At 46.7% G+C, this 72,089-nt stretch overlaps 1 protein-coding gene across 2 annotated transcripts; it reads left to right on the top strand.

The window, feature by feature from the left end:
• The first annotated feature begins 14,147 nt into the window (after positions 1-14,147).
• LOC125715636 (heterogeneous nuclear ribonucleoprotein L-like) lies at positions 14,148-62,498 on the top strand. 2 transcript variants are annotated; one of them, XM_048987413.1, is made up of 15 exons: positions 14,157-14,292; positions 15,490-15,591; positions 16,244-16,781; positions 40,078-40,196; positions 42,021-42,258; positions 46,650-46,735; positions 47,578-47,674; positions 48,410-48,482; positions 52,552-52,623; positions 53,138-53,352; positions 53,437-53,558; positions 56,014-56,215; positions 59,698-59,755; positions 60,337-60,435; positions 61,585-62,498. In XM_048987413.1, the coding sequence occupies exons 3-15, from the start codon at positions 16,569-16,571 to the stop codon at positions 61,638-61,640; spliced, it is 1,650 nt and encodes a 549-aa protein (XP_048843370.1). In that variant the 5' UTR covers positions 14,157-14,292; positions 15,490-15,591; positions 16,244-16,568; the 3' UTR covers positions 61,641-62,498. The 2 variants fall into 2 exon arrangements, with proteins under 2 accessions (XP_048843371.1, XP_048843370.1); XM_048987414.1 differs by lacking the exon at positions 15,490-15,591 and having other exon boundaries at positions 14,148-14,292.
• The last annotated feature ends 9,591 nt before the right edge of the window (positions 62,499-72,089 follow it).

Genomic DNA, 72,089 nt, shown 5'->3' with positions numbered 1-72,089 from the left:
TTTGGAAATGACTGGGAGGCTAAATAACATAAGCAGTTTCAGAAAATGGATGGATGGATGGAATATTTAGCTAGTTCAATACTGACAACACTATATTGCTTTATACCAAAAGTTTCTGCCAGAAACATTATGTTTCATATGGTATTTTGTGTGTATCACAGTTTTCTCTTTAATCACTGCTAAACATTGCAGAACCACTGCAGGAGTACAGGGTGCAAACACAGCTGCATTTCTCCAGCACCTTTGTTAGCTAATCCGTTTATTTAAAGGAACAATTCAAATGTCATTTTGCTGCATTGCAAGGCGACCAAAAACAAGCAGCAATCAGAGAGAATGCACTATAATGAAGATGAGCAATTGAAATCAGGAGGAAGCAAGTGAGTGTCAAACACTTTTCTCACATGCGTGTTTTTGCTCGAAGATCTTGCAAGGTGTTTGGGCATTTAATCATGCATGGAAGGTAAGTTTTCATTTCCGTTGCATTCTTTTGTACATTGAAGAGTTAATGGGCGTTTTTTTACACGTTCTTTTTTTTCCGTAAGACAATGACACGTGAGTGTTTGTACTACATCCTGTTCACACAATGCAGACATCCTCTGCCTCTTGGGCATCGCGGTTTAGCGCAGACCAAGCTACACCTGTTAGCTGCACACTGAGAGTTCCTCCCACTTAGGTACGGCTCCTGTATTCCATGGTACAGGAAGCAGTGTGTACGTGTACCTAACGGCTCGGGCTCACAGAGAGCTGCTACTCAGAAGCAGGATGTTTGGGTTTTTGCCGCGTCTCTGGCTTCTCCTTTTCCTTTGGAGGTTAAATATCAGTGTTCCTTTAGCGAATGTTTACCTGAAACACAGCTCCTCTGCAGGTTCTCGTTCTATGCTGGTCACTTTGTAGCAGAGACCAATTTACAGGTGACGAAGAAGCAGGAGTCTTATGTCATAATGCTGCGGGGGCAATAGGTGTCAACATGCATTTAATCATTTGTTGGAAGCACTGAATAGTGCAACAGAGTTAACTCCTAACTGCCTGGAGAAGATAACCCAGGCCTGTGGAGCAGCCTCATTTCATTAGTGAGGAGCACGGTAAGTGTAGGCTCGCATAACACATCTGTACTGGCAAAACGATAACAATCCGGGCTTTCAGGTTCTGTCACTCATCAGCGAGGACCCCTACTGGTGGGATGACCTCACAGCACCGACTACAGAGCCCTTCCTCCAAGACAGATACCCAGCCGTGTGTGAAATTGAAGCACAAGCGGGCAGGTAGGATTCCTGCTGATGCCCAGAGAGACCAGCCCATTTCTTCATCGCGGCTGTTGAGCTACAGACATGGGAGAGACACAGGCTGGCACGATCAGACAGCATGGGTGGGAGCGACGTCTCACCCAGACTCTAGCAGGACGTGCAGTGGTGGGGCGTTACAGTGTTTACCGGATCTGGAGTTTCAGCACAGTAGCATGATGGGATAGCTTTAGCCTTAGCTTAGCGCCGGTAGCGTGATGTCGGCACAGAATCAGTCCTGGGTGTCTGCAGTGTAGGTGTGACACCTCAGCATGGCAGAATACCAAAGATACATTATTACTATTATTTTTGCGAGTTGCGGCCCTGTTTGCTATGTATCAGCTGGTCTCATCCCATTTTTGTAGCCTTTCAGGTATAAAAGGTTGCTGGAACTGATAACTATACGTCACAGGGGCCCATCCTACTCAGCTTCCCCAGTGGGGACAGTGGCGCAGTGGTTAGCACTGTCTCTTCACACCTCTGGCACCCAGGTTTGATTCTCAGCCATGGCTTCAGGTGTGTGGAGTTTGCATTCTCCCTGTGTCATTGTGGGGTTTCTTTTGGCTACTTCGGTTTCTCCAAAAAAATGCTGAGGTTAATTGGAGCTGCAAAAGTGCCTAGATATGTGAGTGTGCCCTGCAGTGGGTTGGTTTTTGGCCAAGGGTGAGGGGGGGTTAAGTTTGCAAATATGCTTCAGTAACTCTACGTGCCTCTACATCGTCATGGAAACAACAAAGCACTTTGTCTTCTGGCTCTGCTGGGCCGCTGCTCTCGATGGCCGGGTGGCTGCGTCAAAGGGAGTCGTAGCCTGGATGCTGACGTGACAGAAGGGGCGATCAGATGGGCTGAGGGTGTGAGGAAACGGCGAGATATGATGAACATAAAGCATGACACTTACGGGGGTATAGTTATCAAAATGCTATTTTAGGCCTTCCTCACACTGGGGTCGAGCAGTCACATGATCTAATGTGTCTCACATCTGGCTACAGTGGCATTACAGTCACTGCATAGATTTGGTATAGTCACGTTAAAGTATAATGCTTTAAATCAGCAGTATATTGTAGCCACCTTAAAGGCATGTCACAATTGCTATCAGTGGTTGCCGTGGGAGACTGAGGTATGAGTCTTAGCTTCAGGCTACTCCAATCAAAATTTCTATACTGGTGTCAGAAGAAGGATTACAGCCAACCTGTGTCTAGCAGCGAATCTGCGGCAGCCCTGCCTATGTCAGCCTGGCAGGTGGGAAGAAGCGGGTGTCCTGGACCTGGGCCTCAACAGGGCGGCCACTGAAGGTCTGCTGGAGAATCTGCCACAGGGCGTGTTGCAGTTTTGCCCAGTCTAGTGCCTCTCCCAGTCTTAGCCCGCCATTAGCCACGCAGGCTGGGTCGCCGCCTGGCGGGAAGTCAAGGTCTGAGTCTCTCCGCGGGCTGCCCGGCTGAAATGACCGCCATATAAATCACCTTCATAAAGGTGCCAGCTAAATACGGAAACAATAATACTCAAAATGACTTTGCCCATTCAGCTGTGCAGAGTATCTTCTGGGATCGTCGTTTTGTCTGTCTGTACGGGTAGTAAATTTATAAGCATTTATATGACCTTGACAATGCAAATTAGGTCTCCTCTCCACACTGGCCTTTACCGCAGGGCACATTCTGCTTTAATCTGGATTAATCATTTTGGATCTGAATTATTCCACCACGCATTCCTTCAGGTATTCATATTTCATATTTTTTCATTACAACACCCGTATAGTGTAAACAAGCTTCTTATTGATCAGTTTATTTTTATCTTTCTTGCCATTACCATCCATAGGCCGATGCCCGGGCACCTGCAGACGACTCTGCGCCTGAAGCCTTCAAACTGCAGAGGCTTAGTCATTTTCCTAAATGAAAGGAATTACATGCAGACTTACATGCATGCAGCGCAGCCCTGGTGGTACCTTCATGTCCAGCCGCCTGACTTATGCTGATCTATACTGATGAACAGAATGCATTTCATACCTCCGAAAATGTAATGCAGAATTAAATCTTAATGTGTATGAATCCATACTAGTTTAATCCTTTAGAAATTGTTCTTGGGAGTTCAGCTGTCTGATCTTGCTGAAAATCGATGTGAGGTCGTCTTCCAGATGGGTCTCCACCTGCAGTCCAAGCACACAGATTTTGAGTCACTCTCTGTCTGCAAATTACCATTATACTAGATTAGTGTTTGGGATGATGGGTGGACGGATAATGCTCAAGAATAAGTGGCACATTTCAGTGTTCCGAAGGATGCTCTGTTCTGAGAGCTGGGATATTAATCCATATAAACATTGTGTTCCACATGTTTTATTTTAATATATAAATAGGCAGGTAATGGTACACATGAAGGCATGATTTGAGGAAAATGAAGGTGAATGTTTACCTCCAGAAGAGCAGAAGCAAACCCTGGCAAGTATTCAGACATCAGGATAACGGGCTGGATGGTAAATCCAATAATAACTGCTTTCGGCAGATATATCCATGTTTTTTCAGGGCCTGGATAAACAGGTTTCCCAGGAGCAGTGTTTACACATACTGAGTCGGCTAGGAGCCTCCTTCTCTCGGATTTTTACATTAAATCATCTAGCCACAAATTCGCTGCATGCCGTTGTGAGTACAGTGAGTGAGCAGATTATCCAACTGCTACATTATACAACTTTCAGTTTACACTGATGGCTGAGATGATTATCACTGAAGTCCTCTTTAAGACATCACCATAATCCCGTTGACTTAAAATGTACTCATCTATTTTTTCTTTGCTCCTAAATAATGAATTAAATTGAATTTCTTTTTTCATCATTATGCTGTTTTTTTGTCCCGTTTGAAAAAGCCTTTTTGAAGAAAAGGACACATATTGGACAAGTAGGGATGTTTATTTCTGGAAGCTGATTTGCTTCCATACTTGTTTACTTGCTCATCTCTTCTCCATTTTTGGATAAAACAGATCACTAAACACTAAAAATCTCTCCCCCCAGAGTACTGAAGCAGCTGTGTTCATTCCTTTTCTTGGTTGCCCTTAATTGCCCACCTACACAAATGGTTAAGCCGATTTGCTAGGCTCTCTAGGTTTCCTGGTGAGTGTGTGACACTCCGCCCCCTTCTGAGAGTGCCTTCTTGAAATGGTCTCCCCACATCTGCATTAGTACCTGCCTTTCCCTTCTCTCCCCCAGACAGACTACCCAGCTTTTCAACCCTAGCATCTGTCCCAGACTATGACCATCATTTAGCATTTAGGTTTCCGGTTTGCTCCGCATCTGGTTCCCTGTTCCCGATTCCATCAGTGCTGCCTGCTTCTTCCCTCTTATTCCCATTTCACTTCCTACCTGAGGGAGGTGTTTGATCACCTACTGCATGGCGGGGATCTCGCACACCGAGTCCCAGAGCTGTGTTAGAGATCATGCCCAGGAAACTGGTCATTGAGTTGTGGTGGCCAGCGGACACAATGTTCCAGAGCTCCTGACGGTGTACCAAAGAGGTTTGGACCCCAACTTGCAGACCAAATTAGCATGCAGAGGAGAGGAGCTTAGAAGACCATTCAGTTCCCATCCTGGTACCCGACCTGATCTTCATTTGCATACCACCCACACCAGAACCTCTGTGCTTCTCAAGGTGACTCAACATGAACCCTCTGTGCCTGCAGCCATTCACCTTCAGTCTGGAACCTATTCGTTCGTAGCCGTAGTCCGGGCAGCAAGGGGATTTCTAGCTTTGGAGGCTCTATATTTCCAGCCAGTCTCCCTGCTCAGTATGCACACTCTAGGTGGTTCACCACTGGGGAGAGGGTACATCACTCAACGCATGGCACCAATTCACTTCCAACTGGATCTGTTCCATTGGGAGTGGATCCAGTTCTATCTGGCTAAGTTCCCTCATGATTCCACTGTGCATACTCTTTGCTAGTCCATCATTATCCCCAGTTCTCATGGAAGACTGAAGCACTGACGTCCTGGAGCCCCACCTGTTTCTCCACCTGTCTGCAGTTTCCTGTTGTGCCACCTTTGTGGAAAGTCCCAATTCCCCAACAGACACACCAATTCCACCAGGGTATTCTGACTTCCACGATGTCTTCAGTAAGAAATGCAACTCGTCTCCCTCTACACCGACCATGTGACTATATCAACATTCTACTCAGAGCCCCCCTACCCAAGTGCTGCATCTACCCACTGACACTACTGCGACTGAGGCTATGGAGCAGTAGGTAGAAGACGCACTACAATCTGGATTCATCTGTTCATCCTCCTCCCCTGTGGCTTCTCCATTCTTCTTGGTTGAGAAGAAGGATGGGAGATTATGCCCATGAATAGACTATTAGTGCTCTGAATGAGATGACCAAGTTTCATTGTCCTCTATCGCTTATCCCAGCATCCTTGGAAAAGGTCCTCTCAGCTCACAACTTCACGAAGCTGGACCAGCTAAGAGAGGGCAATGAGTGAATGACTGTGTTTATCAGCCCTAGGGGGTCAGGTTATGCTTTCTGACCTCGTTAACGACCCCTCAATATTCCAATCTTATATGTACACGATATTCCAAGACCCAATGAAGCAGCACCTTATTGTTACATTGCTGATTTGCTCATTTACTCATTTCTGATCACATGTACCAGGTACAACAGGTTTGTAAACACTGAAAAATGTGAATTTCAAGTACAGTGACTAACTTTTCTCTTGCCAGGAGATATCTAGATGGACTCAGCCATGGCCAACACCATTGGTCGTTGAGGACTGGAGATACTGGCTTGAAGGAGCCAAGCACCCTTTGCAAGTGACCTATCACAAGATCCTTTTATGTATTTGAAGTACCATGCGACTTAGCCCAAGGCAAGCCCAGTGAGCAATGTTTGTTCTTCACTCATTTTAGGTTCACAGTGACTGCAGCTCACACAATGGGTACACATTTTGTTTAGCTCTGAGCATCCTGGTGCCTAGAGGACTGCAGAGCTGGTGAAATGGCATTATTGGTGACAATCCCTGGAAGCAGACATCCAGAACTATATCTCTACTGTTCCACCTGTGCCCAGAACAAGGCCTCCCATGTTCCCCGGCAGGCCAGCTGTGTCCGCTACCTATACCTCAGTGACCATGGTCACATATTGCCATGGATTTCATTACTGATGTGTCCAAATCCCAGGGATTTACCGTGATCTTTTTTGTAGTGCTCAGGTTCTCAAACATGAGCCAGCTGATTTCCTTGCCAAAATTGCCATTGCCCCTGTAAATGGCAGAGATCATATTCAGTCATTTCATCAGGCTGTGAAGATTGTACAAAGGCTTCATTAGCAAGTATGGACCTCAGTTCATCGATTTTGGAGGGCTTTCTATCAGAGGATGGGTATTTCGCTTAGCCTGTCCTCCGGTTATCATCCCCCAACTATCAGTTAGTCCAAAAGTATCAACCAAAACATCGGGAGGTTCTTATGGTCCAAATGTGCAAGAAGGACGGGACGGACTAGAGCCAGTTCGTGTCGTGGGTGCAGTATGCTCAGAGTTATCATTCCTTCTTGCTGCTAATGCCCTTTCAGTGTGTTCTAGGATATCAGCCCCCGCTATACCCCTGGGAGACAGAACCATGTGATTTGCCAGAGGAGTGGGCGAGTATGGGAAGTGGCTCACTCGCACAACATGTGTGGAAGTCTACCTGATCCATCCATCCATCCATTTTCCAAACCGCTTATCCTACTGGGTCAGGGGGGGTCCGGAGCCTATCCCGAAAGCAATGGGCACGAGGCAGGGAACAACCCAGGATGGTGGGCCAGCCTATCGCAGGGCACACTCACACACCATTCACTCACACATGCACTCCTACAGGCAATTAGCAAGTCCAATTAGCCTCAGCATGTCTTTGGACTGTGGGGGGAAACCGGAGTACCCTGAGGAAACCCCATGACGACATGGGGAGAACATGCAAACTCTGCACACATGTAACCCAGACGGAGACTCGAACCCGGGTCCCAGAGGTGTGAGGCAACAGTGCTAACCACTGCACCACCCCTACCTGATCCATGATATTAAAATCCATCTCCAATCAAAAAAATGTTTCTTTAGTCCTCTCACGATCGGCAGATCAGTCCAATTACATACCACATCCAGCTGCCCAACCTGAATCAAATATCCCCAGTATTCCATGTGTCCCTACTCAAGCCAGTCCGCTATAGTCCGTTGAATCCCCCCTCCGACCGGCTTGCGCCGCTGCCTCATCTCAACATCTACGGTTCACCAGCTTATGGTGTCCACACCATCAGTGTGGGGATCTTCTGCAATACCAAGTCGATTAAGTGGGCTACAGTTCAGAGGAAGAGTGCTGGATACCTGCAGCTGATGGCTGACTTCCACTGGGCACACCTAAATCATCCAACGCACCGCCCACAGGGACGCTCCCGGAAACATGCACTTTTGGCGCTGGGACTCACCTGTGGAGGGAGGGGTGCTGTAAGGCTGGACTCTGAACCTGATCTGCGGCCACACCCCCTTGTAAGGTCTACTTTTCCTGGTTGCCTTTAATTGCTTCAAATATATATAACTGGTTTGCCTGGTTTGCTTAGTGCAAGGTATTGTTCAGTATGACAGAGTACCAAGTGTTTCTCTGCTCCAGTTTTCTCCGGTGTCCCCTATTTGCTCAGTTCTCCTCTTGTATGGTCTCAGTTGCTTGTATGTCCCTATGCTTCCTTGTGAGTGTGTGAAACCCTAACCCCCTTCTGAGAGTGCCTGCTTGTAGCGTTCTCCCCACATCTGCATGAGAGCTTGTCTTTTCCTTCTCTCCCCTGGACAGACTACCCAACTTTTCGACCCTATATTCTGTCCCCAACTACAACTCATGTTTAGCATTTAGGTTTCTGGTTTCCTCTGCATCTAGATCTCCTGTTCTCGATTTTTGTCCTGTGACAGATGTCGTGGGTTCAGATCACAAAGGATCCCTATCCTTGGAAAAAGTGAATAGCTTGAACTGTTGGACAGAGTTTGATTCGACTAACTTAATAAATATTCAAATTTCACGTTGAATAAAGACATCACAACAAAATGAAATATAATTTCCTTTCCTGCCCCACTTTATACGGTGACCTCCTCAAGAAGAGCTCTGCCATTAGGCTTTATTGATAATATTAATGCAGTTGGTGCCAAAATTAACAAGATGGACACTTCAGACCAGAACTCTCAGATCACGCCCATATGATAACGCATGCGGGAAAATGACAGAATGAGAAATGTGGTGAAGGGAGACTGAATTTCATATTCATCAGCACACAGCTGACATTTAAGACCCTGTGCCAAGGAGGCTTTGTAGGGGCGGAGCTGAGGCTAGTCCTGGTTCTCTTTAGAGCCACATGAGTAAACCATTCACACCAGCCGAAGCACGGATATGTAACAGAATGATGTCAGTCACCCAATCCAACTTTCTGGGGTTAAGTAAATCCTTATAGGCTACATGGCCTAATGGAGACACACTTTTGTACCTGTACAGAACCAAGATGCTGATAAAAGTGACACTGCAGGAAAAATGCTAAGAAGTTTTCACTCTTTTGAGTGGAGGCATTTGCAGAAAATGATGATTCGAACCAGTCAACAGCAGGCATTCGAAAGCTCAAATAAAAGGCTCATTCACTAGAGCTTCCTGTAGCTGTAAGCATGAAGCCAGGGCACTGGATCAAGAATTTCTGTTCCTATGGCTCAAGAACACGACGTTTCAGTTCTGCTTGCTGGGTGTCCCGATATGAGAAACCCTGTCACTCTACTTTACATTATGGTTCCTCATTACAGAGATTAAAATACACCAGGGGGGTTTCTAGCTATTGAAAAGATCAGGGACTAAGTGAAGTTGACCTGGGGCTTGACCTTTTTTTTTTTAAAAGGAAGATAACTGGCATCTGGGCTAAAATACTCAGGGCTGTAGCCCAAAGTGATCGGGTCCAACAACCCCTCATGAAATACATAACTTTAATGCTGAGGCTGGACATAGCAGCTGATAATTGAGTAACAACTTTGGATGGACATGCAAGTTGTGAATAGAAGTAACAGCTGTGATTGGATGTAATGGTTGTGGATGTATATGATAGATGTGGATGGAGGTAACAGATGTAAATGGACATGACAGCTGGGGATGGACATAACAGCTGTGGATGGATGTAACAGCTATGGATGGATGTAACTGTGTAATTAGATGTAAGAGCTGTGGATGGACATAACAGCTGTGAATGGAAGTAACAGGTGTAGTTAGATGTAATAGATGGGATTGGACATAACAACTGTCAATGGAAGTAACAGGCTCATACCCCATCCAAACCTCTGCAGTGTCAAGTGCCTTCTTTTCAAATCGAATGAGCCTCTGGTTTCCCAGAACAGCATTGTTGATGTTTGTTTTAGTGACATAGAGAGAAGGTTGCTCATTTCCTACAGTATTCTAAATCATACAAAAATGCCAAACAGCATTGTTGTCACATCACGAAGAATAACTATTAATATTACTCATAATTATCAGAACCATAACTTAATGATTCAGTCTTTTAAAATGAATGTCTGCCCAGCTGCAAGGAGGACTCCCTAATAAATGCTGACATATCCAAGCAGCGCAAACAAACCATATAATCATGAAAGTCAAAGAGAAATTATGCATCTTCTTATCAACATGAATCCAATTAGAAGTACAAAATAGAACAATTACTGTACAAAGATCTTCCTCCCACCTGCATATCTATCACAGGCTTGTAGGGACCATATTTCAGGAAGCACACGGCACAAGGCAGGGGAACATCCTGGATGTCACTCCAACACAGGATAGCATAGTGCATCCAAACATCCATCTATCCATCGCTCCAGTTTTCCTGATGCAGGGACTTAAGGCAGGCAGGACAGGACATAAGGCAGAGGAGCACCTTCATGACATATCATGCCACCATGGGTACTATAATTACTATTAAACAGTAAAATTGAAATGAATTCGATTTGGAATAGGTCTACATTAGAAAGGGAACCATGTTCTGCAGATTAGAACCTTAAATTAAGGTTTAATGTGTCCAGTCCTGTTAGTATCTGCCTTTGTGTTAAACACTCACACACTGTGCCTGAATCTTTAGAAACAAAATTTCTCAGATAAATATCTCTGACAGGAAGGAGCTGTGTTCCACTCCAGAGCACTGGCCCAAATTAACAATATAGCCATTTTGTGTAATGTTTTCCCTATTTTAGATGCATTTCTGAAGATCACGAGTCATCATTCATCTCTGTTTCCTTCTGATGTGATGTCATGTGTAGCGTGAATTAGTGCGTTAGCTCTACCAAATGAGCCACGTGTAGGTGGGGGCAGGGCCAAAGAACCCCTTCAACATAGCTGAATCCGGTAAATTAAAGAATATATGTGAAACTTTTTTTGGTTTCTAACCCTCAATTTCCCATTGAGTGCCTGGTACTATGGTAAGTTACAGATCAGTGTAGATGATGGCTAGCGGCTTCCTGGGAATTGTAGGGAATTACAACTGTTTGTGAATACTTATGGTGATCCACATACAAAAAGAAAACAAAAATTTGTTCATTTTTTGCTTAGTGCGTATGTATTATGTTAATGACTACAGTTAATATTACGAATAAGATACTGTAACCTATCCACAGCAGTTACAACCCATTCCCCATACTCCAATGAGAGCCAAGCTCTACGCATCCAACTGACCTTACGTCTAATGTCTTTTTCTGACAAGAATTTCTGCCTTCCACTCTACATGAAGCCCGATGCACTGAAATCACACCAGGCTAAACACCCTGTCAGTGTATTTAAGCCTTTACCCCCCCAAATAACTAATTACACGTGCTGCGTGTCTACAAGCGCTGAACAGGCAATTGAGCAACAAAACAAGTGTCTAACACAAGTAATTACACCTTGTACATCAGCATAGGGCTGGTGTCCGCACCTCCCTGAAGATCTGGGGCACAGAGCTCTGCTACTGGTCACCATGGAGCTCCTCAGAGATTCCGAAATGTGCAAACATGCCCCCAGAGGGGACCCAGAATGATGCTCCCTCCCTGATTGGGGGTGGTAATGGCCTCCGGCCACTATGTGAAATAGCTGACTGCTACTGATATGTAACGGTTCCCCTGCTCAGTATAGAATAATGATCCAAACTCATCCAGCCCCATTCTCTGCATCGGCATCCCCATCTGGAACTGCTGCAGGGGCATGCATGGTCATGGTGGTGGCACCTCCAGGGGAACCCAGGCCTGCCCTGAGGGCTCTGTGCTCAGCGCTCTGGACCCTAGAGCAGTGTTTTTCAACCCGGTCTTCGGGGAGCCCCAGACGGTCCACGTTTTTGCTCCCTCCCAGCTCTCTACTCGGGGACAGTCCAGGGGCTCCAGAGAACCAGGTTGGGAAACACTGATATCAGCCAACCCACACAGGTATCTAACTCTATGCTCTATCAGGAACTTAAACACTAAAGTATGAATTCTGATGAATTCTTCCCCTGTCCTTAAGGTAGAAGAACGACTTAACCAACATTCTTTTGATGACTTCAGTCACCAGGAATGTTCATCTGGGTATGTCCAAAAGGCCCAAAGTAAAGTGGCGGTCAACAAGGCCCACGAATCCCCAAACCCGAAACCAGCTAACCAGAGGCCCAAATCAAAGTGGCGGTCAACAAGGCCCACGAATCCCCAAACCAGAAACCAGCTAACCAGAGGCCCAAAGCAAAGTGACGGTCAACAAGGCCCACGAATCCCCAAACCAGAAACCAGCTAACCAGAGGCCCAAATCAAAGTGGCGGTCAACAAGGCCCACGAATCCCCAAACCAGAAACCAGCTAACCAGAGGCCCAAATCAAAGTGGCGGTCAACAAGGCCCACGAATCCCCAAACCAGAAACCAGCTAACCAGAGGCCCAAATCAAAGTGGCGGTCAACAAGGCCCACGAATCCCCAAACCAGCTAACCAGAGGCCCAAATCAAAGTGGCGGTCAACAAGGCCCACGAATCCCCAAACCAGAAACCAGCTAACCAGAGGCCCAAAGCAAAGTGACGGTCAACAAGGCCCACGAATCCCCAGCTTTTTAAACCACCAAGCCAGCACCTGTTGACAACTGACAGACACAGAGGAAACAGACTTTCCACATCTAACTCCATAAAACTCAACTCTGACAAAGCAGCTGAACACTATGCTGCAAGAGCGATGATGATGATCAGTGATGAGAACTGCTCACTGCTCTGCTTAAATAAGATTGGGCTCCAGGTGCCACCAGCCCAGGGCAGGACTCGTGTGACAGAACCACATCACCACCAAAAGAACAATTCAATGGAGCTGCCACTACGATCTACCTGCCACTGTTCAAGTTGTCGATGCAATGAGAGTGGTTGTAGCCGACCTGTGTTTTCATCCTCGTTATCTTGTTGGTAGCTGGTGATGGCTACAGATTATACAAAATAACTTCAGTAAAGTCTTTTGGTCATACTGACTTTCACCACCCTGAGCTCAAAACATCAAGCGGCACTGGGATGGAAGAGCAGCGAGGTTTGGGTAGGTTTCCCAAACTATTTATCTGATTCTATTGGTGGCATTGAATTTTTGTGAAAGTGCTACTTTACACACGTTAAGTAATTTTCACAGGCAAGCACTCCTAGCATGGTTGTTGATGTATAAACATAACTTTACATCCCACGGGTATTTATATGGAATCACAGAGATATATTATATAAAAATAGGACACTATTTTATAAATCATGAATTGACTGTGGTATTTTGATTGTTGGGCAGCTACTGAATGCCAGTGGTCTTTTAATGACTTATAGGGAATTTCTTGAGACATATAAAATACCAAATAAACCTAAAGAATATGCTGTGGTCTTTAATGTCTAGAAGTGCAATACATTTTCATCAGAATGTTTGTATAAATTATAAATGCCCAGACGTTGCCTATAAAAATATATTTATTGGGGATATTAACTTATGGGACGATAAATGTAACAACCAGCATATTAGGAATTCCCTTTGCCAACCAACAGCTCCCTCTGCAAAATTCTTCTGGACTTCCCTGTTTGATGATATTAGATTGGAAGAAAGTGTGGAAATTGTTAAATCAATATTGCATCCAAAATAAGGTTAAAGAAATTTCATTTAAAACATTTCATCGAATATACCCTGCCAAGAAAATCTTAGAAAGGTTCAAACTAGAGATAGATTATAATTGTGATTTTTCGGGGGATCTACCTAATGAGTCCACTATTCATTTCTTTTTAAATGTATCTATACAAGAATGTTTTGGGTAGATTTATCTAATTTTATTAGTAGGAAGATTGGAAGTTAAGTGACAATTGAAATGTTTGACGTTTTTATTTATTTTAAAAATGAGGTGTTAACAGCAGATATTATTTTTGTGATTCAGTTATTTATTAATGTGGAAAATTTCACATTCATAAGAAAAACGTCTTAAGATCTAAACCGAACTTTTTCCATTTTTAATGAAATTAAGCAGTATGGCACAACTTTAGTTCGGTGTAAAAACAAAAAAGCTGCCAAAACCTGTAAAATTGTTGATCAATTTGGTTTCCATTGGTTTTTTTTTTGTTTGTTTGTTTCTCTTCTCTCTCATCCCTGGCTGTGTTACTGTTTTAAGTATTGCATGGCAGTACCTTTGTTGATATGCTGGAACATTGGTCACTAATAATAATAATAATAATAATAATAATAATTTTTAAAAGAGTCTTGGGTAGGTAGCGCCAAATGGAGTTTGGGGGTGGCACCCGATTAACCCCCAGAGGAGCCCCCCCATTTTCATTGGTCCTTAGTGATTTTGATCATAGAACGCGGAACCGCACGAGCCATGTTCCTCTTTGGACGCCTTCCCGTTTTACTAATGGGGTCGTTACTGCTATGGGTACCTGTCCCGGTTTCGTTTTGCTCATCTTTCAGAGAAAGTGGAAATGTTATACAAGGTGTGAATAGAAATGAGTGAAAAGTCTTTCCATCATTTATTCGAAAAAAATCATCTCACCCATGGAAGGAAAGTGCATTTGCGCTCTGATAGTAAGTCCCAAGACGTTCCATGTCCCTTTTTATTTCTGGCATTTTTGAAAGTGGCTGTTTAGCGGTAGCCTGGTTTAAAATAAGCACTGCCTTGCGATATTTGCATTTGCGTTCTTCTGTTATATAATAATAATTGGTACCAGAGGTGCAAATCTCATCCACCGCTATGTGTATTTAGATATTTTATATTCTGCCCGTGCTTGCTCTGAGTATCCTACTAAAACGCCTCTAAGGACTTATCTATTTATTTTGTGAACATAGATATTTAGTCATAGAACGACTGTCTCAGTTGCCAGGCGCACACATAACCAGCCCCTTCAGTTTCTTTCCTGCCAAGACACATATTTTTAAAACAGATTTAACTTCAGTTGATAACGTTTCTCTAATTGCACCATTTCCACGGTACGCCGCTTTTTTAACGGATGTTACATGACATCTAAGCGGAGTCACGTGGTTTATGGTCAAAGAGACTGTTGAGTGCCTCCCAGCTTCTACATTTATTTCATAATCATAGAGTTTTCATCCAATATTTGATTTTACAACCTATTCATTAACAGCTATTTACCTGCAGCCTGTTATTGACAGGCAACTCAGTGATCTGTACTCAGTAATCACGAGTGGGCTTCTTTCGTTAAAAGGACTGCTTTAAGATATATAATTAGTTTCAAGGACTGGGTTTTAAACTCAGAAGCAAGCGTTTAATTAGTGGGATTAAATCCATCTCCTATTTTTCTTCTATTGTTGTGATATGCCATCTTACCATTGAAAGAAGATACCTTAATATGATACTACAACAATGACAACATAATGCTATTATTCGCTGAGAGGCCATTGATCATAATTTCATTTCCGCAACGGATTCGTTTTCGTTGGAAAGTATGCAAAACCTTACTATGGTACACATTATCAATACGTATAGGGTATCTGCACTGCAAAATCATATTTAATTAAGTTGTGTCACTTAATAAAAATGACTTTGCTCAATATAGTGAGTAGGAACCGGAGAATCTGGAGATCAGTCAGGTTTAAAATATAATATGTATATGTAAAATATATATAATTTGTAAATGCACCTTCAATTAGCATATTGGTGCCTGTTACTCACGGAGAGAATGTCGACTCGAAATGGAGTCTTAGTTGAACTTAGAAAGTAGAAAATAGAAGTCAGCAATAACCGGGAATATCCACTTATTACAGCCTCGTAACAGAATGCAGAGACAGCAAAAAGCCAGTGCAGTCCAGCGGAGGATAGTGAGACCGCACAGGGAAGCCACATGAAGTGCGCTTGGGGGCAAACAGGTGGGCGGGCGACCGATCAAACATAGGCATCTGTGTTAATGTTGAATTTGTGTAAAGTCACAGCAGAATAATCATTAAATACTAAGGCAATTAGTATAGTAATTATTCGAGAATGAAAATAGTTGCCAAGTAACATATAGCCTACAGCAACGATTGCGTACATGCGTTTTTTACCCTCTAAAGAAAAACAAAAGCGACATGTATACTGTAGGCTATTTTGTGTTAGTATCAATGGATGTTTCCACATTGTTCTAAACAAGTCTAAGCTGGTAACAGTACAACTAGAGGGGACGAATAATTTCCTAATATCATCACCACATAACAAACAGCATTACTTTTCTTACCGCTGTAACGAATTATATCGTGATTTTAATATAAACAGGTAAACAGGCTAATGGTACGGTACGCTGTCTTAAACACTTATCTGGGACCAGACCGGCAAGGTGCTGTACGGAGAAAAGCCCTCTCTAAACAGTAAAACATCAGTAAATTTAAAGCAGGGGGTTGTTCTTAAAAAGTAAAATAAATCTAATTTTCTTCCCTGAGATTGATTTTTAATGGTTAAGGTATTCAGACTTTGGGCTTGATTAATATATTCATACAAAAGTGATTTATCGCTTCGACTAAAATGTGCTTATCTTTTTCTTGACAGATGACCATGGTAACCAATCAGTATCTGTATTTACAAGTTGCGAGACGAGTTCGCCCAATCAGAAGCGACATTCATGCGTACCGAGGGAGATTGGCCCAATGAGGAAGCGACGAAGCGTCTCCCGGCTGTCTATCTTTGCGATGTGAACAAAGGGAAGGACGCGCTGCCTGTGACAGTCCGCTCCGGCTGATGCACGCCGCTGAGAGCAGCGCTTAGACGCGTCGTCAAGGCTGTCCAAACCCTTCGTAACTTCTCTCGGTCACTCTTGTCAGTTCTACGCGCAAAGGACGGTACTGATTCTGAGCCCACATCTCTGATTTTGAGAATGTCTCTGGCCGAGGAGCATGAGGAAGGGGAATATGAGAGAGCGCCCAAACGGTTCAAGACGGCAGAAGCGGAGGAGGGCGAAGACTTGGAAGAAGGGGAGGACTCGGATTCGGCATCAGCCGGGCTGATAGGGGACGTGGAAGATGTCTCCGCGCCAGGTGGGGACAAAAGGGCACACTGGTCAATACCGAAATGTGGATCAAGAGGCAAGGTAAGTTTCCTAAGATCATCTGCCGCCTGTCAAAGACGGGTATTTTACCAAAGCTGGCCCAGCCAAAAAAAAGAATGTCAATAAATCAGTTATGCAATTAATAATAAGAAATTACCAGCAAAACCGGAGAATCTGGCTTGTGAGCTGATCCCTACTCTTGTTTTCTGGAGTCACACCACATAGTATTCGGGCTGGAACGCAACGTGGGTGTGTTGCACTATTTAACTTTTTAAGAACGCTTCCGTTTTGGCTTGTGCATGTGGAACATACATAGTTTTTTATATTTAATTTTCATACACCTCTGATTCTTATTGTGGTTTGCCATCTACTGGAAGGTAGAGCGATGTGTTTGTTGTGATCTTTTATGCTGCATAATCAATTAAGTTTGGATATATATATATATATATATATATATGTAAACAGGTTGAAAATCAGGTACAGTGCGAGCCCCCAGGGCAGTCGAAATGCGTCCCGTTCTGAGCGGTCTCTGCGGCCGGTGTTCGCGCGATCTCACCCTGATACGTTCCAGGCTGCTGTGCTGATGCATAAATTATGATCGGACTGACCACAGTCCTGCAGATTTACAAGTTTTAACCTACTTTAAAACCACTTGCAAAATGCGGTGGCTTTCATTTTCATGTTATAATGTGGGGCATATAACGCTTCTAAATGCCACGATATGTAATACACCTTGGGCGAGTATTGTTAAAACTGGACATTTCTGGAAAAATGTTTGGAATCATCTCCATGTCTTGAATACCAACTTGATACCATTCTAAATATAATTGTGCCTTGAACACCGTATAGAAGACAAAATGAAGTATTACTAAATACACAGGCATATATTACCTGCAAAGTTTAACTGTCCCATTTTGCCAGGAGTCCTATTTAACAATACTCTTTCTCCAAGTCTGTGTCTAATAATGAACTATTTATATCGGTATGCGGGCTAAACGCTTATGCCAAAGTCATTCACCGATTTTTTCAATTGCTGTCTTACTGCCACTGTTGCTTTCTGCCAAATCAGCAAAATTAATGTGCAAAGCCAGATGCAAATTATGCTAATTCATAAAATGTGCTACTATACGTTACATCTGGTGACATCTTGTTAAACCAAAGGTTTAATTAATTACTCTGATGCGGACATACACTTTGCTAATTTTTATATACTACTGTGGAATGCTATTCCGGTATTTAGGAATCAGCAAACAAGCATGCCTGTTGTATCCATAAAACTGTTAGACTCTCTTCTTGAATAACTAACAAACAATAACAGTAATCACAATAATGATACAAAATGTTAATTCTCAACAATATTAGAGGATTTAGATAAAAACGTGTGTAATTTGTGTAAAAATATGAACGGGAAATACATTTAATGAAGTGCAAATGAATATTGTAAACCGTCGCACGCTATTAGACCTATAGTATACATAAGTCAGGTCCGGTAATTATATTAGCGGGGATACTGTGCACTCTGTCGACTTAAAGGCCTTACAATCTTCCTTTGTTCTCTAAACTACGTGTGTGAGATTGTAACCCTTATTCACAAATAATAGATTAATAAGTTGTAATTAATTAATTTGCATGCATTAGACTTTAGCACTCTTCACGTCTCCTGTACGGTACTTAATTGGAATACCTTTGTGAACACTTACCATTTGCATGCATCGCTGCGTTTCTTTTCGTGTTTGCAGAGTAAGATGAAAATTGCTAGTGTTCCTTTTTAAAATACATATATAATCATTTTAAGGAGAGCTGGTTTCCCACCTTCTCCTAAGCAGAGTAAGATATTTCAAACCGATATAGCATACAAATATTAAATTTGCAGTCAATAAATATTCGACAAAAGACTAGTCGCACTGTTTATATTTGTAGCAGAACGTGACCTGTTGCTTCAAAGCGGGTCTCTATATATACTATTGTTACCCAGATAAACACTTTTTTTCATCACTTAATAGCTTGAGTCGCGCGGCAGGCCAGACGCGCATCCAAGTACTCCACAGATGTCCGAAGTTGGCATAATCCTTTCTGTGATGCCTAGATGCCCAAAATAATGACCGCAATTAATTTGAAAGTGGAAATACAGGTACAGCAAAAATGGAATCGTATCTCCCATGTTATGCTGCTGTGTATTGTATTATATGCTAGAACTTAACTAGGTCAGGCCATGCTCGATATGGTGAAAGGCTTTTTGGTGTTGGACGCTGTTATTATTCATACGTAAAGTGAGCACGTATTTCACCATAGAACGTCCTGCGATAAACATCTGGACGCGCAGCACCAGGTCATTATGGGTCCCGAGAGATGGATGACGTGTCCCCCTGCAGCCGTGCACTTCCGTCGCGCTGCGTTTGCCATACAAAGCACACGCGTCTTCTTTCATAGGTTGCCTGTACCTGTAGCGACCAGAAAGATGGCTTTCATTCGGTCGTTGTGTCTTTTCTCATTCTCGGTATCATTAAATTTGTTGCTTTCTGTATTTATCTGCTTACAGACCCAGCTGGGTCGAATTAATCTTTTTTCATCGACGTGTTATTTTCAGTGTGTTTAAGGCAAACGCCATCAGAATTCTCTAATTAATAAAACAAAAATCTGATTAAATATGTACCTAAATATGTCAGATGGATATGGCTGTTATTGCGAACCAGGACCTGAAAGGTGCGCAGCTTAGATTTAAAAACATTTTCTAACCAAGCACTTTCCGCCTCCTACTCCTTAAAATATATTTATGGGATACCATACAGAAGGAAAAAATATGAAAGATGTGTAGCTGAAATTGTGCTCCTATATAATACCTCAGAGTACGGCTTTTAGACAGTGAGAACTCTGTAAACATGAATGAAAATGACAAGTCAGCTGGTATTAATAGATAATTTATCAAACTGGCTTTAAAAACAGCTGGACGATTCCTTTAAAATGACAGAGAGATTCGGCAGGTGGCAGATCGCACGTTTGACCTTTGGGCTGCCGCTTGGCGCCATGCCAAGCTCGTGTTCATACAGGATGTGTCTGTCAGAAGTCTACCCAGTACCTCCCTGACTTAACCATGACATGGTATCCAGCGTTACACCTGTAGCCTGCCAGAGAATCTTACATCTTTAAACAAATTTGAAAACCTGTCAGTTTTGCTTTCGCTATCTCTTTTGGAAAATGTGATGGATACTTAGCTAAGCATTTCTGTGATTAGGGGGTTTAATTAAAAAGTGCTTCCAATTAGATCCTCTTCAGCGATTATGAATCTATATGTAATCTTTATAAATCTGTATGCAATCTTTCACCGGGAATCCCACAGTCACTGAGGCAGAAGGTAGAACCAGACTGTGTGTAAATTTAATTTATATTTCTTTTTTTTTGCTTTGACTTGGTACCATGTTTTCTAAGTAAATCATTCAAAGCAGTGTCTGCTTTCAAGTTCTCATAGGTGTCAGGAACCTGCTTAAGATAGAGAGCGAAAGCTTCTCAGTGGTTTGTGAAGATCGTGTGGAATATCAGACCTGTGATCTTCACGATGTTTTTTTTTTTTGACAATGGTTGTTTTTGTTTCTTTGCTTTTCTCGCTTGCTCTCTTAACTGTTAAAAGGATGTTGTCGATTAGATCTATATTCGCCGGTGTGTTTCGTGCCTTAGTTTGAGGTGCAGATTCTGAGCGATGGAAGCTGAGCCCTTAATGAAGCGGATTAATTCCTTTCATTGGCGTTTTTGTGACTGTATCTCCAAAGCGTTCTCCACTCTGTCGCCGCATGCTAATTATGCTCTTGTAAATTCAACATTTCATTGAACTGCTTCAGTGACTGGGATTCAGCTGATTCCCCTCGCATCAGAAGCCTTTCAGAAGTTCAGGAGCTGATCTCTGTAGGCTGAGGCTGTGTCCCACGCCGTCCTGCTCACACTGTCAGCCGCACTCATCGGCAGACCCGCGTCGGGTCACGTTTTCTAGGTTTTCACGCGTGTTTTGTTTGTCACTGCCTGAAGGCCAAGAAGAGGCGAAGCGATAGATACTGTCAGAACTGCCTTTGTGTTCTTTCTGATGGAGATGAGTAGATGTTTCGCATACGGGGTCAAGTGTGGTGTTTCAGGTTGGCTGTTCCACATTGAGGGTCACCCAATCCATTAAAATTTTTGAGTGTGAAATTTGTCATTCCTCTTCCTTTTCATGTAGCTGATGAAAAGTCGGATTCATCTGAGTTTGACTTTGGCCTGCTGGAGGTGGGGGTGACGGGGGCAGGGTGGGGGGGGGGGTTTGTTTTACTTCTGCATGCTCTCCTTTTTTCGGCTCTGTCGTGTCGGGAATGCATCCTTTAAGCGTCAGTGATCTCAGCGTCGCCTCCTCACCGGCATCGGATGTGCTGGCCTACTTATCTGCGATTTCACCATGGGCTGCCAATTCTGGAGCACTTCTTACATCAGACCGGTGATGCACAGTCTTCATCTCTCTGTGTTTGTCGTTTTTAGTGCTGCACAGCCCTGCTGGGAATTAAGGGTGATTTTATTTTATTTTGTGAAGATGGAGTTCAGGGTTAAGCTGTATTTTAGCAGATCTTGTTCTGTAATAAGAGACACATGGAATTTCAGGTACTGCAGACTTGTTTATCGCCTCAATTAGCACAATATGCAGAATTCCGTAAGCAGGCGGGATATGGACACAGCCGTGGGTCTTAATCTGTGGTCCTGGAGATTTTTCAAAATATCTCAGTAATTCTTTTTTTTCACCTCCTTGGAGATTTTCAACATTGCACGCAGTTGGAATCATTTTAACCCGCTGTGCCATGAAATACATGTTGATGGACCTAAATGGGTTTTTGAGTTTTATGCAGATGGGGGGTAAAGTCTCCATTTGCTCCTTCAGCCCAAAAATAATGACTTTGTTTCTCTGCACCTATAAATATCTGAATAACCGAAGCGGGCAGCTACACTGCAGCAACAGATTGTATGACTTGCAAGTTGGAAAAATGATTCTCGGAATGAGTAACTGTTGTCTAAAGAACCTCTCATAATTGCCTGACTGACAGGGACTTTAAAATCTTTGCGCCATTATTGTATTATGCTGGGTTAGGGGCCTGATATGAAATCCTTTCATAGGGTCCAAAATCAGACGTGTCAAGAGTTGTTGCTTTTTATTCATTTGTTTGTTTGTTCATTTGCTTGTTTGTTTAAGCATTTAAAGCACAAACGTGATCCATGTTAGCAGGCACTAAGCGACATCAGCCGGCTGCGCGCCGTACCTAACGCCCCTTCAGCGCAGGAAGGGACTCGCATTGCGAATCGGCGCTTCGCCGCTCCCGCGCCTCTCACTTTCGCTCTCATTTGTCTGGTGTCACCCCCGCAAAGTCCAGGATAACGGCACATGAGTCATCGGCTGCCTTCGCCGCTGAAACGGATTGGCGAGAGGGAGGAGTGCGGAAAGGGTAACCGATCCGGGCGGAGCCACCAAAATACGGCGTGCGCCACACTGCCGAGCCGCCAAGCCTGATGGGGCTGCTGTGTGTTTAATGAAGATTCAGCATGACATTAGTGCTGCTTTTTAAGTATAGAAATTCCCTGTGTGTATGAACATACTTGGCCAACTAACCTGGTTCTGAATATGAAAAGTAATGAGGGTGGATTTTGAATGGGGGGGGGGTCCATTTCAGATATCTCTCCTCATAAGCCCAGGGAAGAAGATGATGGAATTTTGCAGCAGGGAAGTTGGTTGTACCAGGTGTGCCTGTCAAGATGGGCTGTGCATGTAGTTCTTTAAATTGCCAAGTCTCATTTTGAACAACCTGCCTTGTGTGATGCATGTTCTATAAATGGTCTCCTATTGGATTAGGGCTAGGCTGGGGGTTCTTATTAATTTGATGGGTTTGCACGTGTGCAAACACTGTGGGCAATTTAAGGATGCCAGTTAGACTAGCGGGGTATCTTTGGACTGCGGAAGGGGGGTGAGTACCCAGAGGAGCTTTGGGGGAAACTGCTGCCCACAGAGCCACTGCGTCATCCATGCTGCCGCTTATTTTTTGTCATGTTGATAATTTTATAAGTGTTTTTTTTGGTTCTCCAGTAGAATTTTCTGGGCCACTTGGAGCCTTTCCCAGGCAGCACAGGGTCCAAAGCTGGGGTTCACCCTGGCTGGGATACTAGTGAGTGGACATAGACGCTCTCACACACAGTCAAACGCTGGGGGGCAATTTCAGGACACCAATTAGCCTTACTTCAGGAGAAGACCCATGGGGGAACACACGGGGGAACACAGACCCCCCCAACCCTCTGTGAAGCAGCAGCACTGTCCACAGACCACCCCCAACCCAGTGTGAAGCAGCAGCACTGTCCACAGACCCCCCAACCCTGTGTGAAGCAGCAGCTCTATCCACAGACCCCCCCTAACCCTGTGTGAAGCAACAGCACTGTCCACAGACCCCCCAACCCTATGTGAAGCAGCAGCACTGTCCGCAGCCCACCTTCAACCCAGTGTGAAGCAGCAGCACTGTCCGCAGCCCACCTTCAACCCAGTGTGAAGCAGCAGCACTGTCCGCAGCCCACCTTCAACCCAGTGTGAAGCAGCAGCACTGTCCACAGACCCCCCAACCCTGTGTGAAGCAGCAGCACTGTCCACAGACCCCCCAACCCTGTGTGAAGCAGCAGCACTGTCCACAGACCCCCCCCAACCCTGTGCGAAGCAGCAGCACTGTCCACAGACTCCCCTAACCCTGTGTGAAGCAACAGCACTGTCCACAGACCCCCCAACCCTGTGCGAAGCAGCAGCACTGTCCGCAGCCCACCTTCAACCCAGTGTGAAGCAGCAGCACTGTCCGCAGCCCACCTTCAACCCAGTGTGAAGCAGCAGCACTGTCCGCAGCCCACCTTCAACCCAGTGTGAAGCAGCAGCACTGTCCACAGACCCCCCAACCCTGTGTGAAGCAGCAGCACTGTCCACAGACCCCCCAACCCTGTGTGAAGCAGCAGCACTGTCCACAGACCCCCCCCAACCCTGTGCGAAGCAGCAGCACTGTCCACAGACTCCCCTAACCCTGTGTGAAGCAACAGCACTGTCCACAGACCCCCCAACCCTGTGCGAAGCAGCAGCACTGTCCGCAGCCCACCTTCAACCCAGTGTGAAGCAACAGCACTGTCCACAGACCACCCCCAATCCAGTGTGAAGCAACAGCACTGTCCACAGACCACCCCCAACCCTGTGTGAAGCAGCAGCACTGTCCACAGACTCCCCTAACCCTGTGTGAAGCAACAACACTGTCCACAGACCTCCCCCAACCCTGTGCGAAGCAGCAGCAGTGTCCGCAGCCCACCTTCAACCCAGTGTGAAGCAGCAGCACTGTCCACAGACCCCCCAATCCTGTGTGAAGCAGCAGCACTGTCCACAGACCCCCCAACCCTGTGTGAAGCAGCAGCACTGTCCATAGACCGCCCAAACCCTGTGTGAAGCAGCAGCACTGTCCACAGACCACCCCCAACCCAGTGTGAAGCAGCAGCACTGTCCACAGACCACCCCCAACCCTGTGCGAAGCAGCAGCACTGTCCACAGACCACCCCCAATCCAGTGTGAAGCAGCAGCACTGTCCACAGACCACCCCCAACCCTGTGCGAAGCAGCAGCACTGTCCATGGAGCCACCCAGGACTTATCTTGTGAATTAAATTAGAGGTTGTAATACAAGTAATGCATTTATTCTGACAAATGGTTACAGCCAGTGGTTCTATAAATAATGCAAATAATAACGGAGAGTGCACATCCTTGCCTGGTAGTTTCATACTTGGCTAGTTTGCCTGGTAGTTCTGCATTTTGAACTAGGTGATGTCGTTTGCAGTGACAGATGCCATGTTTCAGCTATAACTTTTTTTGAATAAATTGAATAATTAATGAATGATTCCATTTATCCATCCATCAATCCATCACCCATCTGTCCAGCCGTCTGTCCTTTAACTGATTATGCTGGTCAGGGTGGCAGTTAAATTAAATTATTGTTCACCAGTCAGTGATACTTTAATTCTGTTGATTTTGTGTCCGTCTTTAATGAAGCCGGTTGGGTCAGGATGGATGAATTCTGAGGTCACGGAGTCAAAGTGGATCGCTATCATTTCGCTAATAATTTTAAGGCGTCTGGTGATTAATGATAGTGGGGGGTAGCGTTAAAAATAGGGCTGGGTTTTCACCTTAAACATGACTAATATTATGCTGGGGGATTTCTTTCGGTTGCCATTTTAGTAAACTTTATCATTCGACATTTGATTAACTTCTTCTTCAGATTGGTATGTTGTCAGGTATCTGAAGCATTTCTTCATGACTTGATGATTCTTTTCTTTGAGATTCTTATTGCTGTTTAAGTGGCTGTAACTTGTCATAAAGGTGTGACTTATTACCTGAGGATTCTGGGTGACTGTCCATGACAAGGTCCCTTATGGTCGTTTTCATGGTTCCTCCTTCATTACCCTAAAACTTGTTTACTACATGTTTTCCTGATTTGTCTTTATGCTCAAGATCATTATGTTACAGTCTTTGTCGTAGAATCTTTGCTGTGTATTTATTGGTACTGTTGTCAGTTTGACATTCAGTGGGGTCTTTTTCCATCTGGTTTTTTGAGTAGATATGCTTCTGCATTCCTTCAATCTTCCTTCTGCATTGAGTCTGGCATTATTTTCCATCTCAGTACTTCAAATTCATTTCCAGGGATGCCCACTCTACTCCATCCAAGGCCAAATTATTCTTCACAATAGTAGTACTTCTGCTTCTGATGATGAAGATGATGACGATGATAACATCAACAGAAGGTCATAAACATTTGTCTGTCCAGTTATTGTGTGAAAGTGCTGTAGAACGGCACGCTGTTCCAAAGACGCCTAGATTATTCATTTGGCTTTTGTAAAATGGCCCGTGCCCGAGGCCTTTGGTCAATGACAGATAACACAGTCTGTCCTGGGCCTTCAGACCTACCCCGAGGACCTCTGTGAGTGCCTTTACTTTTGCCGGTGAATGGGATGACTCAGTGATAGAGATATTTTGAGAAGGAGCCTGTCTCTGGCAGCTTGGGACATCAAAGGATAATGATGGCTATTTATGTAGCCATAAAGGAACGCTTACAGAGTGCTGTTCTGATGGATAAAGGCACTGCTTACCTTTTACTGACCAGAGGAGAGCTTTTTCTTTGCTAAATTGCACCGCCGGTACAGAAATCACAGATGTGAATAGGCAAAGTTACTCTTAATTATATCCCATAAATACGCTTGGAGCTGTATTCTGAGATGGACACTTTCCCCATCATTTTAGTCTCATGCAGGGTAATATCTGTACGGCAGCAGGTACAGCAGTAACATGTGCACAGAACCCAAGGGTTGCTGGTTCGAGGCCCAGAATGTAATGCTATGAGTGCTTATCCTGGGCTTAACCTCCGGTAATGAGCTATAATTAAAAATCCATCTGTGTAAGTAAAGCTCTAAGTTGCTTTGTGGTGGGGATGGGGGGGGGTACTGGCCAAGCAAATGGGCTCAATGTTTTGATAAGTTCCCGGCGCCGGGCCTGGTCCAGCTTGCCTGGACGGCGCTGCAGTGCTGAGCAGTCCCGGCCCGCTGTGTAGCATAAAGCCCTTATTATTTCCACACACAGTGTTGCCCTTTTCTTAGCCAGCTGCTTAAGAGAGTCGTTTACTTCCAGTAAAGGGACTTTTTGTTTTATTACCCCTAAAGGCCGGAGACTGCACTGTGTGTGTGTGTGGGGGGGTATCGCTTTGAAGAGCCTCCACTGGTGCAGATCAGGTTGATAAAACTGCATGCCTCAGTCAGAAGGTATGAAATCTGAATGGGAATAGTCTTTCCAGCGCCGCCCTTTTGGCGCAGCGTTGCGCGATCATGCCGTTGTGTTTGGCTGTTACTGTATAATGCGTTACAGTGTTTATGTGAGGCCTGAAGCCATTTGCTTCATTTCTGTTACGTTACAGTGTTTATGTGAAGCATGAAGCCATTTGCTTCATTACTGTTGCGTTACAGTGTTTATGTGAAGCCTGAAGCCATTTGCTTCATTTCTGTTGCGTTACAGTGTTTATGTGAAGCCTGAAGCCATTTGCTTCATTACTGTTGCGTTACAGTGTTTATGTGAAGCCTGAAGCCATTTGCTTCATTACTGTTGCGTTACAGTGTTTATGTGAAGCCTGAAGCCATTTGCTTCATTACTGTTGCGTTACAGTGTTTATGTGAAGCCTGAAGCCATTTGCTTCATTACTGTTGCGTTACAGTGTTTATGTGAAGCCTGAAGCCATTTGCTTCATTACTGTTGCGTTACAGTATTTATGTGAAGCCTGAAGCCATTTGCTTCATTTCTGTTGCGTTATAGTGTTTATGTGAGGCCTGAAGCCATTTGCTTCATTACTGTTGCGTTACAGTGTTTATGTGAAGCCTGAAGCCATTTGCTTCATTACTGTTGCGTTACAGTGTTTATGTGAAGCCTGAAGCCATTTGCTTCATTACTGTTGCGTTACAGTGTTTATGTGAAGCCTGAAGCCATTTGCTTCATTACTGTTGCGTTATAGTGTTTATGTGAGGCCTGAAGCCATTTGCTTCATTACTGTTGCGTTACAGTGTTTATGTGAAGCCTGAAGCCATTTGCTTCATTTCTGTTGCGTTATAGTGTTTATGTGAGGCCTGAAGCCATTTGCTTCATTACTGTTGCGTTACAGTGTTTATGTAAAGCCTGAAGCCATTTGCTTCATTTCTGTTGCTTTACAGTGTTTTACTCATAAAATAAAGTTTGAAGTGTAAGAATAGGTGCTGGTGAGAAGAGTCAACACCTATCTTGAGCAGGGCTACATGCTGACAGGACCAGAGCGATGACACGTATACTAACCAGCCAAAAGTAGATATAACATTTGTAGGGGGGTGAAGCCAAACTGTATGTTTCATGCATTCAGGTATTTCTGCTCATATAGTGACATCACCACGTATTCCCAGAAGTGAGTATTGTTGTCCTGCAGGGTCATTTTTCTGTCATTGTGGGATGACTGTGAAGATTTATGGCATTTTTTTGAAGAATGGGAAACAGCAAAAAAATGAAGTCCCACTAAGAACCGATATTAGCTGCCCTGAGTCTCAGTCACCCTCAAAATATACTCGACACATGACATACGTGTGTTAGGGACACATGGAGAAAACAGGTCACGGAATCTATGAATGAAAATGGAATCTGAGCCTTAATGTGTATTTCGGACATTTGGCTGTGAGCATGAGTGGTGCGGAACTTGGAAAGGCTAATTTTATGCATGCTGTGGCTTCATTTTAGGGCTAGGCTATTTAAAAATGATTTTAATAAGCATCCTGTTATTCTGCCAGCATGCGGTTGACAAGTGCGCCAAAAATATTAGCAAAAAAGTGACGTCAAATCCATTTAATAAGAAAAACGATTTAAAAAGCCAGTCAATGAAAAAGCTAAATTAAAATCACTTTGGTTTCTTTTGGTTAGTTAGTCATGAAAAACTTTGGTTAATTAAAGAGTGAGCCCCCCGCTCTCACACAATAAACATATTTTTGCATATTGTTTTGGTCATGTGACTCATAGAGGCCACATGCATGTAACAAACCAGGTTCTGTGCAATGTCCAGTTAGTTCTCGCTTTACAGTAAAATAGCTGGGGATTGGGTGGGTGTACAGGAGGTTAGATTTCATTGGCCAATCAGGTGACTGGGCGGGGCTTTTTCTCTGTTGTCACCCAGGGACCATTGAGTGCACAGCGTGGCGTGCACTGGTTTGCAATTGAGACGCCACACACCTGAGAGGACGAGGCTGGACAGTGCTGCAGCGGCAAGGGCTGCAAGATGGGGGAGGGATGGTGGGAGGGGGTGCACGTTGCCGGGCAACCAAACCAAACTAACCACTGACATTTAATGTGCTGTAAGAACATTTAAACACTGCCCAGCTACATGGCTGCCCTACAGGCAAACAAATGGATACATTCATGTATGATATAATTAATTTAGTGGGTCACAGATATACATATACATATATATAAACTGATAATATGATTTTATAAACATAGTAATGGAGCATTAGGGTACTGCGTAACAGAAAATCCAGTTTTGCCAGTTTCCCGCAACGCAAACAGGCCGTTAAGGTGAAGATAAACACTGTGCCTCAGGGATCTGTTTGTTTACATAAACTATGCGGAAGACGGGTTCCTATTCACACGCCTCAGCAAGCTAAAGGGCCAAAGCAACAGAGCATCAGCGTTTGGTAAATAATTCAGGCTCGTCCTTATCGAGAAGCAGCCACAATCATTATTGCTGTCAGTGGCCGTGAGTTTTTTCTTCGCACGGTGCTCGAAATCGCCGGCTGTGGCGGCACACACTCTCCCCAAATGCTCTCCCCCCAAAGGCGGTTGCTCGCATCGCCTGTCGTGTGATTTACAGCAGAGGTGGGATGCTGACACATTAGCCTCTGCTTTGAACAGCATAAAACCCCGAAATCCATTACAAGGCGATGTGAGGGGAGCTGAGATGGGAGATCAGGTGGAAGGAGAGGCGAGAGCATGGCACCAGCGCGATACTGGGAAAGTGGGTCGTCGACGACAGGCTCCTTCCCATAATTAGCGGCGACGAATGGAGGGGAGGGGGTGTGTCTACAGGGGTGCATTGTAGGGCATTGTTCCGGGCTTGCTGGGGGATCCCGAAGGGTGTGCTGTTTGTGCGCCCGGTTGGGCCCCCACACCTTTCATCGCGGTTGACCGTGACTAATCCACCCGCCCTGCATGGCTGGTATAGACCAGGAGGGATGGCCTCCGATGTCGGATTTGGTGGGGGCTGATGGAAGATTCTTCACGCAGCAGCCTGATCAGCCCCAGGGTTTATGCAGCGCTGTTCCTGACTTTATTGTCCTGTTCCGTCCCTCTCCTCCAGCTTACCGTCATTTAGCCATCGGGGGGGGCATTGAGGGTCAGTGGCCTAGTCGAGGCAACCTCGGCCAGGGAGCAGGTATGACAAGCAAACCAGCTGGGGAGTAAATCAGTTCCTAGCAGTGGCGATTCTACACCATTTCATTTGGTGGGGGGGGGGGGGGCAGATTGGGGCCAGATGCATTTGACCATAATGTCCTCCAAGTATCACTCACACTAGACTGCCAGCATCAAGAAGCAAAACACAATTTTGAAGACCAATGTTATTTATGCAGTGCTTTGCAGTTACATTCTACAGTTTTTCCAAATATGATTCCTTGTTTAGACTTGTTTAGTCTTGCTTCCAAAAGCTTGATGATTTTTTTCTGTTATTAACTTCACTTTTCACCAACTGAATCAAATTGACCACCCAGTGCACCCGAGATAAGAGTCTGTCAGGAAAGTGTGCTTACATCTGTGTCTCGCCTCTGCCCTGCGCACAAAATTTTAGCCCACATATGTAAATGTAAATAATAATCATAGTAATAATAATAATACATTTATCTCAGACCCAAGTATTTAGGGGGGCCAGTGGGGGGACCATGCATGTTCTCATGGGGGCACTGACCCCCATGCCCTCCCCCCCCCAGCACCACCCCAATTCCCAGCGATATTGATGAGGTGCAGAGGAAAGCCCCTTGGGTTATAATTCCTTCAGATCTATCCAGTGGGGGTGTGCTTTCTGGGGGCCCAGTGTGCTTCGTGGGACAGGGACCAGTGTTACGTGAACGGTGGCCCTGTGGTCCTGAATGAGCATGCTGGCATCCAGATTAAACCACTACAGACTCGGCGTCTGCTAGTGCTAATTACAGAGATAAGGTGGCGGTGCAAAGCATGACCTTTAGCAGGGATCCGATTGATTTGAACGAGCTGCTCGTCTGCAGAATTTTAAAAGGTTCAGCTGTCTGCCCCTGCAACGGTGTAAATGTGCTGCTGATATCTGGCCCCCCGAGTCTGGGCTGGATGGATGAATCAGCCAGGGCAGATAAGGTCATGGGAGGGAGGTCAGAGTCACGATGGGATGGTCAGGGTCACGGCGGGGTGGCCTGGGTTACAGGTGGGGTAGTCAGGGTCCCGGTGGTCAGGGTCACGGCGGGGTGGCCTGGGTACAGGCGGGGTAGTCAGGGTCACGGCGGGGTGGCCTGGGTACAGGCGGGGTAGTCAGGGTCACGGCGGGGTGGCCTGGGTACAGGCGGGGTAGTCAGGGTCACGGCGGGGTGGCCTGGGTTACAGGCGGGGTAGTCAGGGTCACGGCGGGGTGGCCTGGGTACAGGCGGGGTAGTCAGGGTCACGGCGGGGTGGCCTGGGTACAGGCGGGGTAGTCAGGGTCACGGCGGGGTGGCCTGGGTTACAGGCGGGGTAGTCAGGGTCACGGCGGGGTGGCCTGGGTACAGGCGGGGTAGTCAGGGTCACGGCGGGGTGGCCTGGGTACAGGCAGGGTAGTCAGGGTCACGGCGGGGTGGCCTGGGTTACAGGCGGGGTAGTCAGGGTCACGGCGGGGTGGCATGGGTTACAGGCGGGGTAGTCAGGGTCACGACGGGGTGGCCTGGGTTACAGGCGGGGTAGTCAGGGTCACGGCGGGGTGGCCTGGGTTACAGGCGGGGTAGTCAGGGTCAAGGCGGTCAGGGTCACGGCGGTCAGGGTCACGGCAGTCAAGGTCATGGGCAGAGTGGTCAGAGTCATAGCAGTCAGGGTCACAGACAGCGTGTGGGGGAAGCAAAAAAAGAGGCAGATACTGCCGTCTGAGGCTCAGTCCCCTGGCCGACCTTGAGCGCCATTTTTACATTACCGGCAGGGGGTCTGGAGGGGGGGTCAGAAGAGGAGGGCAGGAGAGGGCAGCACTTGATCAAAGTTCTGCCAGTGTGGAGTGAACCCCGGTTTCTCTGTGAAGGTACAGGGCGGCATCTAGCTGCCTCATACAACTGACATCCGCCACGCTGGCTGTTCAGGGGACCGTAAGCATCCTGGTGACCCTAATCCACACCCCATTCCTGCAAGCCTTTGGCTGCCAGTGAGAGAGATGGCCCATGCACTCACTGGCCTGTCAGCCTTAGGTCTCTGTCAGTGTTGCCTGTCACATCAGTATTCATGTGACACCAGTTTCAAATAACATCTTCAGCTTCATGGCATCTACAGGGATCCTGTGACGGACATGATAAACGTTGCCTATTATAAGACCTCCAAAGTTGTTCTTGCCTGTATTTATGGAAGCGCTGCTGAGGCGTGACACACAGACAAACGTTAAGGTGTGTTTCCGAGGTCCTGTAGGTGTGGCCCTGCCCACCCCCCACTCTGTGGATGTGACATCCTGGGCGTGCACCGGGCTGCCGGTCGTCCTACCAGCTCGGTCTGTCGTAGACATGGCCGCCATTTCCCATCAGTCCCAGCAGTGCCGGGGATGTCCCCGTGACGCTCTGTGGGGGTAGTTGCGCTAATCTGCATGCTGCCAGTTTGCACGGTGCAAACCCATTGAGTTCAGGGTTTCAAAACCGTGCAATAGGACTGGAGCAGTGCTACACATTCACTGCACCAAAGAATTTGCCCATTCTTGCTTACTTTTAGTGTGACTCAGGTCAATTGCATTTATTTTTATATAGTGCACTCAATAAGAATGTGGCAATCCATTACTGCATCACCAGATGTAGCAAAATTGTGTTTCAGAAATTCCTCAACATTATTTTATGTTCTTATTAAAGTCATTTTTTCGAAAATGAATTGGTTAAATGTAAATTAAGAATGTAAATTATCTCACATTTGTAGCTAATTCAGTACCAAAAAGCAACACAGGTCATGAAAATTATATGTAATAAATCATCTTGTTATTAATCTGACTTTTATTTGGAAAACATAACCTTTTTTAAAATACACAGTCATCATTAGACTTTGAAGTGTGATTTTTTTTTTTGAAAGTGTTCAATTACCTAAATGAGCTTTCTTGGCAAAGAGAAATTATTCTTATTTATGATCAGCATAACAGAATTAGGAACTATAACGGCATGTGTAAAAATGCAAATTATTCACAACGGGGGGGGGCTAAATGGCCTTGCGTGACTTGAAATGCAAAAGTGTGGTCACCATGGGAACAAAAAAACATGGTCACCAAACACAACCATATGTAGTTTATGATATATTGTCTTGATAATGGTGTTTCAGATGTGAGCATGATTAAAGTGATGTGAGAGTGCATATGCGAAGAGCCCCCCAGCCTAAGAGATAAACCCCCTGGCCTGGCTGACTAGAGTCGCACGGCCTGTGGCTTTGGGGTTAAGGTGGGGGGAGCCGCTCCGACTGCAGCAAGCCGTGCCTCCTCCCACTCTCATGTGATACCATGACAGTGACCTGAGCAAGGGGGTAATGTCTGGGGGGGCCTTAGCGTGTTGGGGAACCTCTAGCCCAGTGGGTCTCAAACTCGGCCCTCGGGACCCACCGCCCCGCTTGTTTTCCAGCTATCCCTGCCCCACACACAAGCCCCAGCTGTCAATCACGCCGGCTCACCCTGTACTCTCACCTCAGGCTTGTTCTCTCTTGAAGAGAGAATGACGAAAAGAGAATCTTCTCACAGGGGTGAATAACATACCACTGTTCTGTCCCACTAAAGTTATTTCCTCTGCTGTGTAACGTGGCGTACGCCCCTTTACCCGAGGACACGCAGAGAGAGCGTCTGCACTTTTGCTCTATTGTTTCACAGTCATAACCTGAACAGTGTGAAAAACTGAAACAGTGGACGACCCAAAGAAATATCACAGCAGTCATCACCGCAGATGCCGTCATTTTCCGGTCCTTGTATATCTTTCAGACCACATGTGGAAGACATGCTCAGTGTGGGACATGCAAGTGCTTTTGTTTTATTTCAATAATGCTCTGTGTCATTGATTACCAGCGGGATCGTGTCTGGTAGGGAGCCCGCACTCCACCAACACATGCATGTGCACCGTGTACGGGGAGGCATTGGGGGGAGCAGACAGGCAGCGCCTAAGCCGCTTTGCCCCATCCTCCTCAGTGGCGGAGGAGCTGACGGGTGTCAGACAGGGAACCCAGAGATCAGAGGTACTGGGGGAGATGGGCGCAGCCGGGGGGTAATAATACACCGCAAAGCGAAGGATTGGCCGGAATGCAGAGCGGGAGCCGGGCTGAGATTCCGCTTGGAAAGCCGACCCTGCTCCTCCGTATGACTTATTTACTTATGCTGCTCTTTTACATCTGCTAATTCCCCGGGATTCTCTCTGTCAGCGACACCCCGACTCTAGTGCAGATTCACAAAAACACGAGGCTGCCGCGTGCCTCAGAATCAGGCATGGGGTGCACGGTTGCACCGATTTTGCACGGTTGCAGATTTGCTCCTGCCCTCTCACTTTCCAACCACATTAGCTCCCCCCCCCATGTTTTTCTGAGCCACTATACCGAACCTCCCCAGGAGCACGATGACTCTCATCGATTTCCCGCAGGGGAATACCAGCGAGGACAGAGAGGGGGTTATGACTGCCACCCCCCAGGCCCAAGCGGCCCTTTTAACGGGACTCTATAAAAAGCCGAGAGAGGTTCAGAATGCGGCTCCCATTCAGGCCTCAGGCTGCCAGATATTCCAGCCCCATAAATCACATTTGTCACGCGACTGAAATGAAATTCTTTATTGGCAAAATATCATTCAAAATAGAGGGGAGTGTAGGCTGGAACGCAAAGGTAAACCCGCTACTGTGTCAAAGCACCCCCCCACACACACACACACACACACACATGCACACATGCATCCTTGGTGACATTCGGGGATATCTGTGGTGATACCTATCCTAGAGGTCAGTCAAGGTCAGGGTCACCCCCCCAGGACTCTTCTGCAGCATCAAAACAACATGTGGGTTCCAAGGAGGTTCCATCTGGAACTCCCTCACCTGCTGCGGTGCTGACTCCTGTCTCCCCTACCTACTACGGTGCTGACTCCTGACTCCTCCACCCGCTGTGGGGCTGACTCCTGACTCCCCCACCTGCTGCGATGCTGACTCCTGACTCCTCCACCCTTTGCGGGGCTGACTCCTGACTCCCCCACCTGCTGCAGGGCTGACTCCTGACTCCTCCACTCACTGGGGGGCTGACTCCTGTTTCCTCCACCCGCTACGGTGCTGACTCCTGACTCCTCCACCCGTTGCAGGGCTGACTCCTGACTCTCCCACCTGCTGCGGTGCTGACTCCTGACTCCTCCCCTCGCTGCGGGGCTGACTCCTGACTCCCCCACCTGCTGCGGTGCTGACTCCTGTCTCCCCTACCTACTACGGTGCTGACTCCTGACTCCTCCACCCGCTGTGGGGCTGACTCCTGACTCCCCCACCTGCTGCGATGCTGACTCCTGACTCCTCCACCCTTTGCGGGGCTGACTCCTGACTCCCCCACCTGCTGCAGGGCTGACTCCTGACTCCTCCACTCACTGCGGGGCTGACTCCTGTTTCCTCCACCCGCTACGGTGCTGACTCCTGACTCCTCCACCCGTTGCAGGGCTGACTCCTGACTCTCCCACCTGCTGCGGTGCTGACTCCTGACTCCTCCCCTCGCTGCGGGGCTGACTCCTGACTCCCCCACCTGCTGCGGTGCTGACTCCTGACTCCTCCGTCCGCTGCGGGGTTGACTCCCCCACCCGCTGCAGGGCTGACTCCTGACTCCCCCGCCTGCTGCGGGGCTGACTCCCCCACCTGTTGCTGGGCTGACTCCTAACTCCGTCCGCTGCAGGGCTGACTCTCCCACCCGCTGCAGGGCTGACTCCTGACTCCCCCATCTGCTGGGGGGCTAACTCCTCCGCACGCTGTGGGACTGACTCCTGACTCCTCCACCCGCTGCAGGGCTAACTCTCCCACCCACTGCGGGGCTGACTCCTGACTCCCCCACACACTACGGGGCCGACTCCTGACTCCCCCATCTGCTGGGGGGCTAACTCCTCCGCACGCTGTGGGACTGACTCCTAACTCCTCCGTCCGCTACAGGGCTGACTCCCCTACCCACTGTGGGGCTGACTCCTGACTCCCTCACCTGATGCAGGGCTGACTCCCCCACCCACTGCGGGGCTGACTCCTGACTCCCCCACCCACTACGGAGCCGACTCCTGACTCCCCCATCCGTTGGGGAGCTGACTCCTCCACCCGCTGCGGGACTGACTCCTGACTCCCCCACCCGCTGAGGGGCTGACTCCTCCAACCGCTGCGGGGCTGACTCCTGACTTCCCCACCCGCTGAGGGGCTGACTTCTGAATCCCCCACCTGCTGAGGTGCCGACTCTTGACTCCCCTACCCACTGAGGGGCCGACTCCTGACTCCTCCACCCGCTGAGGGGCTAACTCCTCCACCTGCTGCGGGGCTGACTCCTCCACCCGCTGCTGGGCTGACTCCTGACTCCCCCACCCGTTGAGGGGCTGACTCCTGACTCCCCCACCTGCTGCAGGGCTGACTCCTGACTCCTCCACTCACTGCGGGGCTGACTCCTGTTTCCTCCACCCGCTGCGGTGCTGACTCCTGACTCCTCCACCCGTTGCGGGGCTGACTCCTGACTCTCCCACCCGCTGCGGGGCTGACTCCTGACTCCCCTATCCACTGGTACCCTGAGCAAGGTACTGCCCCTATGCACTACTCCCCGGGCACTGAATTAGCTGCCCCAGGCTATGCCACAATGTCACATATGCAGAGGACACATTTTGTTGTTGTGCACTGTGTGCCAACAATGATCCCTGAATTCTAAATTCTAATTCTAGTATTTAACCCCTCATTGAGGCTTAACACTCCACTACCAACATCTGCTGTGTGCGAGAGACTGCGTTAGTTCCAAGAACTTTGAAAATCAGCTTCTTTTGAGGCTAAACAGGGTTCTGGTTGTCCTATGGTGTGTGCCCGAGTTCTTCTGGCTTGCGCAAACACCTGATATATTTGCATACAAATAAAGTTTTTTGAACACCATGCACATTGAGTTTGTAACCCCTCCATCTTTTACTGTACTATAATATTTTTTGCATGACATGTTTATGAAACAGTCAATCGTCATGTATAATGATGGTAATGGCCAATGGAGCTTTAAGTATTTATGTGGCTTTATTTTTCTCTGCTTGCGTTCAACGTAACTCTTGGACACGGAGTCCAGTCAGCTTTACCCTAAAATGGTGGTTTTGTCCTTTGCAAGGGTACTTTATACTTTTATACTTTAAGTATGTTTTAGAGCGTGAACTTTTCACTTTAACTTGAGTAAAAAAGTGAAGTCAATACTTCAACTTTTACTGGAGTATTTTAAAAAACATGTATCTATATTCCTACGTGAGTGAAGAAGGCGTGTACTGTTGACACCTCTGGCACTCTGAGCATGTGCCAGCTATAGCCAACAGGAAATAGGTGCTAAAGCAAAACTCATTAGATAACATGAAATCCCAGTTCTGATGCCTGGTTATGTTCCTAAGCCCGAGATGACTTATTTCAACCAGCTATAAGTCTGAATCTGCCCACTAAAACAACAATCTTATGGGATTATATAGACACGATGAATTATGTAATGTGTATGTTATTGTCAGTGTGCGTCAAGATGGCATTGCATTCCCAACAAAACATCCAGCTGAGGGACACACAAGGTGGGATGTTGCTCTGTCACCGGGCACCAGTGGGAAAGTCTCCCAAATACATGTCTATGAATGTGAGAGGAAAACTATTCAATTCAATGTAGAACATGTGCACTTAGACAGGCTTTCTGAGGCAGTACTGTTACCCACTGAGCCACTGTGCTTCTCAATGAAAAGGTTTAATGAGTGTTTATTTACAATAATAGATCTTTTGTTTTAAAATTTTTCTCCTAATTATTATGCTTTTTTTTCAAATAACGCCAGTTGTGGTTCACCCTAAATGACTTGTCTCCCTTTTTAATTGCTCAAATTAAGTGTCTTGTTTATAAAACTGCGGCTTTCGGAGTGTTGGATTGCAGACTGGTGGTGTGCGAAGATGTGTCATGAACAACCGGACAGCCTTTCTTCAGAAAAGTGTAGGACATGAATTAATCACCAAAAGTAGTTCACTCTGCCGCGCAAAGTACAGCTATAAAATATACATGGAACATGTTACGTAAAGTAAGGTTCCCAACCTAATAAGCTCCCCTTCAACTGCATAATAAAAAGTCAGAATAAAAACATGCAGGTCGTACATTTGAAATACGTTCTTTTAAGGGCAAAAAAAGGACACCCAAGAAAGCTGAGAGGCGACCGACGTGTCACCGCATCGCTTTGCACGAAAGGTGCAACGCTTGCGTGACTTCCGCGTCGTCACGGCAACGGTCCGTGTTTTTTCTTCTTCTTTTGTGGTAACCAGGCAACGGGCTCAGACGCTAGACGGGGCGTGCGGTCCCGATATATTCTTAAGTAACTCCGCAGCGATGTTTCCTCCCCGAAAGAGGCTGCGGGCGGGGCAATGCAGGAAACTCGCTCAGGGATGCTGACGGCTCGGTTTAAGAGAGTACAGAAAGGCCCCGTGTCTTAATTTGGCCCCGGGGACAAGCCGCGGAGCCCGGCCCGTTATCTCAGCCCCGAATAAATGTCAGAGAAACACACGAAAGCACCTGAGCTTTATGTCCTACAGACAAGATGATCTTATTACGCTTTATCTCCCATTCCTCCAATGGGTGTAAAACTCCCCCGTAAAATGGGGAATTAAGAGTGAAAACTGGCTGCAGGGATCCATTTGCTCTAACATTGCCAATAAACAGGCAGGCGAACGCCTGGTATTTGCGGTGGCGTTTTAATACAAGTACGATTTTTCCGTTGTGCGATTTTCTGGGTCAGCGGTCATTTCCAACCGGATCGCGTCTGAAAAGCAGCCGGTCCACCTGCTCCGAAGAGCCCCCCCCAGATCCCTGGCGCCTTGACCTGCCCCGGCTGATGCCCGTAATCACACGCGGAAAAGTTAAGCATGGAGTAGGCTTTAGACTGACGTTTTCCACATTTTTTGTTCATTATAAGTTTCAAGCAATTTTACTATTAATGCCAAAACAGCAATATGTACTGTTTAATCGCCCCCTGTCAAGTCCGATGGTTATTAAAATTATTATTTCTCCTGTAATTCAATAAAACCCAACTGTTGCTGCACGCTTCATTTAATTTAGTTACATTCAAATAGGGCAATTGTGTTCTGCACCATCTGCTGTAATTTGCACTTATTTATTAAATGACAAACGCGTGTTTGTCAAGATTTCTCATGTAATGACCCGGATAACTAATAGACATTTTTGTTTACTTACATGGTATTTTAAAACTTAAACATTTCTGTATATAGGAGTTAACGAACTTGGACTAAAGCGGTATCCATCCCATTGACATTCCGGATTAATTTGACCGCATCCCCACAGGGACACTTATTGTGTCGGCGAGGTTTTACCACTGGTTCTGAGACACTGGCGAGGTCTGCTGTTCCAGACAGGTGGCAAAATATGTGACTGTCTGTACTTTAATATTAGATCAACAGCCCCGGCATTCTTAGAAGCTCAGCCTCGTTCTCTAAAATAAACCGACGTGTCGGGTCGCGTTTTACAGCCCTCGCGATGAAAGACGCAGATGATATATCTTTGATGGGACCGCCGGGCGGCTGTTTTCAAGCCTGCATCGCTGTTTTTTCGGGGGGTGGGATTAACATAACGGAGGGGGGTAGAGGTTTTACAATTATACCTGTTAGCATCTAAATGAGACAATGATTTTGTTGTTTTTATCATTGCCGCTCTTCCAACAAACTTTTTCAGTAAAATGATCCACACTGCATGTCTCCGGGTTGTATCACCTGCACCTGTCAGAAGTTTAGTGTGAAATATCAAAATTTTTTAGGAAAAGTCCCATGTAGGTCCTTTTCTAAGTGGCCCAGTTATGATGGATGGATGTTAATCAAACTCTCACTGGGAACTCAATATTATTCCGCCATATTCAGCTTTGATTTCTCACCGGGTAATAAGGTAGATAAATGTCCCCAGCAGGGATTTCTGTTGCTGAATTATCAAAAATTCCATTTAGCATTTATTGTGTTGACGTGCAGTTAGCTGTTATATATTATGTCTTTCCATTGCTGTATCCATCTTTCGAGAGCACTGGGTCACAGTGGGGAGGTGTGGCGATTCCAAGGGCTCCCGAGTGGAATGTAATTGGATTGGCCTGGGTTGGGGGTCCAATATGATATGCTTTCATCGGGCCCAAAATTTCTAGTGGTAGAAAGCTGGGAAGAAACAAAAACATGGACTGCCTGGGGCTCCACAAGGACCAGGTTGAGAAACACTGCTTCAGCTCATTGGATGAGTCCTTTTGCCAGGATGTGTTTGTTGGTCGTTCATGTTACAGCCTGGCTTAGATCCCTGGTTAGTCTGACTCCCTCTGTGTTTGGACTGAAGCTCGCTTCTCTACATTGCAGGACAGTGGGGATGATGCCCACAGGATCGCCCCATCCCCAGTGGTGCACGTGCGCGGCCTTTGCGAGTCCGTGGTGGAGGCCGATCTGGTGGAAGCCCTGGAGAAATTCGGCACCATCTGGTATGTCTCCCCAGCTTCTCGCGTTTCTGTCATGATGACATCATTTCCGCACTGTGGTAGATCTGCAAGTAGAGATCCAGACATCCAGATTTAGTCTAAGTTATGTGTAAGTGGAGTTTGCATGTTGACCCCGTGCCCATGGGTGTAAACTAACGGGGGGGTTGGGGGTTGTAACCACCCGAACAATCAAAACCAGCCAATACAACCTCCTGGACCCCCCTTTATGGGTGGAGACCTCAACTCCCCAGATGCTCAACCTAAATTTATGCCCTTGTTCGTGCCTACAAGGATGAAGTTTGACTTCTCATCATGTCTGTTTGGGCTTCTTCTGAAGTTCAGAGATTGCATGTTGATCTTTTTGCCTTTTTATTTCAAAGTTGTAGATGGAAATCTCACTGCTTATCCAGGATGGTGAGTCTGGAACTTATTCCAGGAAGCAAACGGCAGAGGCACCCTGGACGGGATGCCAGTCCATTGCAAAACACTTTTTTATTTGCATATCTATTTATTGCTTTTTGAGATTCATACAAAACAACATACATCAGTCACGCACACCAATCGCAAAGTCACAACAAAACAAAACAGAATGGAACAAAACATCCTGGCTTCCAAAATCATACATTCAGACAGATAAGTGACTCAGGAATTGCACAAAATATAAAGCCAAATAGCTGAGTATGCAGGTATCACACGTCTGTATCTCGTAAACCCCCTTGTAATGATAATAGCGATGCCTAACCCACTGTATATAAAACCATTTGGGTAGAAGCAAGTAAATACCTATGAAAGTCTATCATCTAACAGGGAACCCGATGAATAGATGCTGTGCCTAAGGTTTTTTTGATCCTTAGATCTTGACTGGCCATCTTTCATCCTAATTTCATCCTATTTTTTTTTTTTATGAAACATTTCCTCAATCTCTTGGTTCTAGTTACAGTGAAATGAGTTTAAAAATACATTAAACTTTAAAACTAATCAGAAAAGGAAGTTCCTTACATTGGCGCCATTAATCCGTAAATGGTTCTAACGACAGAAATTTTGTGCATTTATGCCATAATTTTTTAGTGGTTTTAAATGTAATAAAACAATCAAGTGAGATCATGTTCCATCAATGTGTTTAAACGATTCCGCTCTCCAGAGTTTTCTTAATCTAATGGCATATTTTTAGCTTCCTTTTTTGGTTGTTTTGGAAAAACGGTTGCTTTGAAAACCAGGGGATGGCAAACAGAGTAGGGTATATAGGGGACAGGCATGTGGTACTTTCGTGATGTGTTGTGATATCGACCATACTGGGTGATTACAGTAAGTCCCTAGGCTCCTGCTGATGCAACTGGGCACAGCTACAGCTGTCTCTGCTAATCCTTGCTTTAAGGGTCTTTCACGCCTCGATCTGCAGGACAGACACGTCCATGGGTCTTCAGTCTTAAGGCAGTGTGGAGTTCGCCTGCAAGGCTATTAATGGCACAACACGCTGAGAACATGCTGCAGCCTATCTTAGTGTTGGCTGTGCTCTCCGAAATAACAGCATTGTTTGTAGTTTAGCTGATTAACTCAGTTTAGCTGCTTAATGCTTCGAGAGCATTAACTGAATAATTACCCCATGAAGAAAGTGGCATTACACCTGAAAGTGGCATATAAGCCATGTTTGTTTCAAGGAATTTCATTATTAGTGAGCTCTGACTTGGGTGCATTTATTACAAAGGGTTATCAGCCGCCCTCCGGAGGATGATAATGTCTGATATTTCTGCTCCTGCAATGACACAGACTCCCCGTCATCTGAGCAGCAGGACAAACGCTGACGTCTTCACTTTGGCTCCCCCGCAGCTATGTTATGATGATGCCCTTCAAGCGGCAGGCCCTGGTGGAGTTCGAGGGCCTGGAGAGCGCAGACAAGTGTGTGGCATGTGGAACCAGTGAGGCCGTCTACATTGCAGGCCAGCAGGCCTTCTTCAATTACTCCACCAGTAAGAGGATTACCCGGCCCACCAACTCGGACGACCCTAACAGCGGGAACAAAGTGCTGTTGCTGTCCATTCAGAACCCCCTTTACCCCATCACCACGGTAAGAGCCTAGTACCCCCGCTAGTCCATCACCATGGCAACAGCTTATAACCCCCCATCTATCCCATCACCATGGTAACAGCTTAGAACCCCTTCTAACCCATCACCATGACAAGAGCTTAAAATCCCCTCTACTCCATTGCCATAGTCACAGCTTAGAACCCCATCTACCTCATCACTACAGGAAGCCTAAAAGTCCCTCTGCTCCATCACCGCAGTGAGAATAAAAGTCCCTCTGCTCCATCACCACAGTGAGCCTAAAAGTCCCTCTGCTCCATCACCACAGTGAGCTTAAAAGTCCCTCTGCTCCATCAGTGCTGTGAGCCTAAAAGTCCCTCTGCTCCATTACCCCAATGAGCCTAAAAGTCCCTCTGCTCCATCACTACAGTGAGCCTAAAAGTTCCTTTGCTCCATCACTACAGTGAACCTAAAAGTCCCTCTGCTCCATCAGTGCTGTGAGCCTAAAAGTCCCTCTGCTCCATCACCCCAGTGAGCCTAAAAGCCCCTCTGCTCCATCACTACAGTGAGCCTAAAAGTCCCTCTGCTCCATCACCCCAGTGAGCCTAAAAGCCCCTCTGCTCCATCACTACAGTGAGCCTAAAAGTCCCTCTGCTCCATTACCCCAGTGAGCCTAAAAGTCCCTCTGCTCCATCACCCCAGTGAGCCTAAAAGTGCCTCTGCTCCATTACCCCAGTGAGCCTAAAAGTCCCTCTGCTCCATCAGTGCAGTGAGCCTAAAAGTCCCTCTGCTCCATCACCCCAGTGAGCCTAAAAGTCTCTCTGCTCCATTACCCCAGTGAGCCTAAAAGTCCCTCTGCTCCATCAGTGCAGTGAGCCTAAAAGTCCCTCTGCTCCATCACCCCAGTGAGCCTAAAAGTCTCTCTGCTCCATCACCCCAGTGAGCCTAAAAGTCCCTCTGCTCCATCACCCCAGTGAGCCTAAAAGTCCCTCTGCTCCATCACCCCAGTGAGCCTAAAAGTCCCTCTGCTCCATCACCCCAGTGAGCCTAAAAGTCCCTCTGCTCCATCACCCCAGTGAGCCTAAAAGTCCCTCTGCTCCATCACCCCAGTGAGCCTAAAAGCCCCTCTTCTCCATCAGTGCAGTGAGCCTAAAAGTCCCTCTGCTCCATCACCCCAGTGAGCCTAAAAGTTCCTCTGCTCCATCACCCCAGTGAGCCTAAAAGTCCCTCTGCTCCATCACCCCAGTGAGCCTAAAAGCCCCTCTGCTCCATCACCACAGTGAACCTAAAAGTCCCTCTGCTCCATCACCCCAGTGAGCCTAAAAGCCCCTCTGCTCCATCACTACAGTGAGCCTAAAAGTCCCTCTGCTCCATTACCCCAGTGAGCCTAATAGCCCCTCTGCTCCATCACTACAGTGAGCCTAAAAGTCCCTCTGCTCCATCACCCCAGTGAGCCTAAAAGTCCCTCTTCTCCATCAGTGCAGTGAGCTTAAAAGCCCCTCTTCTCCATCAGTGCAGTGAGCCTAAAAGTCCCTCTGCTCCATCACCCCAGTGAGCCTAAAAGTGCCTCTGCTCCATTACCCCAGTGAGCCTAAAAGTCCCTCTGCTCCATCAGTGCAGTGAGCCTAAAAGTCCCTCTGCTCCATCACCCCAGTGAGCCTAAAAGTCCCTCTGCTCCATCACCCCAGTGAGCCTAAAAGTCCCTCTGCTCCATCACCCCAATGACCCTAAAAGCCCCTCTTCTCCATCAGTGCAGTGAGCCTAAAAGTCCCTCTGCTCCATCACCCCAGTGAGCCTAAAAGTCCCTCTGCTCCATCACCCCAGTGAGCCTAAAAGTCCCTCTGCTCCATCACCCCAGTGAGCCTAAAAGCCCCTCTGCTCCATCACCACAGTGAACCTAAAAGTCCCTCTGCTCCATTACCACAGTGAGAATAAAAGTCCCTCTACTCCATCACCCCAGTGAGCCTAAAAGTCCCTCTGCTCCATCACCCCAGTGAGCCTAAAAGCCCCTCTTCTCCATCACTACAGTGAGCCTAAAAGTCCCTCTGCTCCATCACCACAGTGAGAATAAAAGTCCTTATACTCCATCACCACAGTGAACCTAAAAGTCCCTCTGCTCCATCATCACAGTGAGCTTAAAAGTCCCACTATTCCATCACCACAGTGAACCTAAAAGTCCCTCTGCTCCATCATCACAGTGAGCTTAAAAGTCCCACTACTCCATCACCATAATGAACCTAAAAGCCCCTCTACTCTGTACTCACTATAGTGAGAACCTACAAACAGAACCATGTCTACTCCATCACCATGGTGAGAACCTAGAAACATAGACCCCCATCTACTCAATCACTATGGCAAGACCCTAGAATCATCGAACCCGCTGTACTCCATCACCATGCAGATAACCTAGAAACGTGGAAGCCCTTTACTTCAGAACAGGACAACTGAAGTCTATGACTCCCTGCACCCCTTCTCCACATTACCGGATTAAAGGCATAGAACCTGCCTATTATCCTCGACACTGCAAACCTACACGGCACTAGTCTAGGATCTGTCCTACGCATCTCTGCATGTGCTCAGCCTCATCAGAATGTAGAAGCCAGAAACTACCTGCTAAAATATGGAAATATAGAAGTGATACAGCACTAATTAAGCTACAATACCCAGAAAGGCACACAGGCAAGGTGACACAGGTAAGGTCACGCAGGCAAGATCACACAGGCAAGGTGACACAGTCTAGGTCATACAGGCTAGGTCACGCAGGCAAGATCACACAGGCAAGGTGACACAGGTAAGATGACATAGGCAAGGTGACACAGGTAAGGTCACGTTGGCAAGGTGACGCCTGAGATGCTTTCTGATTTCTGTGCTACTGTAGGCACATATTTCAATGCAGGGAGTCCTGGTTTTGCTCTCAGTCTTTCTGCTTTTATTTGCAATACAGGTTGCTTTTTGGGAACAGCTTGAAGAAAGCATCAAGTCGATGTTTTGTTCTTTTTTTCCTGAGAAGTGCAAAGCCTTTTTCCTGCACAGGGAGTTCTTCAGTGAACAGCAATGTTGAATATCCTGAGTCCCTGCTCTGTGGATGACATTCGAGTCTTAGTATCGTAATTCCATTTAAAACTCCTTGATGCGGTAAAGTCCCGGGGAGATCTGTGTCCTCATCACACCTGATCACAGGTGCTCACTTGTCAGCCAGCACGCCGGGCCAAATGAGAGGTGTTCCCTGCACGACCTTGAGGTCGAGCGGCTCGAGTGACCGCACACGCGTGACGGCACGCTAGGCAGGGGCACGGCCGACTCCGGTTACTGCCGGGTGAGCGAGATCAGGTCACATCATCTCAGTGCCATACTGGGACCAGCCAGAAATGTGCCGCGCTGGTTGTGGGGGGGGGGGGGCGGGGGTTCTCCCTTAGCTTTGAGGAGCCCGATTGTTAGCCAGGAGAAATAAAACATTTTTAGCAATACGTTTCTCATGAAGAAAACTTTATTTTTTAAACTCACTAGTTTGCTCAAAATTTATTTTTTTACCAGAGAAGATAAAAAGCCGTAGCTTCATGCCTGTATACATTGGTGCGTGATGATTACAGTATGGTATGGTGGTTTAGTACCATCTTCAATTCTCCTTAAAAGCCCGCCGAGCTCCAGTGTGACCAAGAGCTCCACTAAGATAATCAAAAAACTGGGAACGAGGCCCCTCCAGTTACCCCCAGTCTGCCTGGTTCAGGGATCAGCAGGTTGGTTAGTCCCCATCCACACATCCTGTCTATATAGAGCCCACACCAGCTTTGGGGAGATGCTTCTCCTCCTGCACCAATCCCAGCCTCCTATCTGCTCTTCCGGCACATTCCGGCTTCCGGTCTCTTGGCTTCCTTCCCTCAGGCAGAGAGACACATCACCAAAATCCCATTGTCCGTAAGGATGCAGTCCCCTAACACTGAACGTCATGTTTAAATGGACAAAACAGCTCCACAGTGTTACACGTGATTTTAAAATGCGTCTTGGGCGATCAGATCATGAGTGGCCAGCAGTAAATCCAAGTGTCAATGACCACCAAGACACATTGTGATCCGGTCACTCAAACCACTTTCAGAAGTGGTTTGGGATGCATTTGACCACAAATCTTTTGTAGTGTAAACGCTAATGTGTCCCAACTAGGACGTCACAATAACTGCGCAGGTCAGTGATGAAATCTGAACACAAGTGGTCAGCTAGACACCTTGGACAAGCATGACAGTCACATGATAAACAGCGATGTGTCTCGTCTATCTACTTGCGTCTTGGGCGAAAGGATCACATTTTAAAATCAACTGTAAACAGGGCTTGTCTTGTAAAAAGCCTTTGAATGTCTCTTGCTGCCCGTGGTTTCAAACTGTCACTGTTGCCCCAAGGTGGGGGGGTTTGACTTCACCTCATCCTCATTCTCTCTTGCAGGATGTTTTGTATACGGTGTGTAACCCCATCGGCAGCGTGCTGCGCATCGTCATCTTCAAGAGGAACGGGATACAGGCCATGGTGGAATATCCTTCATTGATCTCACCCAGGCAGTCAGTTTTGTGGCAGGATGTGCCTGGGAAGAAGGGTGCTTAGGACCCCAACACCTGGATTTTCGGGAGGCAACCCTCTCTAAAATACAGTGGGCCGTGCCTCAGCCGACATGAGCTGTGCCCCGGGGCTTTCCAGGAAGGATGAAGGAAGCGATGGCCATAAAGCTGGAGTGAGTTTGGGCAGCCCCACTCCGACGGCGTGTCACCCACTCTTAATGCGTATATTAAAGCCGCCTGTCTTCATGTTCCTGAAGAATCCCTGCTTCCATAAGCCGCCGGGGCTGCAGTTTAATACCTGTTAAATATACCCTCCCCTCCACCCCATTTTAAAACTGGCTTGCCAGCAACTTTTAATTTCTGTGGCACTAAACTCTGGCCGCCAGGCAGGCATTTTCAAAAGTGCTTTGCAGTACATTTTCCTTTTTTTATTTACAATATTTGCACAAGTACCTTTAGCCTTCCTCTCCGCAGTTCGGCGGTTTATCGCGGAGGCCTGGCCTACGAAACGAACGACGTATTTGCTGTCGTCTGTGGCTTTTTTATTTTTGTGCGCTGGGCACGCGTGATCGTTCTTGTCGCCTCGCAGTCCAAGTTTGGCCATATCGGTTTCAGAAGTCTGACGGGCTCACATGCGCCGGCTTCCTGTGGGCTTTTCAGACTAGAATACCAAGTCTTGGGTAACATTTTAGCTACTGAGTATCTCATAAGCTAAAATTAGAAGCTTTCTCGTTTTTTTATAAAACGGTCTGGACTCCTGTGCTGTACTACGCTTGTGCTCCATTCTCCTTGGGTTCTCCTCCTTGACCGAGGCTCACGTTCGAGACAGTTCAGAATGCTCAGAAAGCCAAGGCGGCTCTGAACGGAGCAGACATATACGCGGGCTGCTGCACCCTGAAAATTGAGTACGCCCGGGTAAGTGCACCCCCCCTGCTGGCCGAGCGCATCGTTGTCATGTGAGCATCGTGGGGGTGCTGGGATCAGAGACAGTACTGCTTCCGCTCCCCCATCACGCATATCATTCAGCATGCTCCACACATTCTAGGAGGAGACACACCCCTCCACCTGCCCCCCAGACTCAAGCCACATTGCATCTCTGTCTGAACATTCACACAACTACACATTACTCCCACGCAGTCGTACAAGTATGCACTACTCCCATTCAGTGGTACAAGTACGCATTACTCCCATGCAGTGGTACAAGTACGCACTACTCCCATGCAGTGGTACAAGTACGCACTACTCCCATGCAGTGGTACAAGTATGCAGTACTCCCATTCAGTGGTACAAGTACGCACTACTCCCATGCAGTGGTACAAGTATGCACTACTTCCACTCAATGGTACAAGTATGCACTACTCCCACACAGTGGTTAAGTACACACTGCTCCCACTCAGAGGTACAAATATGCACTACTTCCATGCAGTGGTACAAGTATGCACTACTCCCACGCAGTGGTACAAGTACACACTACTCCCATGCAGTGGTACCAGTATGCACTATTCCCATGCAGTGGTACAAGTGCGCACTACTTCCACTCTACTGACACACATGCAGTCATACAAGTATGTGCCACCCCCACTCTCTCTGTCAGTCTGCCTGTCTGCCTGGACACACATACAGCAGTGCTCTGTTCTCTTCCCCCTGTAGCCAACGCGCCTTAACGTAATACGAAATGATAATGATAGTTGGGACTACACTAAGCCGTATCTGGTCAGGCGAGGTAAGACCACTTCCTTTTGTCTCTGAGTTCTCATTTCTCTTTCCTTGCTTTTCTGTTCAATGTGTCGCTCACTTTGTATCTCTGCTTGTTGTGAAGACAGTTATAACAATCGATTGCCCTTGAAAGGCTTTCAGATCTGAGGAGTTTCTGTCTTCTGCCAGTCAGAGTAGCAGCCCTTTCACTGATGCAGGCTCCACTCGTAAAAACTTTAGCTGCATCTTGGGGCCTACTGCTTCAAAGATTTAGAGTTAAGATTCCTTTCTGTTGTCTGCCTTGTTGTTAGTAAAACTGATTGTTTGTCTATGGCTTTTGCCTGCGTCAGCCAAAAGGAGGAGAAATCACCTACCCATCTTCAAATGCATTAAAAAACACCCTCTTGGTAAGCCAAGACGTAGGACTACAATACCTCCTTCATAGGACTGTCAGAAATTATTAAAAGCATAAATAACAGAGACTTCCCAGTTCCCCTGCGTGCTCTAGCCCAGAGAACGTGAAGCTGTCCCTGCGACTCTGGCGCCCCCTACTGCTCAGTGTATCGGAGCAGAGGGGAGGCGAACCCCAGACCTGCAGTCCAGCTAGCGCATACCATGGTCAGCAAGACAAGGGATTAATGAGCAGGGGTCCATCTCCAGGCAACACATTCACAGCTGGGACCTCGGCCTCTTACTCCCATCATCACGGGGGCCACATGGTGGCGGTGGGGTGAGTGGGGGGGGGGGGGGGGACAACTGATCCTGTACCTCTACTAGTCACAGCAAACAGGGGGTAAGAGAGGAAGCAAGACAAAGCCTGACACCTGTCCTGACTGCACGCTCCACCTCAAAGCCCTCCACTGCCAGAAGACCCACGTCAGAAGACTTTATGAGGACCTCCTTTTGACTTTGACTTCATAGGGCACAGTCTCTGTCAAGATGACTGGTTTTCCCACCCACCACACCAACACCCCTGAAGGAAATGCTTCAGAAACTCACTTATTAGCGCAGAAGGGTCCCAAACGCCCCCCCCAGCCAGCAAAGACTCCAACGCGTAAAATCGACCGATGGCGGAACAGGTCCAAAACCCTGTGAGAACAATTCAAATACAACAGGACTTAGCTTTTCACTAAGTACACATGTCCTGACAAAGGCAATCGTTTGTTTTATGCTGTCGAGTCTTTGTTGCTATGGGCGATGGCACCTTCGAACTAAAGATATAGATTTAAGGCGGTCTTGGGAAACCTGCTACAAACGTAGGGAGGCTAATCTTCTCTGGTGGGGCACTGGCATCGGCAAGAATGTAAAATGGACTGTGATGATTCAGCAAGGCCTCTTTATTTATTTTTTTATGGTGATAATCTGTAGCAAATCACCAGAGCTGGTCCCACCGTCAAATATTCATGAGAGGTGGGGAGCTGTCAGAGATGGCCCGAGGCTTTCGATCGGCACTGGCGTGATTAAATGATGACGGCATAAATGGAAGGTCGCAGCTTTTAGATCCCGCGGCACCAGAAGCTGGGGAGCTGGTAACGTGGCTTGGGTTGCTTCATGGGCGATTCTAGGTTTTTTTGTTTTAAAGTGGGGGCACAAACCGCACCAGAATTCATACGGATGGGCCAACCTTATCATTAGCCAGTGATATGTTTTGAATCAGTGAGTGACAGGGGCGAGAGCACTCTAGGGGCCAATCAGATTTCAGCTTGGGCCAGTGGCCCTGCCCCTGTATACGCCTCTTGGTAGTTCACAGTCTACCTGATTTCTTCTCACTATACAGTATCTAGTTGCCTGTTTAAATCTGTCTGCGTAGAGAATTCTCCCCCAGAGTGCGCAAAGCTTAATGGTTCTTGAGTGTTTGCTGGAGCTGCAAGTTTTAGATGTGAAGCTGCGAATTGTTCTGTTTCTCTGGATTTTAACAGATGTGGAGGGCGGCTTGTCTCCAGTGTCGCATATCTGAAAGGCTTGTTAGGAAACTCCAACTCACTTCGAAAATGTGGAATCCCACCAAGGTCAAAAACTCATTTCGAAGGCCCCCGGAGGATGGCCTCCCACGGGCAGGATATTTACCCAATCTAATTTATTCCATGACCGTCGTCTGGACATCCTTCAGCTTTGCACGGGGGGAGAGCAGGCTTGATAGCTTTCCCTTTAATGTACACAGTTTGCTTTCCAACTTGCCTGCAAGCAGTCTTGGCCCAACTTGCAGAGCAGACTGAGATTGGAATAGGGGGTGCGGGGGGGGGGGACTTATTTGACCTTGATGTCACCTGGAGGCCCCTCCCCTATATTGTGCATTAATGAAGTTCTGCTGTCCAAGATGGCCCAGCAGTCTCTGCCCCTCTTAGCTGTTAGCTTGTGTGCAGTGGTGTTCAGTACCTTTCCGGTGAGAATTAATCAAGGATGAATCCAGGATTTGATCCTTGGGGGCGGGGGATTCAGACCCCAGAAAAAATATGGGATGCTACCTTTATCAGGGGGGTTTAGACAAAAAATTAAGAAACCGAAGCCCACCCCCCCCCCCAAAAATTTTTTTATAAAAATAAGGTCTAAAACAGCCATAATACATATTCATTAATATGTGCAATATGCAGCCTCCTCAGCAGAGCTGGGCTGTAACCATTATCAGATTAAAGCAGCTGGGTTGTGGATACGCCCCCTGCTGGCTGCATATCGGGGGCCGCCCAGGCTGTGATGACTGTCATAAGCAATTGCTGTCATGGTTATGACATGGTGCAGCCCTCCCAATTAACCAAACCTGACCGCCACACACACACACACACACACACACATACATACATACATACATGCACACGTAGGGTATACCTATCCTTATGGGGCCAGCTCATTCACTTCTATGGGAAAAATGCTAATGCTAACTATGACAACCCTAACCCCCACCCTGCCCTAACCATAACCATAAGTAACCAAGCAAAATACAAGCAAAATAGAGTTTTCCCTTATGGGGACCAGGAAACCGGTCCCTGTAAGGAAAAAAACGGATATTTATCACATTATGGGGACACTGTGTCCCCATAAGGATAGGTATACCTGCTCGCGCACACACACACACACACACACACACACACACACACACACACACACACACACACACGTGCGCAGAAAGTGCACCGATATCGTCCCTAGTGTTGCTCCAAAGTCATTTTTGGAGGACAGGCGAGAAGGTCCCTTTTTCTGAGCCCAGCCAATGAGGGGCCGCTAGGCAGGACTGTAGGTATGGAATTCTGTTATTCCCTCAAGAAAGGCACTCTGGCTGGGTAAATGAATATACTGTAGAAACATTTGCACCATTATCCACATTTGGATGGGATGAGGACGATCTTGGGATCACTGAAAAGGAAATCTGAGCCCCACTGTGACGTTTCGATCCTCAGCCCCGGGGATTTTCCATTAAACATGCAAGCCGCCCGATCTCGTCTTTATCCGGCAAGTGATCAGCACACAAACGCCCGCGAGATGACGAGGCTCCGAAGGGCAGCGGCGCTCCTGGACCGGGGGGGCCGCAGCAGGGTCTGGGACTAGACCCCGTGTTGTAATGTGAGCAGACAGAGAAGGAACAAACACAGACCCCTAACGCCCAAACCGCCACCTTAAACCAGCATTAAACCACTTTCACTTGTGACAGCAATGTAGATGTTTCATTTTATTCCAAAACTGCTGAATTTTGAACTGTTTTAATATGCATTAAGCATATCATAAGTTTATTTACATAACATAAAAAATAAGCTTCTTTGAAAACAAATACATGCATTTACTCTGATTGTCCTTTTCTGACTTGCCTTGTGAGGAGCATTTTTGAAGGCCGCGTAATGTATCTGTTATATGTTAATAATTCGCCTCATCTGGGTGCCGCTGCCGCTGAGCGGTAATAGTGACCATTAAACAGCCTCTGCCACCTCCTGTTCCTGTAAGGCAGCCAGCGGCGGAAGCCCATCGCGGCGGGCGATTGAACGGGGCGGCCGCCGCCGGCTCCAGGCTCCATCTCCGCGTGTCCGCCCCTGTCCCCCTTTACCCCATCTTGCCCCCCACCCCAGCCTGTTGCTCCGCGCAGCGCTGTTTCACTCCTGCTTCTCTTTCAGAGCAGGGAAAGGGCAGGCAGCGGCAGGCTATTCTGGGGGAGCATCCGTCGTCCTTCAGCGACAACGGCTACGGTGAGCGCTCCTGCCTTTTTGTCTGCTGTCACGCTTTAATTATCACGCTCTGCAACCCCCTCCTCGCGTTTACATTTAAATGAAACATCGCAAAGCGGCAAGGAGCTGTAAGAAATGCCACCTCGGCCTGTTTATGAATGTAAAACGAGAATTCTGCATTTCATCTGCTGGGTGTTTATGTCACAGATTTTTCCTGTTTGTTAGATTTTGTGTTTAAATATAATTACACAAGCGTAACTTTCAATATTTAGTGTATTGTAGTTGTTAAGTGTTATTCTTGCCATTGAAATGTATGTGCATACATGTATTCTTGTGTATAATATACACTGATAAGCCTCAGCATTGAGCTGAGCATTTTGAGAAAGCAGCACTATAACAAAATGGTTTTCTGCAGGCCTGGAAGAAATAGGTGTGGAAATGATGTATAATTATGTCTCTTTTTTCCCTCCCGTTTGACAAGCTCACGCTGTGCCAAGCTGTTTCTCTTTTTTTTCCCCTTGTGCACCTCTTCCAGGGTCACACTGCCCCCTGCTGCCTCTCCCCAGCAATAACAGGTACAAGAGAGGTTCACACGACATCCCCGAGGTGGTGGCCTACCCACTGCCCCAGACCTCCTCCTACATCGGCCACTCCTCCAGCTCGGTCGCCATGGTGAGCGGCCTGCACCCCACCAAGATGAACTGCACCCGCATCTTCAACCTCTTCTGCCTGTACGGCAACATCGAGAAGGTGAGGAGCACGTCTGTCTAACACGTCGATGTGCTTAAGCTGCTGTCCGGATGACGTGTTGAAGGTGGCCTCGGGCATCCACAGGTGAAGTTCATGAAGAGCGTGCCGGGGACGGCGCTGGTGGAGATGGGGGACGAGTATGCGGTCGACAGAGCCATCACCCACCTCAACAGCATCAAGGTCTTCGGCAAGCGCCTCAGTGTTTGGTGAGCCTCATCTCTGCCCCCCTTTCTGTCACCCCCTGCCCCATACCTGAATTCCTAGGTCAGCCCCTCCACAGCTGTTCTGTAAAGGTGCCCTTACCTGCTTATCAGTTTATGGTACTTTTCCACTGCTACCGAGACCCAAGCTCTACTCCACCCGTGCTGCGAACAGTTCTCCATTGTAAGGTTTGTGATGTGATGTGCACTCGAGCCGTTACTGCACTGGCATGGCCCTGCTTAATAACATGACCAAACCCAACTGGTTGCATCGCCAGCACCTGATTGGTCGAAAATGCATGGAAATCCAGTGTTCTGTGCATGGGTTATCTGACGTACTGTGAAAAGGGGTATATTCTATATATTATTCCTTATTAGTGGTATTGTACATTGTGATGGGGGGCAAGCTAAATGGCTTGGATTTGTAATGCAAATTTATGCAAGCGAATGCTTATTCTGTTAGCGTTTGATGTTTGCATAGGAAATTAGGAAATTAGCACATGTCACTGTCGTTGTCCAAACCCGGCAACGCCTTTACCGAGCCAGTGCGTTTTCTGCAGTGGAAAACCAAAGCGAGCTGAAACCACATTGTAACTAGTCTTTCGTTGTGGTACAGCTCGGTTCCGGTATGCCAGTGGAAAACCGCCATTGCACACTTCCCAGGACCCGAATCTCAACCAAACCTACTGCGTACTTATAATGGCGATTCAGAATCGACATTGATATAAATGTAATGCAGATGCCCTTTGCTTTACAATGGCTCTACATGTGATATTTCAGCTTCACAATGGTGCGATACCAATGCACGTTCAGTGAGCTTTAGATATTGATCTGTTTCTGGGCTGGTGATATGCCATGTGATACGTTCTACTGATGCCTCGCAATGACAGCATCCCTGCAGCAGCACTTCCTGTCTCTGTAGTGATCTTGAGCATAAGCATCTCATAGTGTTTAGCGACATATCAGATGGTGCTTTTTTTTTGTTTAACCAACCAAACTTATATTCAGTGATTTTATTTTTAGTTACTGATATTTACTTACTGGGTGGCATGGTGGTGCAGTGGTTAGCACTGTCGCCTCACACCTCTGGGACCCCGGTTCGAGTCTCCGCCTGGGTCACATGTGTGTGGAGTTTGCATATTCTCCCCCTGTCTTCGTGGTGTTTCTTCCGGTTACTCCGGTTTCCCCCCACAGTCCAAAAACATGTTGAGGCTAATTGGAGTTGCTAAATTGCCAGTAGGTGTGCATGTGTGAGTGAATGGTGTGTGAGTGTGCCCTGCGATGGGCTGGCCCCCCATCCTGGGTTGTTCCCTGCCTCGTGCCCATTGCTTCCGGGATAGGCTCCGGACCCCCCGCGACCCAGTAGGATAAGCGGTTTGGAAAATGGATGGATGGTATTTACTTACGGAAATGATTTATTTACTCATTTTATGACAGTAGTTGTTTGTTTACGGTTATCATATTAAACTTACAATGTTTTCCATTTATGATTGGTTCATTGGAACGTAACTCCATCATTAATCCAGGAGCCCAAACCACCAATGCACTTGAATTTGTCACTCAAAGATGCCACTGTTGAGGGGGAGGGGCCTTTGCACAGAGCCAAAAGCTGGGAAAATACTGAAGAACACCGATCTGTTTATGAGGTTATGAGCAGTCTTATGCAGGAGCTGTGGATGCCAGCTTCCTGGGACTCTCTCCTTTGGAGATGATAGCGCATTAAGAGGGCCTTGGAGAGAAGGCCCCACCCCTTCTGAACAGGCCCCACCCCTTGTACACCATCCCCACCCCTTCTGATGAGGCTCCACCCCTTCTGAACAGGCCCCACCCCTTCTGAAATATCCACCTTGGTGGCCATGTAAGGTCTCACCATGCTACGCAGTTTGACACGGCCACCAATCACTTGAGTAATTCATGTAAGTAGATTCTTCTAATGATGTGGTACAGATTGTGTCACTTGGTCAGGGGATCAGCACCAAGACCTCATGACTTGTTTTTCCACACCAGGACCAGCTCCTCATGCCACCAGCTTTTGTTGTTTTTTCTGGAACTGTGTGAGTTGTTCTGGTGCTGGATAGGCTTTTAAAATACTTGTGCCATCTTGCTTGCAGGGTAAAGCAGTGTTTCTTTGAGAGAGATTCCCCCCTCGGCGCCCTCAGGCGCACTGATCTATAGAGCCTTCATCATGCCGTTCAACCTGCCCCCCCCCCCAGGGAATGAGCATGTGCCACAGCAGATGCTACCTCCTCTGGGACCCCCGCTCTCTCTCTCTCTATCTGTCTCCCTTTTCTCTCTCACTCCCCAATCTGAACACGGTTGATAGGTGCACCATTTTTTTTTTTCCTCCCAGGGTGCAGTGGATAAGCGATCTTTATTAAGCTGTCATTCCCGTTCTTGTGCATCTTGAGGATATTAAGTAATGGTTGTCGTCCCCCCCCCCCCCCCCCCCCCCGCCTCCCAGTGTGTCCAAGCAGCACGCCGTCATCCCCAGCCAGGTCTTCGAGCTGGAGGACGGCACCAGCAGCTACAAAGACTTCTCCATGACCCGCAACAACCGCTTCACCAGCGCCGGCCAGGCCTCCAAGAACATCATCCAGCCGCCATCCTGCGTACTGCACTTCTACAACGTGCCCCCCTGTGTCACGGAGGAGGAACTGCAGCGGGTGCGTTTTGCGTAGATAGTAAGGTGCAATTAATGGTCATTAGAGATGGCGGCAGTTGTTAAAAATTAGCTGGACAATGCAGTGATGCAGTAGAGGGGGAGGGGGGTTATGTACCTGCGGACTGACTGGAGGGAGACACAGTAAGGTGCTACTCTGCCATTTTCTTATAAAGCTGCCATCTTCGGAATTGTTCTCCCGTGTTTTCCACTCTGCATAATGATTCTGATCTATAATAATAGCCATTGTTAGTACTGTTAGCTCTTCAGTATAGTAATATAAAAAGCATCCCTGTCATTGTTATCTCCATAATAAACATACTGTCCTGGCTAGTATTGTTAGCACTGCAGCATAATAATAAGGGTAATGTCCCTATTATGATTATTAGTGCTGTAATAAGTGTAGCATTCCTCTTAGTATTTATGTTAGGTTAATAATAACGTGCAGTGTCCTTATGGGATCAGTAAAGTCCATCTCAATCTTAATCTTAGTATTGTTAGCTGTATAATAATAAGTATAGTGCTATATCCTGGTCACTGTTCTAACAAAAACCATAGTATAGCAACTAGCATTGTTAGCTCTGTAATACAATATCTCACAAAAGTGAGTACACCCTTCATATTCTTGCAGCTTGTATAACAGTGTAAATTTTAGACATTAATGGCTGTGTGTTTAGTTCTTTTGAGGGGACAGCAAATTTACACTGTTATATAAGCTGTACACTGACTACTTTACATTGTATCAAAGTGTCATATCTTCAGCGTTGTTCCATGAAAAGATATAAGAATATATTTACAAGAATGTTAGGGGTGTACTCACTTTTGTGAGATACTGTTTGTGTAGTATCCCTGTTTCTATTATTTCTCTAATAATAAGCATAGTATCCTAGCTAATATTGTTATCTCTTTCCCTGTAGTATTATGTTATCTGTGTAATAAGCATACTCTCCCTGCTAGTATTGTCATGTTATTTCAGTAATTGTAATACACATAGTATCCCTCTTAGTATTGTTAGCTGTGTAGTATTAAGCTCCGTGTCCCTGTTCATGTAATTGTTTCTCAGTTTCTCCTCTGCATATCCCACTTCATTCACAGAGGCTTCTTTACTGTGATTCTAGTCTTTGCATCTTTCCTGCTATGTGGCTAAACCTGGCGCGTCACCAAATCCAGTGTCAGCTTAGGGCGTGTTTTGTGTTGTGTTTGTAAAATGGGCTGCTTGCTGAGCCAGTTAGCAATATAACTAAAATAATGCTGTTATAAATACAGTTGAATAGCCAGCTTTTAAAAACCTACAAACACCATTTTTTGAATATGTAAACCCAATTTTTAAGAGTATATTCTGCTGTATGGACTATATGGACAAAAGTATTGGGACACAACTCTTAATCGAATTCAGATGTTTCATTCAGACCCATTGTCACAGGTGTATAAAATCAAACACCAGGCCATGCAGTCAGGTTTACATACATTTGTGAAAGACTGGGTCCTTCTGAAGAGCTCAGTGAATTCAACTGTGGTACTGTCATAGGGTGCCATCTTTGCAATAAGTTAGTCTATGAAAATTCTTCCTTGATAGGTATTTCACGGTCAACTGTAAGTGGTATTTTTATAAAGTGGAAGCCTTTAGGAACAGCAGAAACTCAGCCATGAGGTGGCAGGTAAAGTAACAGAGCAGGGTCGCCGAGTGTGAACAAGACACTAACGCTCTGTTGACTCAGTAACTGCAAACTTCCTCTGGCATTAACTCCAGCACAAACTGCGTCAGGAGCTTCATGGAATGGGCTTCCATGGCCGAGCAGCTGCATGCAAGCCTCACATCACCAAGCGCAGTGCCAAGCATTGGATGGAGTGGTGTAAAGCATGCTGACACTGGACTCTGGAGTAGTGCAAATATGTTCTGAGGAATGACGAATCACACTTCTCTGTCTGGCAATCTGATGGATGAGTCTGGGTTTGGCAGATGCCAGGAGAACGGTACCAGCCTGACTGCCTTGTGCCAACTGTAAAGTCTGGTGGGGGACGGATAATGGTATGGGGCTGTTTCTCAGGGGTTGACCCCTTAGTGCCAGTGAAGGGAACTAGATATTTTGGACAATTTTATGCTTCCAACTTTGTGGGAACAGTTTGGGGAAGGAAGGCCCTTTTCTGTTCCAGCATGACTGTGCCTCAGTGCACAAAGCAAGGTCCATAAGGGCATGATTGGATGAGTTTGGTGTGGAGGAACTTGACTGGCCCATACAGAGCCCTGACCTCAACCCCATCAAACATCTTTGTGCAAGAGTTGCGGATGCCAGCCTTCAGTGCCTGATCTCATATATACTCTTTCGGAAAATTCCTACAGACACACTCCAAAATCTTGTGCAAAGCCTTCTCAGAAGGGTGGCAGCTGTTATAGCTGAAAAAGGGGGGACCAACTCCATATTGATGCCTATGGGTTTAGAATGGGATGTTATAAAAATTCCTGTTGGTGTAACGGCCAGGTGACCCAATACTTTTGTCCATATAGTGTATGTTCAGAGGAATATACTGCTGTGATTTTTATTTTAACCTGATAAGTACCTTCACCATTGGAGACCTTCACCAAAATCCTGTTGTTTAATGTGTCATTTCAAATATTTAGTATGAACCTACAACACACTTATTTTCACAAGAGGGCAGATCATCTGGTTAGAATTTCTGGAAGCTGGTTGCTTCAAAACTTCTGAGGGATTGTTCTCTTGTCATTTACATCTATTAGGTTTAAAGCCATAAATTGCCATTTGCCACTATTATACTAAAATTAACTGGTTATGTTCATGAATTTTTCATTAGAAGAATAAGGATTAACATAATAAATATATAAGGATAAAAAGGTATTAACAAGCTGCGGTAATGAATTCTTACTTTGGCAATTTAATGCAAGACTTACTATATTAAATATTTAAAAATACAAATTATTAACATGTTGTATTCATGAATTTTACTCTCGCATTTTAATTTAAGGCTTAGCATATAAAACTTAGCATATAAAATATGTATGAATAGAATCAGTATTTCTTAAGGTGTGTCAGTAACGTAAGTTACCTACATCATCGTGTTGGAGCACTCTAAAATCAGACTACAGACTGTATTATATAATAAAGAGTTAATCACAATAAACGTAACAACAGACGGAAGTGATACGTTAGCTATGAATTTTCTGTGACATGAGCATTGAATTCAAGCAGAACAGTTTCACCTCGTGTGTTTGAATTGAGACACACCTTGCCAGAAGGTATAAAGCAGGGGTCCTGGGGGGGGGGGGGTGTGGGGGCGCAGTCCAGTGTAGCTTAGCTCTCTCCCTGTTCCACCACAAGTGATTCAGCTCAAGAGCTGTGTGGTAATTAGCAGGAAGAGGTGAATCAGGGGTGTTAAATGAGGGGAATCCAAAGACGGTGCAGGGCTCTGGCCCCCCAGGACTGGAGTTTGACACCCCAGGCGTAAAGCCATGTTTGCTTTTCTTTCCAGTTGTGCTCCGAACATGATGTTCCCGGTTTCATCAAGTTCAAAGTGTTTGATGCAAAACGTAAGTTTTTCTTATTTGCATATATGGTTATACTGTAATTGTGAGTCACTCATGGCTGAACATGGTGGCAGTGTCTATCAGCACTGACATCGCATTTGCATGGGCCTTTATTGGCCACAAACACCCACTACACTATGAATGGTGTGGGACCTCAAAAGTGACGTTTTGCATGGGACCCCAGAAGGAACAAACCAACCCCATATATGATATACACACACACACGCACACACATACCCGCTTGTATTCATATCTTTGTGGGGACCATCCATTCATTTCTTTGGGGAAAAACCTTAATCCCAGCAATGACAACCTTAACCATAAGTAACAAAACAAAATACAAGACTTTTGGCATTTTTAGTTTTTTGATTGCAGTCACAGGTGTTGTAAAACCCAGTTTCTCCTTGTGGGGACTGAAAAAAACTGTCCATAGTACGTCAAAATAGCAGTTTTTTATCACATTGTGGGGACATTTGGTCCCCAGAACATAATATATACATAACACACTCACATACAAATAGTATATCACATTGTGAAGAATGAGTACATTGCGGCTTTTGTGTATTTTTTCTATGTTTCTGTAGCCTGCTCAAAAACCATCTCAGGGTTGTTAGAGTTTGACAGTAAGACGCATGCCGTGGAGGTGCTGACGGTGCTCAACCATTACCAGATCAGGATACCGAGTAAGTGCACACGATGCTCGGATCGCACCCCACACCGAACCGGTTCACGGCGATGTGGAAATCGGAAATGAGATTTAGCCGCACGGCCCGTGACGGCTGGAACTGGCTGCTTCTTTTCCGAGCGTTTGCACTGAGATTTCCCCGGGGGGCGGCGGTCTCTCAGAGGGACAGGGCGGTTTGGTAGCTAAATGCGATCATGCTTTAAATATCTGTCTTCGCTGCAGGCAAACGCGGTAACAGAAACAGTGTGGTTCCAGTGTTCATATTTATTACGCATACACAAGGGAATTATTCATCTATATTTATTTTCTAGTACGCACACGCTGAGACGTACAATAACTGCAGTGTTTAAGTAAACAGAAAATGTCTTTTTTTCTATTTCCACCGAATCCCAACGAGTTACTCAGTGTATTTTCGGTCATTTATCTATAAATATGTTTTAAAACGTGACTGCCATATAAATAAATGCTTCACATAGTTGTGGGCGATTTGGGTGCATTTGCTATAAAAGGTAAAGAACCATTATTGACGTTTGATATGCTCTGCACACAAACGAGGGCAGCGTTCCTCCAATCTGACGGCCGTTAAGCAGCAGTATACGTAAATATACAGACAGTGCGGGTGAATCCATTAGCCGACATAGGCAGCCGCCCATTAACAATCCAGAGGGGGGCGCTGCTGGAGAGCCTTACCTAGATCGACCGGTACTGTTTAGTGTTTCCAATGATGCAGGACACGTCTCTGTACACACACACAGACGGATATATTCTCTCTATTATTATTATAGCTGTGACCTTGGCCCCGCCTCTTGCTTTGTACAGGGCAGGACTTGGTCACTGCATCGGCGTGAATCTGGCACTGGAAATCACTGTATACACATGAGCATCCATACATGTGGCTGTTCAGCAGAGCTGATCATGGCTTCTTTGCAAAATTCAGTTAGTGTAATTGGGACGTGCAAATCTTGTCTATACTTGCAGATCTAAGATATTCAATAGAAATTATTAAAATATGGCATTCTTTGTTAAGCAGTGATTTACACATTCACACTGAACACCGAGTAAAATGTGCATAACACCTTAAGCATAAAGGGGGATCACTGCTGTTGAATACTGGGTGATGGTCACCCGTGTTTTGTGTCTTTTCCAGATGGTTCCAACCCCTACACCCTGAAGCTGTGCTTCTCCACGTCATCGCACCTCTGAAGGCCCGGCAGCGCCCCCTAGAGAGCGGTGGAAATGTCGCAGGTGAAAGGGGGAAAGGGTCAGCGCAGGCCTCTTGTTCTCCTGCCCCCGATTCCCGGAGATCCTCACACGAGAGGGCAAAGCCACGGACAGGACATTCCCGCCATCTCTCTCTTACTTTTTTTTCTTAAGTAATAAATATCAAGCAACGCTGAGTGAAAAGGAGCCCCGCCCACAATCCCATGAGTCTTCGGAGCTGTTTTCCAGTGTAACTCCATTTGGACCGAGAGATTTCAGGTGTTTGCCGAAGACATATTTTTCTCACTTTTATCCCTGTATCTAACAGTCCAGCTGGTCCAAGCAGCCTTCACTGACTATCTCCAGTTTAGTAGATAAGCACTGGCATCTTTCTTTTGCAGCTGTGTAACACTGACTGCGTTTCCAGGACCAGTTCGTCTTTCATCCACAATGTATCAGTGCCCCGCGGCTCCCAGCCCGATACTTCAGGAGGGCAGTATGTGTATAGACTGTAATCATGTAGATCACTATGTAATATATGAATGTGTATAGAATGTAAGGGCAGGGGTGCATCCTGTTATGACCCGGAATCTTACTGCAGGAAAGTGAGAGTATTTGCCGTCTATGAACATGGGACTTTCTTGAGCTCCAGTGTTTCTGGCTGGATGTTTACAGGGAGAATCCCCACGTCCGTCTCTTTGTCTATCTGTATGGTCCCTGCTGCCGTTCTCACTGTGAGTCTGCCAGTCGTTAAACATTCGCCATTCCTGTGCGGCGTCACGCCTTCCTTCATTACAGTGTTTTCTCTGTAGCTCTGGATTGTCAGGAGCTCGTCGTTTCAAAATAAAGTGCTAAACTTGGGTCCCCTCCGTTTTTAAATGGTTTGATCAATCACTTCGGTTTCTATTCCAGTTTGACGAACATCCCTGCGCCTTTAATGCATTTGCCTCCAAAATAATAAATGGAAGCAGTATTGTTCCTTGTTAAGCTTCTAATAATTTTTATAATTGCTAAATGTACACTCAGGGGTCTCTTTATCCATCCATGCATTTTCTGAACCCACTTTTCCTGTTCAGGGTCAGGGGGGGGTCTGGAGCCTTCCCCGGAGGCTACGGACGCAAGGCAGGGAGCCACTTTCTTAGGTGTCTAACACGTGGGACCCACTTTCTTCTCCAAACTACCTCAAGGTTGCGTGTTTTAGCGACACTTCGCGCCGTTGTGGTACTCACACTTACTTTGGCACTTGTGGTCTTTCCGTGAACATTAGGTCCACAAAGGCCATTCTTCTCACGTTAACCAGATCATTTTCGCTCATATACCAGCTGTTCACTAGTCGGTTTCTTCGTTCATCACACCCCTTCTCTATAAGCCCCGGACACTGCAGTGTGTGAAAATCACAGGACGGTGACTGTTTCTGAGATACTGGAACCACCGTATCTCACACCAAAAATCACGATGCATTAAAATCGCTTAGATCACACAGATTAGACGTTCTAATGCTGAGCCAAGCGGGCACTGCACCTCATGACCCCATTTATCCATACTGCATGTATTCAGCTGCAGCCACGTGATTGGCAGTTTGGAGGAACTGGCTTTTTGCGTCAGCAAGCAGGTTACCTAATAAAGACCACGAGTGTAGATCTATTGATGGAATCCCTGTTTAATTCAGCAATGTGACCTTGCAGGCTGACACGTTCTGGCTTCTCTGTACAAACATTAACATTCATATTTAGGGCAGGGCAGAGTGTGTATGCTCCTGTGACCTGTCACCAGTCGACAGGGGAGGGGTTGTAAACCCTCTTGAGTCAGGTTTTTTTTCCTACCGCCCCCCCCAAATTCTGTGGTTCATACTGACCTCTGACCTGCACAAATTGCATCCATAATAGCCTGTGTCAAATAGCTTTGTGGAAATACATACTGTCAGTGTCCCCAGAGAGCCCTGACCTGGGGGGCTCTTGGGGTAGTTGGTACCAAAGTGAGATCAGGATTCCCTGGTAGGGGGCAGCTCCCCCTGCCATTTGGAGAGCTTGTTGCTATCAGAGGTGGAAGGTTCAGGTCCATAAAGTACAAATCCAGACCAAGGTTTTCCTTCAACCAACCAGCTGAGTACTCTTACTGCGACTCTTTATACTCAGCTGGTTGGTTAGAACCTTGTCCGGATTTGTTCTTTCTGAACCTGAAATTTCCCCCTCTGGTTCCTAAAATACCATTTCACAGCTTTGGTCGTTGCAGATGCCATGATCAACTTATTAGTAAAACAGGGAAAAAAGCCTTTCCTGGATACAATCATACCTTTTCCTGTGTCCTCCATTATGCTGAAATCGTAGTTGCACATTAGTGAAGCCACCAATCCCTTGCTTATTTATACTACAGTGGGACTGAACTTCTACTCTCCTGTTGTGAAATGCCGATGTGGCATGAAATCTGGGCCTTCCGTGCACAGGGACACTGGCTGCGCCATAACTAGTGAAACTCCCTGCTTTCCAAACTCTGTGGCTGAACATTGAGGTGAAGTTCAGTGTAAAACAGGGGTCCGAATGTTGTTTTAGCCAATAACTTGCTGTATTTTATTTTTATTTTTTTTGGGGGGGGGGGTATTAAGCAATTGTAATTACTTATACACATATGTGTTTAAATGAAGGCCCGTTTATTTCCATGCATCCATGCATTTTCCATGACTTATCTGGAGTTCGGTCGCGGGGGCAGCAGTCTAAGCATGGATGCCCAGACCTCCCTCTCACCAGCCACCTCCTCCAGCTCCTCTGGGTGAATGCCAAGGCATTCCCAGGCCAGCCAAGAGATGTAATCTCTCCAGCGTGTCCTGGGTCTACCCCAGTTGGACATACCCGAAGCACTTCCCAAAGGAGCCATCCAGGAGGCCAAACCACCACAACTGGCTCCTTTCATCCCGGAGGAGCAGCGGCTCTGCTTTGAGCCCCTTCCAAGTGTCTGATTTTGTAGTTGTATCATCGGATCTGCGTCCGCATGGGAATGGAGAACTTTTGACCTCAACTGGGGATATTGAGGATCTCCTGAATCCCACTGATACATCTTCTTTGAAGGAAGTAGAGATGGAAGACTCAGAGGGGGACTTGCCTCTCTCTAGGGCTGAGGTCACTGGAGTAGTCAAAAAACACTTCGGTGGTAAGTCTCCAGGGTGGATGAGATTTGCCCTGAGTTCTTGAAATCTTGATGTTGTTGTGCTGTCTTGGCTGACTCGCCTCTTCAACACTACACATTGGGGACAGTGCCTTTGGATTGGCAGACTGAGATGGTAGTCACAATCTTTAAGAATGGGGACTGGAGGATGTGTTCCATCTTCAGGGGATCACACTCCTCAGCCTCCCTGGGAAGGTATGAGAGGATTGTCTGTTGGTCAAACCTTGGATCCACCAGGAACAATGTGGATTCCTTCCTGGCCGTTGAACACTGGACCAGCTCTTCACCCTCATGAGGATACTGGAGAGTTCATGGGAGTTTGCCCAACCAGGCTATATCTGTTTTGTGTCCCTCTGGGGGGTCCTGTTGGGGGTGTTTCAGGAGTATGAGGTATGGGGTCCATTGTTGCAGGCCATGAGGTCCCTGTATAATAGGAATTTGGTTCACATCGCCAGCAGTAAGTCAGACTCATTCCCAGGGGGTGTTGGCCAGGGCTGCCCTTTGTCACAGATTCTGTTCATAACTTTTCTGGACCGAATTTGTAGGGATAGCCAAGGGGTGGAGGATATCCCATTCGGGGGCCTCAGGATCAAGTCTTTGCCTTTTGCAGATGATGTGGTCCTGTCAGTTTCATCGGCCAGTGACCTGCAGCATGCACTGGGGCGGTTTGCAGCTCAGTGTGAGGTGGTTGAGATGAGGATCAGCATCTCCAAGTCTGAGGCCATGATTCTCGACCGGAAAAGAGTGGATGGCCTCCTCCTGGGGGGGGATGAGTTACTGCCTCAAGCGGAGGAGTTTAAGTGTCTCAGGGTTGAAAAATCCAAATTATTACCTGACATCAAAATGAATTTGAGTGGATTTTTATTATTTCCCATTACTTGAACATATCAAAGGTCATTTTATTAACATAAGTATCCTTGATCTGCCAGATTTAGTGTCTCTTCTTTTGCCCCCTTGCCAGTCCATGCCTGTGAATAATTAAAGCATGGATTCCCGTGGGTAAACATCGAGGTCTGGGTTTGTGGAGGTCATGTGACCATACATGGGGTTCCCTTCATGGTCGATATCCATTTGGACATTAAAGGGCAGCTCCCTGCATACTTCTCCCCAGGTGAATGAAGAGCTCTTTCCACTGGTAGCCACTGTTTTCCCTGATATGACCTTTCTGTGTAAATATTTGTATTGGCTGGATCCCAGGTGTCAGCCTTTCGTGGCATGGCCCCTCTGCTTGTCGGGCAGCTGCTCTCTGGCATTGCACCTGAAAATGAAATAATGGAGTCTCAATGTTTCTTAAAGGGGCGGCTTGGCCCAGGATAGCTGGAGTGAGAAGTTAATGATGGAGTCTTCGCGTTTCTTAAAGGGGCGGTTTGGCCCAGGATAGCTGGAGTGAGAGGTTAATGATGGAGTCTTCGCGTTTCTTAAAGGGGCGGTTTGGCCCAGGATAGCTGGAGTGAGAGGTTAATGATGGAGTCTTTGTGTTTCTTAAAGGGGTAGTTTGGCCCAGGGTAGCCGGAGTGAGAAGTTAATGATGGAGTGTTCGCGTTTCTTAAAGGGGAGGTTTGGCCCAGGATAGCCGGAGTGAGAGGTTAATGATGGAGTCTTTGCGTTTCTTAAAGGGGTGGTTTGTCCCAGGGTAGCCGGAGTGAGAGGTTAATGATGGAGTCTTTGCGTTTCTTAAAGGGGCGGTTTGGCCCAGGGTATTCGGAGAGAGAGGTTAATGATGGAGTCTTTGCATTTCTTAAAGGGGCGGTTTGGCCCAGGGTAGCTGGAGAGAGAGGTTAATGATGGAGTCTTTGCGTTTCTTAAAAGGGCGGTTTGGCCCAGGGTAGCCGGAGTGAGAGGTTAATGATGGAGTCTTTGCGTTTCTTAAAGGGGCGGTTTGGCGCAGAGTAGCTGGAGAGAGGGGCACTCGGGAACATTAATGAAAGGTGTCTGTTTGTTGGGAATAGCCAGGGATGTCGCTTCACCGAATCCACAGCGTACCATCTGCTGAAGTGTGAGCCTCAGGGTCATCAGGACCCGTGTAAACATGCTCCTGTGTCACATGACCGCCGTATGACACTGTGTGTCTCCTCCACTGTGCACTTCGCTGTTGGCTTCAGTAGAACATTGAGGATACCTTTAACAGGAAGTGTGTTGTCTGCTTCCCTAAACGCATGTTTCATCAGTAGTGGAGGCAATACATATTGTTTTTATTATTCTGCATAGACCAGATAAGGCATTGTCCTCAAGACCTCCTTTAATGGGCTCGCTGGTGTTGTGAGGAAGCAAACCAGCCACATATGGTCTTTGTAACAGGAAGAACAGTGTGATGAGCATGACCTGCCTGGTATAATAATAATAATAATTATTATTATTATTATCTATCCATCCATTTTCCAAACCGCTTATCCTATTGGGTTGCAGGGGGTCCGGAGCCTATCCTGGAAGCAATGGGCACGAGGCAACACCCCAGGATGGGGGGCCAGCCCATCGCAGGGCATACTCACACACCAGTCACTCACACATGCACACCTACGGGCAATTTAGCAACTCCAATTAGCCTCAGCATGTTTTTGGACTGTGGGAGGAAACCGGAGTAACCGGAGGAAACCCCACGACGACATGGGGAGAACATGCAAACTCCACACACATGTGACCACATGTGTTATTTTTATTGTTATTATTGTTGTTGTTGTTATTATTATTATTATTATTATATAATTAAGCCTGCAACCCTGATCAGGATCAGCTGTTGGAAGATTGCTGGATAAGGCACTAATTGTCTGTCAGGCAAATGTATGCCTCTCTCATTGTAATGAATGCTTTGTCGATGTATCTCACTGAAACGCACGACTCGGCTCGCTCTTTTTGCAGCAGTATCGATTGTTTCTTTCTGAAACGTGTTTGCATTCATTATTAGGACTGTGTGTTTGCACTAAGCACTGGACGCCTGAACCCTACTCATCATTCACCTGAATGTCCCTCATCCCCGGTCTCAGGAATGTCATCTCAAAGCAAAAGGCACGGTATTTGCCTGTTTGGTTTGCGCTGATATTTTGAGATGTGTTTAAAATTCAAGTATGGCCTTTGAAATATCTTTTCTTTTTATAGTTAATAATATAAATATTTTGAATTATGTTTCAGTGCTTGCAGCAGCCTTTTTCAGTGTATTGTTACGCAACATGAGTATTTGTTTCATGTCCTTGAGAATGGTTCACCAGTGCTGCCATGCATCGCTCACTTAGCTCACAAAAACCTTGCGGTAATTAAATAACTCCCGCTGTTTAGGTGCAGCTCCTTTTCAGCCAGTGACTCGGCACTGGATCCTTGCTTACTCCGTGGGCCTCCTTGTATCCAGGCACAAAGCGGTTATGTGGGCGTCTGGCCTTTTAAGCGGCAGGTAATGAGACAAGCCCTGACTGGTGGGTTCTCCACAGAGTGGCCCTCTAATCCCCTGATGTCGCAGCAGGGTCACCTTACTTATATACTGTGCTAAACTATAAAATAGCATATTAGACCCCAGTCGCCAGCCCCCGGGTTTTCACACAGCGCCCCCTACCTGTGACCATCAGGAAATGCTGACCTGAGGTGATGTGTCTCTAGTCTGCTAATGGGAGATGGGAGTGCTTTTCATCATCCTGCGTGACACGACTGGAGCAGATGGAATATCAACATAAACAGCACAGTTTCCATGGCGAGAGGAGCAGCACAAACTCATAGACGCAGCTGCGGGATCCGGCCTGTGGGTGGCGCCTCTCACCAGTTAGTCCCTCCCCCCTCACGGTGACCTTCTCAGCATTGCTGCTGAGGGGGTTATAATTAGAAGTGCTGTGCTGCAGATGGACCTGGTGACTCGGGGACTCCCCCAACCTGTGCCACCTTCCCTCTTATTTTTAGGGGCTGGCCAGATCATTGGGGGGGGGGGGGGGGGGAGGTCACAGGACATTTCACTGCACACTTATGTGTGTTACAGTCGCTGTCATTCCTCCTCATGTAGTTAAAATGCTACTTTGATGTCACCAGATATGTATAAATAGAGAAAAACAGTAAGGAAGTAAGGATCATCCAAGGCTCCCTGAAGGGTTTTGCCGCTGCATCTCTCTAAAACACCATATGACCGGCCCTGTCATTTAGAACGAGGCTCTAACGTGGCAGGGTGTGGGCTGGGCAGGGGTGGATGCTTTTATTATGAAGGAGCTAACAGGTAGGTAGGCGCTGCTGTCACCCATGATGCAGGACAAGTTTGGAGAGAGCAGAGCAGAGCCGATCACAGTGGCCCCTGCAGCAGGGTACTGGGTGGCAGGAAACCCCTGGAAATGCAAATTCTGTTTGTTACTGGACCTCAAGTCAAATATTATGGGATATGATCTCTTTCTGGCATTACCAGGGCTGGAAATTAAGCTTGTCCACTTGGCAGAGGCAAGTAATTTAGAAGAAAGTGTGTACAAAAAGCTGAACGCTAGCCCGCTGGCTAGTAAAAGAAGCAAAGGTTCTTAAGTTCCACTCCTATATCCGGGGGCACAGCAGGGGGATGGATACCCTGGCAGATCTGGGGGCCCCAGCACCTTTCAGGGGCCTTTGAATGCATAAGCTTAAACATAAAATCAGATGGGGGACCTAATGTGACCTTTTGTCAGGTTATGTTTGCCCTACCTGTTTCTATCCATCTCCCATGTGTGTGATGCCGGTCCCAAACGAATGGAAATGTAGAGAGCAAATCACATGACTGGTTATGGGGAGAAACTGGAGCACTCAGTGATCGGATCACCCAGGACGCATGTTAATGCCTGGTAGCGCTGTCCACTTGTGATCGGATCACCCAGGACGCATGTTAATGCCTGGTAGCGCTGTCCACATGTGATCGGAACACCCAGGATGCATGTTAATGCCTGGTAGCGCTGTCCACTTGTGACCGGATCACCCAGGACACATGTTAATGCCTGGTAGAGCTATCCACTTGTGATCGGATCACCCAGGACGCATGTTAATGCCTGGTAGCGCTGTCCACATGTGATCGGAACACCCAGGATGCATGTTAATGCCTGGTAGCGCTGTCCACATGTGATCGGAACACCCAGGATGCATGTTAATGCCTGGTAGCGCTGTCCACATGTGATCGGAACACCCAGGATGCATGTTAATGCCTGGTAGCGCTGTCCACATGTGATCGGATCACCCAGGATGCATGTTAATGCCTGGTAGCGCTGTCCACTTGTGACCGGATCACCCAGGACGCATGTTAATGCCTGGTAGAGCTATCCACTTGTGATCGGATCACCCAGGACGCATGTTAATGCCTGGTAGCGCTGTCCACTTGTGATCGGATCACCCAGGACGCATGTTAATGCCTGGTAGCGCTGTCCACATGCGATCGGATCACCCAGGACGCATGTTAATGCCTGGTAGCGCTGTCCACATGCGATCGGATCACCCAGGACGCATGTTAATGCCTGGTAGCGATGTCCACATGCGATCGGATCACCCAGGACGCATGTTAATGCCTGGTAGCGCTGTCCACATGCGATCGGATCACCCAGGACGCATGTTAATGCCTGGTAGCGCTGTCCACATGCGATCGGATCACCCAGGACGCATGTTAATGCCTGGTAGCGCTGTCCACATGTGATCGGATCACCCAGGACGCATGTTAATGCCTGGTAGCGCTGTCCACTTGTGATCGGATGACCCAGGACGCATTTTATTGCCTGGTGCACAACACATCACGTCCAGCCTGGCTTTCACACAGTGTAACAGTCACTGACAGAGACGAGATCCTCGTCAGCAGGGGACAGCCATTGTAATGCGATGTCAGTCTTATTTCTGTCGTTCTCTGGTGCCTCCTTCTCTGCAAAGCCTCACACTGTTGGTTTACAAAATCAGAGCAGAGTGCAGATGTTGCCATATGGGGTTGCACATTCCCCCAGGGAAAGGCTGCTTCAGGTCTGCCAACGTGCGACATTCGCCTTCAAATTTAAAGCCATGTTCTGCACGTAAAGCATCTGCTTGCTTCACGTTTTCCCCTCCACACATATACCACAATAATCCTCATAAGTTCATCCTCAAAGACTTGTGTAAAAACTTGATTCCCTCCTGTGCGGGTTAGGCTTCTGTGATCAATTGGTATCTGGTTCAAATGCCGTGGTTGGCAAAGTATTTGCATCACTGTTACACCCTCGAAAAAGGTCTTTAACCTCAGAGAATCCTCCGGGGGTGTCGGATAAATGGCTGTGCCTGCACTCAAACCCCAAGCTTTGATCTGTCACTGGTATATGTGTGTATGTCTCAAAAGAGAGCAAATTTTTTTTTTTTTTACATATCTGTTCTCATACTTCTGCAAATAAAGTATCATTTTATTTTACAATGAGCAGATCTTGGGGGCGTGGAGGTTTGGAGCATAAAATAGTAAGATGAGACCGAACATGGCGTCATTCAGTAGCCTTTCAATCTCTTATTACCCCTGGTCGCTCTCCCGCAATTCCCTTGACTCTATTCCATATCAAAGATATTCCCACCTAATGTCATTAACAATTAGTACCTGACTGCAGATCATCGTAGCATATCACCCCGAACCCAAACCCTCAAAACGTCCAATTTCTCATGTTTAAAAAGCAAGACTGACATTGAATTAAAGCACCGACCTAGGAATTAGAATTGATAACGACGGGGACGCCCTGCTCTGAGAATGACCTCCCATAAGCCCACACTAAATACACCCTTGTTGAAAGACCTTGACCCTCCAAGCTGTGATTAATTTACAGTGAGAGTGTAAGGTAAGCCCTGCCAGCCGTCAGCTGAGGGACATGCGGCAGGCGTCCGTTCTGGCCAAGAACATGTTTCCCAACAGGTTCTGTTAGGCCATAACTGAAGGAGAAAGAGTGAGGATTAGCAGGGGAGAGGATCTGGGGGAGAGGAAAAGGCTCATGAACGTGAAATCGGCTACTGCTGGCAGGACACTGGATTCTTTGAGATGGTACTACAGTTTAAACTACGGTTACCACCTAATCTGTGCCAGAGAGGACAATTCAAGCTTTTTATACTGCTTTAGTACTGAAAGGGTCCTGTGCTTAACTAAAGAGTTCAGCCCTTCTTGTGCTCTGACTGGTTTGTTTCCTTGATTGAAAGACTCATCCAACTGTTTCACATCAACAGTAGTGCATGATTATAGGAGACTGACCAATCAGCACAGAGCAAGGACTCAGTGCTTAAGTGAAATCCAGGTCCTTTTGACTAAGAAGGTCCTAGCTCAAAGTGTCCTCCCTGACATGTATTATCTAGTCACTGTAGTTTAGACCTGTTACTAGACTGATCTAA

This window comes from Brienomyrus brachyistius, chromosome 20, assembly GCF_023856365.1.
Source record: "Brienomyrus brachyistius isolate T26 chromosome 20, BBRACH_0.4, whole genome shotgun sequence".
NCBI lineage: Eukaryota > Metazoa > Chordata > Actinopteri > Osteoglossiformes > Mormyridae > Brienomyrus > Brienomyrus brachyistius.
Note: the sequence above shows the minus strand (reverse complement) of the source record. Positions and strands in the feature narration are given on the sequence as shown.

Bases quoted from the DNA above. Each gene is read 5' to 3' on its own strand.
- LOC125715636 (XM_048987414.1), top strand. From the start codon at position 16,569: ATGTCTCTGGCCGAGGAGCATGAGGAAGGGGAATATGAGAGAGCGCCC. The intron at 42,259-46,649 runs GTAAGAGCCTAG...TCTCTCTTGCAG, and splicing joins CCCTTTACCCCATCACCACG to GATGTTTTGTATACGGTGTG. The intron at 46,736-47,577 runs ATATCCTTCATT...ACCGAGGCTCAC, and splicing joins GGGATACAGGCCATGGTGGA to GTTCGAGACAGTTCAGAATG.